General features: G+C 41.5%; 1 protein-coding gene and 1 long non-coding RNA gene across 7 annotated transcripts; one reads left to right on the forward strand and one right to left on the reverse strand.

Annotated features, from left to right (window-relative positions):
* Positions 1 to 16,179: 16,179 nt before the first annotated feature.
* Positions 16,180 to 21,022, reverse strand: LOC133211551 (uncharacterized). Its single transcript, XR_009725225.1, has 3 exons — positions 19,958 to 21,022; positions 18,211 to 18,402; positions 16,180 to 17,223 (listed from the first exon to the last, which is right to left on the reverse strand). It is a non-coding gene; the product is annotated as an uncharacterized LOC133211551 (long non-coding RNA).
* A 731-nt stretch (positions 21,023 to 21,753) lies between these two features.
* Positions 21,754 to 52,026, forward strand: CNOT6 (CCR4-NOT transcription complex subunit 6). Of its 6 annotated transcripts, XM_061352086.1 has the most exons (13): positions 23,396 to 23,601; positions 24,145 to 24,510; positions 36,523 to 36,636; positions 39,161 to 39,347; positions 43,958 to 44,043; positions 44,678 to 44,782; positions 44,874 to 44,942; positions 46,685 to 46,842; positions 47,353 to 47,507; positions 47,861 to 48,015; positions 48,915 to 49,145; positions 50,416 to 50,618; positions 51,297 to 52,026. In XM_061352086.1, exons 3-13 carry the CDS (start codon positions 36,525 to 36,527, stop codon positions 51,507 to 51,509), a joined length of 1,674 nt encoding a protein of 557 aa, XP_061208070.1. In that variant the 5' UTR covers positions 23,396 to 23,601; positions 24,145 to 24,510; positions 36,523 to 36,524; the 3' UTR covers positions 51,510 to 52,026. The 6 variants fall into 6 exon arrangements, with proteins under 6 accessions (XP_061208072.1, XP_061208073.1, XP_061208068.1 ...); XM_061352088.1 differs by lacking the exons at positions 23,396 to 23,601; positions 24,145 to 24,510 and adding an exon at positions 21,754 to 21,907; XM_061352089.1 differs by lacking the exons at positions 23,396 to 23,601; positions 24,145 to 24,510 and adding an exon at positions 22,140 to 22,317 and having other exon boundaries at positions 44,678 to 44,767.
* Positions 52,027 to 54,118: the final 2,092 nt, after the last annotated feature.

The following is a 54,118-nucleotide window of genomic DNA, read 5'->3' on the forward strand; positions in this document are numbered from 1 at the left end:
GGACAGTGGTAGTACAGGTTTCTGGAAGCTGTTAAACCTGTGGATGGGAAGAAAGGGATGGCGTGGCCAGCCTGGCTTAGGTCCAGGTGGCAGCAGGGAACAGACATTGTTTGGAGTAAGAAATGAGAGTTAAAAGTGAACAGAAGGGAAAAGCTGATTCCAGAGAAGTCAGTTGCAAAACTTCCAATGCACTGCATTTCATAAAGATTTCTCTGCATTTCATAAAGATTTCTCTTCTGTGGCTTATATCCGTGGTTGTTAAAATCCAGGTGTACTGCTCATTTGGAATAAAACGTGGTGAACATTTAAAGTGATACAATTTGTTGCATTTATAGTATTAATAAAGCTAAAGCCTATAAAAAGGAGGCGTTTGGGGGAAATAAACTCCTTCTGAATGTTTAGTTAACACAGGACAGATGTTTCTTCTCCTACTGACAGTCAGCAGTTCACAATAATGGAATTTGCTCCCTTCTTAATTAAAAAGGCTAGAGTCTGTTGAAAGGTGAACAAGAATAGATGTTTGGCAAGGGATCTTAAAGGATATTTTGAAAGAGGTCTGCTTCATTTCCACCCTCACAGTTGCTCATAAGTAAATCTCTAAGTGACTGTGCTGCTTTCGCCATCAAAGGCGATATATCCCCTTATCTTCTCACTCTAGAATTGCTCAGGGTTGAACTCTCCATTATGCAACTTCATCTGCTCACAGATGGGTGAATATGGGTGATATGGGCTGGCTTGGGCTGGGTTCTTTTCCCTTGCTGGAAAGCAACTGGGAACAATTTTGTAGCGCTATGCTTTGTCATTTGACATCAGGACGAATGATGCCACTTTCCCTTTGAATCGGCACCCAACAAATGAGACTGATACTTGCTGGCTTCAGACTGAGTGAGTCTATTCACTGCCTCCTTCTAAAGCCAATCTGTGTCCATGGGCAGGAGTCAAGGCAGGGTGTTTCTCAATGTGTGTGGTCACTTTTCTCATGTGCTGGAGCCAAAGGAGCATCTTGGAAGTTTGAATAAAGAGAAGCCAAGCCAGGCTGGGCCAGTGCAGGAGGAGAGGAGAGAGCAGGGAGGGGTGAGAGGGTCAATGCAGGAGGAAATCAATCTCCCAACGCTGTGTGAAGAGGCTTGGCCATTAAATGCTCCAAGAACAAGGGGGAACCAGTCCCTTGACATAGAGGACAGGGGCTAAAGGGCTTGCCGAAGGGACAGGCTGGGGACTGAGAGCCTGGATTACTGTTTGGATAAAGGGAAGGGATCCAGGGCTTACGGGCCTTCCACCAAGTGTTCCTGGAGAGGGAAATATCTCCCCAGAAATCCTACCCTGACCTTTCCCCATGCTCCTGCACCGCACTGGAGCACACTGGTGTCCTACCCAGGTCAGGGAGGATTTTCCTTGGCACCCAAGACTGGGCCGTGTTATTTTTTGTTTGATCTTTTTTAGACTTAGGATTTGCTGGAAAACAGCAAAAAAATGGAGGGTTCAGCATTTATTTTCTTCAGCTTAGAAACAAAATTAAACCAGTCAAGAAAACCCGTTTCCCCCAATTCACCCTAATGACTCTTCCAGCCAACTTGAGCCGAGGGGTTTTGTTTGCTCATTTGGAGTTTGGTTTTGATCAAAAAATTCCCAATCTTTTTTCTGTTATGGAAGCAGGGGGGATGATGCTGAACCGGTGTTCTCAAGCTTCTTAAACCACCTCTGAAGTACTCGGAGGTCTGGAAGTTAACACATTTCCTTGGTGAGGGTCAGCTTTCAGTGCAGCCGGAACCAGCTGTGACTGCAGCTAGAGACAACAGATTGTGATAGAAATGCCCATGACAGATGGCCCATATATATATAAATATATATATGTATGTGTGTGTATCTATATCTGTATGTATACATACCAACCCTTACATTCATCCACCCTTGCAAAACGTTTTGTGGCCCTCAGACAAATGCTGCTGTTTTAAGGGCAAAATAGGATCACTGCTGCACTGTGGCAGGAAAGCAGCTTTCCATCCTGAGAGCTTTATTAGCTAATGTGGAACACAAACCATTTAACGGCTTGCTCAAAATGCAGAAATTAATTGCACTCAATTCCACAGAATTCCTAGGAAAAGTGTTTGGGTATTTTAACAGCTTTAAATAAATGGACTGCCAACTGCAGAGGCCTTGGCTCAAGTGGGAACCAGCCCAGGGCTAACTGCTGATGTGGCTTTTATTCATTGCCTTTTTCCAGGTACGGCTGTCATCCAGGAAGAGGATAAACTCCAACACCTTATAATTATTACAGCAAAACCAACTTGGAACAATGCATCTGAAATTAAAGGGTACCGGAAGGTGGAACGTGGTGAATGTGCTTTCAGTACTTCTTTCTCTTGTTCTTCAAGGATAACATTCTCTCTTCTCTGCAATTTAGATGAAGGGAGAACAAATCTGACAACTCCCAAAGCTATTGGACACCCCGTGTGTCAGCAGTCATTCTGCTGGGATGTGCAGAACAGACTCTGAGCCATTCTCCCCCCAGGCTTATCACTGGAGCCGGGCTAGGTCTCCAGAAAACATTCTATCTATGCCTCAGTCCTCAACTGCACATCAGAGAGCCTCCCACCAGGTCTGGGTTCCAGGAACTGCAGCCCATCAAATGCATTTAAGAATGCAAACCAATAAAAGATAAGAAAAGCTGTGGATGAGATGCTGGGAGACAGGAGGCTTCGGGGATGCTCCCTGCCAGGCAGGGTGGGAAGCACTCCCCACCGCCCCACGCTCCCTTTCCACTCTCGGCTTCATCTGCTTAGAGCATGAAGCCTTTTGGGACAGCAGTGCGTGTGCAGGGCCATGGAGCACGAAGCAGCTACACTCACATCGGGCTTTAAAGCACTAGTGAGATATCAACAAGAATAAATTGGCTTAGACAGCAACACTCCCCTCCTCTTCATTGCCACGAGCCATAAAGCAAATGCAACCCAAAACCACAGCAGCACCTTCCCAGACCCAGGACTCCCCCTGAGCCCCTCGGGAGCTGGCTCAGGCAGAAGGGCTCTGCAGCTGCATGGGAGGTCAGCAGATTCTGACGTTTGGTCAAATACAGGCTCAAATTCATGTGACTGCTGGAGTCTCTTATGGCTCCTGACAGTGTGGAGGGGTTGCTATGTGCATGTGTGTGTGTGCCCATGAAATCATGCTGATAGAAAGCCATGCAACATGCTTGTGTTGGGCAGGAGGGTGTGTGGTGTGAGCATTCTTCCTCAAGGGGCTGCTGCGCTGCAGCCGGGGAGAGCAAGGGATTGAGACTGAGGAATTTCCGAGATACCTCTGCTCATCTGTGAAGGAGGAAAGGAATTAGGGTATGAAATGGAAGCTGAAGGCAGGATTAGGGCGGATGGCAATAAAGGGTGAGCACGTGGAGTCGAGTGCCTTATTCCTAAAATCTCCTCCGTTATTTTGAAAGCAAAGTTAATGAAAATTTTTCCCACCATAATCCTCCTCAGATCTGGGTTTGATTCCCCCTTTAATCATAGCACACCCCATGGAAGACCCTGCTGGTTTCGAGAAATGCGAAGGCAAGGGGATATACGTGCATTAGGAGCACTAAACCTCAAACCTTTACAGGACTCTTCTTGTAGAACCTCAGAACATCTGTTTATTTTATCACGTCCAATTGCCATGGAGATGTGAACACCCTGTGTTATTCACAGGAAGATGACATAGCTATTCTTCTGCAAACCAGAAATTGCTTTTTAAGTATTTCCAATCATAAATCAGGAAAACACCCAAAAATCCACGTTCCACCCATGGCCCAGAATACCACACCCTATTCTGTCCATTTAAGAGACATGCCTATGATAACCTTCAGCTCGATTAGGACATGTCCTGCACTGAGGACATCAACAGGGCAGCTTGTCTTCAGACCTCTGCTGCTGCTACAGCCTTTCTCTGAGTAATAAAAGGGTTTGCTTGGGCAGCCTGGCTGCAGAAGTGATGCTCATCCTGGCAGAAAGCATTTCTCTGCCTGAATTCCAGGTATCAGCTGTTCACAGCACAGCCAATACACCAGAGCGACCCACCAGACCATGACTCTTCTTGTTCAGCCTGTCTGGGGGACAATTAATGCGTTTAAAGGAAGAAGACCATTATGATTGCTCTCTGAGTGGAGAGCCACTAATGGAACAAAATACATGTGGTTATATGAGCCAGACTAGAGGCTCTACCCTGCATTAAATCTTCTGACTGATTATTTTAGCAATAATGTCAGAGGCCCTGGGATTTAGCCCCAGAGTACAGTCAATGAGCAACCCCAGTGCAGACCTGCCCATGTGTGGCTGTCCCGTGATTTCCCTTTCCATTTCATCCACCTACCAGCATTTTCCCTCTGCTTTGCTGGCAGGAATATCAGTCCTCTGACACCTGCGTGTGTATCCAACACCAACAGGCAGGTGGGCTCTGCCTTCTCCCCTGGACAAAAACTATTGGCTTTGCTCTTTGGGAACATAGCTCCTTCAAAATATGTGGAAAACAGGCTACAGATTGCAAGTTCCTCTGCAGAAACCTCATTTTTATGGTTTCCTTTCACACCTCACTCTGTTATCGCAGCGTGAGTTCTGTCCTTCTATTTGCATTATCTAAAAAGTGAATGTCCATCTCTAAAACCAGCAAACCCAAGCATCACTTTGTGTGTCGCTGAAGAATGAGATCATGTTGACGGAAGTACCACCAGTGATGGCTGCACACACACCAGCCTCTAAGGGAACACCAACACACTGCTTTGAAGTGGCTTTGTGAGCATCAGTGGGGGTGTATCACTGCTGGGTCCCCTCATCTATTTGGATAATTAGAACTCAGCTGTATCGGGAATTAATTCAATGCCTCCAGCTCTTTCAACGTTACAAGGACAATTGCCAGGCACAAGGCTTTCCTTTATAAAACATAGCTTTAGTCTCATAATCCCAGCCTGATAATTCACCCTCCAGCTATTTCCCACATTTTATGATCAAACCAGGCTTTCAATTAACTCGTCTTATGGATCAGACGCCACCTGCAGATACAGATACAAACATAAAGAACGGAAGGCTGCTCAGAGGTTGGAAAAAATCTCACACTTTATCACTTGTTTAAATGGAGCCAGCTCAGTGGAGAATGGAGGCTGCCGCTGAAGGCTCTGAGGGGGTGATGTTCAGCTTTCTGTGCATCCACCATTTATCACATCTCCGTAAGCACTGGCACTGCTGACTTCTATAGTACTATGGGACACAAAAGGGATTATCCTATAGAAAAGTGACTTGCTTAATGGAAGAAGACTATAAACATATTTATACATGTTTATAGTCTTCTTCCATTATGGATCCAATGGATGTATAAACATCCATTCTAAAATATTTTAATGAATAACTTCAAATCCTTTTCAGATTGTTCTTCTACGGGATCTTAGCGATCATTGCCCTTCTTATGCTGCTGGTGGATAAGAGGGAGCTCCCCTCTCTTACACCTTCACACCACTGGGAAATCTAAAATGACTGACTAATATTATCAGTATAAAACTACACATTGCAGAAATTCCAGCTGATATGAAATGCTGCTGACTTATCATGCTGCAATTTCCACTGGGGGAATCACACTGAGATACAGTGGGGTTTGCACAGCATTAGCTGTTCCTCTGGCAGACCCGGCTGGGGGCATTGCCAACTGAGCTCATTAGGGCCCTCAGTGGTAGTGCAGGAGGAGAATTGCTTAACTCTATGAGATAACTTGTCTGTTCTTCTGGGAGGGAGAGCAGCAAGAGGTTTCACAGGGTTTCCAACATGCAGTGTTGTGTTTTCTATTGGAGCTCGGTCAGCGGCTCACAGATGTTTAAGGTTCTATAGACTACTACTAAGTAGCCTGGAAGACATCGTTGTGTCTGTATTCTCTTTTGCAATCTACATATGCAAAATGTGTATAAGGGGCCATGTTTCCAGCAGAAAAAAATGTAGGGGGTCTGCAAGTGAAAAAGGGTTGAAACCCATCTCTCTGCTGTGACTGCAGGTCATCACCACAATGCAAAGGACCACATGGATCTGAACCCTTGCCTGCAGCTATGCCAAATAACCTGCCATGAAAAGGTGACTGCAGTCAAATCACAGAATCATAGAATGAGGGATCTGTGCATAAGGGAGAATTCACGTCATTCTCAATGGGATTCTTGAAGTAGAGATAGACCCAAATTAGCCCAGAACTACCTTCACACACAAGGTTTCAAGCTGTTTAGAATGTAGCGGAGCCTTTATTCTTGTAATGTTCTGGCACGGTCTGCAGTAATTTCCCAATAAGAAATTGGGATGATTTTCATGCCTTGCTTGGCTTTCCTTTCCAAGACTCCCAAGAAGCAGCAGAAAAAGAATACAGGCCCTCAGGGGTGATGAGGGTGCCTTGCTGAGCCCTGCACTGCTCCAGCCAGGCTGCTTTTGGCACAGGAGATGGCCAACACGGGACACCCCCAGGGCCACCTGAGGACCTTATACCCACTCGTGTCCACAGGGACTTGGGGGAGAGTTTTCTTCATACAACAAGGGGTTTGCAGGTGACAGGAGCTGCCTGGAAGCCTCCAGTGGCACCGCTGGGTCCCTGCAGAGCTTTGCTTGGCTTTGTCCTGAGTTTAACCCAGCAAAACTTGGCTTTCTCAGCTCTTAGTTTTGTATACAGGTGGGTTTGGTGCCTGCGTGCCCCTGCCCTCCCTTTGTGGGTAAATCCAGGTACAGTGTGGGGCGGGAAGGTGATGGCTGCCAGATAATCCAGTTACTCATCTCAGGCTCACCTCCACTTGCACATGTGAGGTTTGCTTATAAACAGCATACCCAGGCCCAGCAGTCACAATTAGACCCAACTCAGGATCCCGCTGTGCTAAGCAGCGTGTTCTGTAGAGCTGTAAATTTGTAAATGCTGAGAGCCAGGAGGATGGATGGCACAAAACACAACAGGGTTTGTAAAACCTCTAAGATTTGTGGGTTTTTTTTCCCAAATAAACACCAACTCTGCTTCTTTGGCTTTATGCTAGGTAACCACTCATCGGTTAAGTAGCACTGCAGCAAAAATAAACATGAAAATGGGATCTGAGGGTAAGGAGTCTTCTGAGTGAAGGGCAGGGAAACGAGCTACTAAAGCCAGGAAAGAGGCAGAGGAAGGAGCTGCCACGTCGACAGCAAAGGGCTGTATCGCTTTCAGGGCAGGCACAGTGCAGGGGAGGAGGAGGTACAAGACAACGGTGAGGGAAGAGGGAGGTCCTGGTTTACAAAAGCCCTTGCAGGTGGGTTCACACGTGCGTGAATCAAAACACCTCCAAAGATTTCCTAGGAACTGAAGGAAAGGCTGTTGGTTGGAAAGCAGGTATTTACCCCCAAATCATCTTACTTTTAAATGAGATGGAAAAAAGAAAGAAGGACTTATTATTCAGTAATAAAATGCTTGTAACAGGGTCATAAAATCCACCCAGTTTCCCTACAAAGGCAGCTGTGATAACAAGTTGCTTTTCCTTTCCATTTCTTACAAGAGACTGAATGACTGTAGAGAATCGAGCGATGTGTGTAGTGCTCTGCTGCGTGGCTGGCACAGCCGAGCTGAACTTTTTAAGGAGCGTAATGTCCTCTGTGGGGAAGCTCTGCATTGCTTCACTGTGAGTAGAGCCAAACCACAGGGCACGCCAGCCTGGTTCCTGCTGGCAGTGGTTATTGGAAATGAGACTCCAGGATCATCAGGACACTGCATGATGTATGACACTGGGCTTCTACCCTGTACCACTTTGCAAAAGGCACAGGAAAACTGGTTTCTAAAAGGCAAACAGTGCAAATAGTTTTATACTGTTTCTTTTTTAAATGCTTGTCCTCTGATTCAGCTTCTTCAGTCTTCCAGATATGAGCATCCAGGATACGTTCTTATAGATGCTTGAAAGTGAGAAGTTGTCTCTTGGAGTTACAATAGCTATCTGAGGGAACGTTGCCAAAGAGAGACAGCACGTTAAAGTGCCCTTTCTAATATTGTTAAGTGCAGAAGGACCACCTGTAACAGAGTTATCACCATTTCAATCAATTGAAATGATGCTATAAGAGCAGCTATCGATTAGAGGGAAGAAACAGATTTAAATGAGCAAAGGCAAAACCAGTGATGCCTTTGAGCTAGTGTTCAGTGTGGGTTTTTGTTCACACCAAACCTCTTCCACTCCTGGGTGCACCCAACCCTCCTCCTATTTTCTGGATGCAGTTGTGCCTACTGAAGCTCTTTACCCCACAGCTGGTAGCTGGATTAGAGCACCTGTGCTGATACAGAAACCTCCTGATGAATTCTGTGGTCTGGGTTATGAAGCAGGCAAAAATGACAATTGCTTAGTTCCCTCTAACGTTTTCAAACCTACTTTCTGTATGTTACTAAGCTACGTATGAGGCAACCGACCAATTCAGACTGTGAAAGGCTGGGATTTGTGTGTTCAGCTGTTACGTGTGATGTAGGAAGGAAAACATCTGCATCAATTCAGCCACCTCTGTGAGCAAAAGCGTAGATCAGACACTATGGAATGAGCAGAACTTGTATTAAAAATCTGAGGATTAGGTCATTTCTTATACAACCCTTTCTATCCTTTAAAAATATGAAGCAATCCTTTTAATCACTAATCTTTCAGAAAATAACCCAAACAAATAAATCTTTTACATCTGCCTACACTGGTAATCAGAGCTAAAACTAGAAATGCCTTTTAAACACTACTTGGTTATATGAAACATCACTTTTCCTGTGCATTGAGGTAGAGCAGCTGCAAAACAAAGGTCTTTTATGGACAAGCAACAGGCCTTGAAAATACTGTCAAACGTTTCTCCTGCCAAATAAGAACAGTTTTATACCACATAACAGTGTCATGTACCCAACACACCCTATGATGCATGAAGCAATACTGCGTCACTAATGAAGTTACTGGAGGCGATGCTTGAAGAAGTAATTTTTTCTAAATATGCTTTTTTTACCCCGCATTATCTGCTTTTATATCTGACCTGAAGAGGTGGTCTGACAAATCTCATTTCCTTTCAGCCAGTCCAGCACGAAGGAGTTTCTTTTATAGAAGCACTTCAGTGTTTCCATGAAATGGCTTTTTTTTTTCTTTCCTAGAGGCCTTTATAACCATGCAAAGCACTCCATCACCTAATTTTAAATACACCAGCAGTTTCAGTGAGACCAATGAAATTATTCACATTCATTGCATAAGCACCAAAATGCTTTGTAGGGCCATGATGAGCAGCTACAAAGTAAGTACGAAGCAGACCCTTTGATCTGAAACTACACATCCTTACACTTGGAAAAGAGCAGGATTGAGGCTGAAGTCTGCTTTTCAGTGATAACTGACAGAATTCCTGAAATCTCCCATCAAATAAAAAGGTATTTTTGCAGCTTGACTTTATTACTGCTGGGGTCTGGAGCACATCTCCCCTCTGCATTCCTGCATGCTAATTGCCTCCACTCCCCCTTGCCGTCTCCAGCCAGGGCTGCTCCTCCATCGCTTCCAACTCTTTCATGGTGTTGAGCCAGAAGGTTACTTCACCTGCTGTGTTGTATTCTGATTTTCTTCATTCAGTTCAGCATTGGTGACATGCAGTTTGCAGCAGGGCCAGTGTGTTCCTTCAGGCTGTACAAGCCCCCATGGAGGTACACTAGAAGAATGCACGGAATACAATCCCTTGAACCATTCTGACCTCCACGAGCATCACCTCAGCACCACAAACATATAAGTAAAAGCTATTTAATGTGAGAAAAACAAAGGCATGGCCTGAATCTCTTTGGGCAGATCTTCAGCTGAGAAGGCTCTTTTCTAACAAAACAAGACTCACAGGATCTGGCTTCTGTGGAGTAAATGGCAACAGAATCCTTTCATAGAAAGGAAAACATTTTCCTTCTGGCTGGAGCATACTAACCCCAGAAATCTATAATGGAAGCTTTAAGTACATTTTCAGTTTTCCCTTGTTGAGATCCACTTGAGAACACATCAGATTTACCGTTTCCTTGGAGTTAAACATTTTTCAGCTGAAACCTGCAGACATCAAAGGTCAGTTGATGGATTGTTATCAGGTTTACTGGAGTTTTCCACGGGACTCTCCCAGCAGGGTACTGTATCTCCACCGTATAGGGTGGAGTTGCTCTGATTACTAATGTTCTCCTTAGCCCCCATCTATAGCTAACGGCAGACAGTGTGAGATACCGGCTGCCTTGGCCAACAGCCAGAGAACTGAACCTGTGACATCCATAGCAAAAAGCCAGAGCTGCAGGAGCCAGAGCTGATGTACAGCTTTGCTAAGCTAGTGAAGCAGACAGCCTTTAACCTGCTCACCCGTCAATAACAATATAAGCACTATGTTCCTTGGCAAAATTAAGTGAAGCATCCCTTCACTCCCTAGGCATGCACACTTTCTCACTTTGGCTAGAAAACAATGTCAAATGGCAGTCAAGGGACGTGTTTAAGTATCGTACCATGTGGACAACCACCAAGGGGAGTTGAATGGCAGAGCTTCCCAAATCAGAGAAAAACACATGATCTCAGCTGAACTTTCAGACTGAAGTCCCTGAATGAAGCTCTGTGACTTGTATCTTAGCAATTTTATTGTTTTTTCTTAAAGACACAGCTTAGAAAATAAGTTAAAATCATTTACACCACCAAGAGAGATTGTCCCAGTCCCACCTTAATGGTAGTGGTTATTCACAACACAGGTCCTTCTGCTGTGAGCCATAAAAGACACCTTACGAGACAATGAGTTTGTTTAGTAAACCATAGTCCAGCCCCCCATGCCATCAGCCTCAAGGATGAGAAGATGGAGGGGACATTCAGGTTTTAGATCCTGTTTACAGATCTGGGTACCATCCTGCACATCCACATCCTTTCTACAATTAATAGCATGTTCCCTGTGGTACTGAAATTAATAAGAGCAAGCTGAGCAGCCTGTCGGGGACATCTCTAATAGTGTGAGCCATCTGCACTCCTACAACGGGTGGTTCCTCACACGTCACAGCAGTGAAGGTTACTGGCAGGACACCCAGTCTACGTTAGGACTTGTTCCCAAAGCTTCCCTATCATCAGGTCCTGAAGGGAATTCTACTTTACAAACACTGATATTTCTGCAAGCACCACCCTTCAGAAGCAGCATGTTGCAATTACATGTCATAACCTGGCTGAGTTTGACCAGTAACTTCGGATCAGATACTTCTACATTCACTTTCTTAAGAACAAATAAGTAATCATTGGCAATCCTCCTTCTCCTCCACTTAAACTGTGTCCTTCATAGGATGGTTTACTACCTAGTCAGTATTTTTTCTGTAAACTTTACAAAAAGTAACTTAGAATCTTGCAACCTCATTGAGGAACCGTTCCTGCTGTTAACATTTACCCCGTGATTTACCAGCTGACTGGGACATAAAATGAATATATCCACTTTTCTGGAAGAACTGGGGTTTGGCTCAACTACAACTCTGGAAAACAAGACTGCAGTGATAATGCATCTTCTAGGTTATCCAGATGGGAACTAATGAGGTTTTACTGGTAAAAGTTTAATCGAAGAAGGTGATATTGCCACATATTGTGGCACCTGAGACAGCTTTGCACTGAAAAACAGACATTTTGACTACAGTGCATTGAGAACTAATTTAAACTACATGGAACAAACTTCTGGAAGATGTAGAGATCTGGCCAGTTCCTTGGAGAACTGTTACTTGTTCTGCATTAAAGTTGGGAACAGGATCCCAGCCTGCTGCTGCAGAAGCAAAGTTCTGGCTTGTCAGAATCAAGACATAAAACCTCAAACACAGCTTAATTAGTTCAGTCCTGAAAAAAACCTAAGCAATTTAGAATAAGCAGGATCAAGTCGGATCACATGTTCCTGTGACAGCATCCATTTCCTATCGTGGAAAATGCTGGCATTTCTGTTCTCACAACTATAAATACATATAAATAGATTAGATTTAAATCTATCTACAACCAGCTACACCTGAAAACACATGCCATGTAAGAGGGTTAAGCCTCCCAGTACACGTCAGCTGTGCTCTGGCCCAGGTCTGAGGAGGAAAGAACTCAGTCATTATCCCAGTGTCCAAACTGCAGATGTTGTTGTCCAGATGTGGGCGCTTTTAAGGGCAGTCTGAAAGCAATTACAAACCCAGTCAAATGAGAAACCTGAGGTTAGATCGCCTTAATTTCATTTAAGATGTTTCACTGAAGCTCTGCTTTTCACAGCAGACTGTCATAACATGTAAGTTAATTATGAAGTCTAGTTATTAAAAAAATAAAACAAGTTTGCTCCTTTATTGGAGCTGGAATATTTCCAAAGTGAGCAGTAATCAAAGTGTCTACTAAATAGGTTGCGGGATGAATGTATTCTTGACATGTGGAGTAAGTGGGCTGAATGCTTCAAAGCCACATCTGCTTCTTTGTCCAGTCCTATGCAGACGTTCTCACCAAGCCAACCAAAGCAGCATCTTAACACACACTTACAGGAATACGTGTCCCAAATAGCCTACATTGCTCCTGTTGATGCACAGCTCATAGGGAAGAGGGCTCTGTCCATTTTATCTGCTATCTGGAGGGCAGACTCAACCAAGTGGCCAGACTCTGTTTGAAACAGTGCCCTGGCTGTCATCACAGCTCTAGGGTGAATTCTGGGCTGGAAGGGGCTGTTTCCTTCCAGCAGCGCTGCTAGCTGGTGCAACCAGTTTAATTTGGTTTTCCATGCAGGAGCACAGTCTGAGCTCGCTGCTGTTCCCAGCCCCAGTGCTCTGCTGGCTCAGCACTACCTGCATGCTTCTGCAGCAAAATTATCCCACATGGCATCATAGAGTCAAGCCAAGACAAGCTCTTTTGGTAACAGCAAAGGAGCTCACAGTGGAAAAGTGTCTCTAGAAATGCCAGAGAGGAAGGGAGGGGCTTTAGCTTTCGTGGAAAACCAGGAAAACTTGGGAGCAAGCCAGGTGCTCGTCCTCCTGTGCAAGCAGCCTTTCCGACTCCTACCCCTTTTTATCACACAAGATGAAGCTTTGCGAAGCCTAATTCTTTATAAAAACTAAAAAGTGATGAACATGTGCTACCACCTGCTGTCCATTATTTGCAAGAGCAGGCTCTTAAGCATGGTCTGGCACTGGACGGTCTCTCCACAGCTCGGGCAGCACTGCAGACTGATGCCCCACGCAGGCGCCAGCACATCAAGAGTAGCTTCAGTCTGTGGAGGGGCCACGCTAAAGAGAAGTGTTGAGTTGTTGTTGAATTACGTTCTGTAAAGAGTAACATCAAGGAGAGAATTAGGAGATGAGGCTGAAGGGAATGTCAGAAAGGTGCCCAGGCAGGAGCAGCTTCATGAGAAAGTCAGATCCATGGATGAACACGGACGTACCATGATGGAGAAACAGCAACAGCCACAGCCTGGGTACTCTCCTGGGGTCCATCATCACTCGCTGGCACACCACTGACAGGCTGATGCTGTTATAAACAGCCACCATGGCGAAAACCAGCAAAAGATTCACTGAATAACTATGGGTTTAAATAGACAAATTTCTGTCCAGGTCACTTCACCTCCATACATCCCACCAGGTCATCGACTCCAAACTACCAACACAAGATCTGAAGCAGTTAATCACCTAAGGTTGGCAAGATTAATGGCCCTGAGCTCACAAATACAAAGAATGTATTTAATGGCTTTCTGTTGCTGTGGTGAGCAAACAGTGTGCCTGGCACAGGAGGCAGCAAAGGGCCAGGCTCTTCCTGTGTTAATGTATTACCTTTAATTATTGTAAAATAAAATGGAGACCAGTAAAGTCAAGGTACTCCCCATTCACTGCAGCCAGAAGACTCCCAGGGATTGTTACCTTCCCAAAGTCCTAATTAACAGGGAATTAAAGGAGAAAAAAGATCTGGCTCTGATTGTTGTAACCAGAACCACACATCCTGAACCCATGGTTACACATAAGATCTTAGAGAAAAAGAATGGAAAAGACTTATGGACACATCAAAAATCTACTTTAATCCTTCTCAGCCTGTGCAGAGGCTTCCGTGTTTGCAAGGGCCCTGAGTCTTTACATCTGCTTCTTTTGCAACGTCACTGGTACCACTGCCCCACAGCACCTCTCATCCAACACCCTGAGAACACCTCCATACCTAATTAATCAAGCACATTGTTTTACAAAGGTTAAATTAACTAATCCCTCCCATACACTGTTGTATGGCTGAGGAGCAAACTTCAAACACCGGCTCAGCACAGAACACGTTACAGGTTTGTCTTGGACAGTCGATGCGCTCAGCTGTGCTGGCAGAGATCACACACCGAACATTTATGGCCATGAAATAGGGAAGGATGTTGCCTTTTCCGGGAACATGTATGGAAATAAAGTGTGGATAAATTTAATTAATAACTTACCAAGATTAATATTTTGATCAAGTGCAGCAGAGACTTCATCAGTAACTTCCCAGGCTTTCCTAAGCCTGTCACAATTTGCTCTGGAAGCAAACCTCCACTGTGCTGGTTTGGAAGCAGTCATTTCTATAAGCACTTTTACCCCAATTTTATCTGAAATAATTTCTGTTCAGCCAGCGTGCTGGAGCAGTAACTACCAGGGAACAGAAAGGCCAAGCCAGCATCTATGTGAACTAGAAAGGCAAAAGGTATTCAGAGAAAAAGCAAAAAGAGGAATGAGTTAACGGCAATCCAGGCTTCACAAATATTTCAAGGGCTCTTCTCTTACTTTCTACCCGCCATAAAGAGAAGAAACAATCTATGGGGAAATAAAAATGAGCAAAGGAAGAAAATCTCATGTGTGCTAAACCCATTTTCCTCAAAGCCCTGATGGCATTTCTCTGCCACAGCACTCCACATCTACCCATAGGCTTGAGCCAGCCAGCGGATGCTGGGTTACTTCACTCTCATAGCATGAACTTGTACTCCTTGCTATTCTCAATCTGTCACATTCAACAATCACATGCAAAAGTGACTCAGGCTGCCAGTTGTCTCAGTGTTGTGCTTGTTGAGCATTTGCCAGTTCCTCAGGAGCAGGCTTGATATTGAGAGCCACACTTCAGGAAACGTGATTTAGCCTGAGTCTGCTGCATTAGGCTCAAAGATTTTGACTTTTGTCCTACAGTTTTTGTTCTTTTTTTTTAATCTCACAGCCCAACAATTCTGGACACAGAGAAACCAACAGCAGGGCAGGCCGGTGGCTCGCCCAACCTGGCATTTTGCCCTCTTGAAGGCATTTATTTTAAGTGTCTAATATTTCGGAAGGAGTGGAAAACCCTTAATGCACCACATCAACCACCAGCTGCAAACGCTGGACAGATTTTCTCCCTGTCACCTGCAGTGATCACCTGAGAAGCAGGCAAGGATTTCCATCTTTCTCTGAGCAAATGCCATTCTGTGGTGCAGCCCTTTAGACAGTGCAGCTCTAGACACTGAGTCACCTTCTCCCCTTTGCATCAGTGAATACCTTGCATTCGTTCAGCTCACTGAGGTCTCCTGGTCCTGGAAACAAACCTCTTCCAGTTTCATAATCTCAGCTCCAATGCTTTGCCTTCAAAGCCTCAAAAAGGAATTACAGCCTCAATGATGTGTAGTTGTAGCCTCAGACTAACTATAGGGGCAGCTTAGGGTGAGCAGCTAACACACATATTTCCCTGTGCTTATTTAGGTGAATCCTACTCCTAGAGCAGTGGAACCAGCTCTGCAGAACACAAGTGATCTAAGATGTAGCTCCATGAGAAGCTGCAGAGATTTAGTATTTAATCATTTTGGCTGTGTTGGGGTTTTACCCAATATTTTGTTGTGTCCCCCCTCTGCAAACCTAAGGTCCTAAGGAAAGTATTTTATCAATGCAGATAATACAGAAACATCCACACTTAACTACTAGTTTAATTTATCCACTCATTTTGTATTTTTTTGTAACTACCAATGGAAAAAATAATATTAGTGCCTATAACAGCCTCATGATTAAAGTGTACTTTATAAATTCAGTGGAGGTTTTATTTCCCCATTAAACACTGTTCTCAGCCGAAACTCTTCAGATGAATGAGGACATTTACCATATTAGAAATGTAAAACAGGTAGCAAAAGGAAGACTATTTATAACTGTAATTGGAAATTGCATGAATTCACTGTTCTATAAGTAAATTTGGGCCTAAGGTTTGATGCAAGAAATAAGAAAATTGAAGAGACTGATCCTAAAATCTTCACACAACCACTTTATTGTTATTCAAAGTTATTAAACTGAGTTACTCATTTACAAGAAGTACACAATAAATCACTCATTCCATCTCTCAAATATCAAAAGTAAGGTCATGGGAATGACAAAGTTTGCAACATCTTCTAATAATGTAGCAAATGGACTTTATATTCAAAAAGCCCTCATAACTTCTCCCAGTTGCATAGATAGCTGTCTGAAAGCATACGGTTTGTGTAAAGACTGCATATACCATATGCACATATCACTTCACTTGCCACTGAAACAGTTGTGTCATGGGTGGAATGTGGCAACTCTACCCACACACGGTAATGTGATACAACAGATGAAGATAGTGGAAAGCCGTGAAACTGCATGGAGAAATTTAAGTAGATTGAGTCCATCTCTGCTTCAATGGGAATTAGATCAGGCCTCAAATGAGAATTTATGCATGACAGCTGGATTAACATATGTATTTCCTGAAAGACAGTACCTTTATAAACTGAAGAGTTCCCTAGTGTCACACTGGAGCATTTGCTCATTTTTTATTAAGAGAGAAACCATCATTTTGTAATTCATGGTAATTTCCTCCAGGACATAGGTCTCCTTCATTATCTCTTTTGAGTCCTGATCCTACTTAATTTGCAAGGTATGCGACTGCAGCGGAGACAGCTTAGTGTATATTTGAGTTATAGTACCCATATATCCTGGTTCATAAGCAGGAAACAGTGCAAGCATGAGAAGACCCAATTAAGTTAAAAGTTCAGCAGTCTTCCATGTCACTGAACTATCAGGCATCAAATGATTATAGTGTCACTGCATGTTCTTACACAAGAAAAACCACACACCCTCTTTTTATTAAAGCCATGCCCAAGTGACAGTACCTTGCCCGTCTGAGCCACAGTGTGGGATCCTGGCACTCCTGAAGGCTGGAGCATCTGAGCAGTTGTACCAAACTAAATCAGACATGCAGTGCCACGGCAGGGGGAAGCTTTACAATGCAGGAGCACAGATGGGATCAGCTTGCAAGTAAATATGTTTCTGTTGCTGGAGAAGCAAGACTGAATACAGATGGGGAAATAAGATGCTGACAGAAGAAGGGAAAAAAACCCGCCAAAATGGGTACAAAGAAGACACTTTAGAAAGGACCAAAAAGATGGATAGATAGCTTGAGCAGCTGGCCTTCCACTAATGTGAATCCTTCCATCTTACATCAATAACGCCATTATTTGGCATTTATCCTCTCAGTTGAACTCCATAACTGGGCATTCAAGTATTTCATAGCAATTTTCACTATTCACTCACATGCATAAAAGCTTGTGCCATGAAAGGCTAAGCTTTGTAAGCTCCTTTTGCAGTGCTCTGAATGCAACCAAGAGCTCTGCCCATGTAATGAATGCACGCAGGTTGTACCTTCTACTTTTTCTTTCATATCATTAACTTATTTTTAATGTGAAAAGATGGTCATCTTCTTGGAGAAAGGTCACCAAGAGTTGGAGAGGTGATTCTAGAGATAAAAATGTGTAAGAATCAGCCTAAAAAATAACAATGAGGAAAACCACATCATAGTTCATGAGTCCAGCTTCTTAATAGTGTTCAGATTTTAATATTTGATTAGGACAAGTAAGAATTATGGTCTTCTTAGATCTGTTACTTCACTACTACAGTATAGCACAAATGCATACACATTAATGACTAAATGCCCTATAGACCTGCAAGCTTAAAGTAGAGAACAGGATTCAGTACATATTTTAAACTGTTACCATCCTGATAACAGATCAAACATCTAAATAACTTTAACAGCCATTTCAACATGGCACACAAGCACCTCAGGTGGTGGCAGAGTTGAATAATAGCATCCATAACTGTCAAAAAGGAGTTAGAAATTCTTCTCTCACCATGGAAGTCTTCATACTAAATGCAAATATTTCCAGAAAGAAAGCTTTTGATCATATTCAACTTCTTTTTAAGTACTTAGACCATTTTTGTGTAACAATGCATATTAAAGTAACACTAAGGCTGCAAAGCTCTTACCTACAAATTGTGGCATCCCAGGATTAAAATTCCTTAATTCAGCTCTGTTGTGGATATGCATAAAGGGAGTTTTCAATTATCTTTTTACGTGCAAGTCTTCTGGAAACCACTGAACTCCATTCCATGCAGAGGAAAGCAGGAATATTAATTGCCTCAATGCTTTTTGATGGGGCTTTCACTGTAGTTTTAATGCTCAATAAACATCAAAGATTTATTGTTACTCTCTAACTGTGACAGAAGATGCTCTTACATTCACTCAGTAGATGGAGAACAGGCCATAAAACTTAAGGCTGAAATCATTAAGCATGCAATGATTTCAGATGTGCAATACGAGTGTTCCACTATGAGTGCTCCAAGCCCTCATTTTTCAAGCATACCTGTCATTGTAGGAATATCCCATGTTCAGAGCAGTGATCCCACTGCTCTCAATAGCTGTGGAAGTTCCCCTGCAGTTCAGATCCTGCCTCTCTACCTGGATATATTGAACACGCAGATCATAGTTAAGCTCTGTCCTCCTACTGGGACGACTCTATTCCTGCCAGTTACTCCCTTCTTTCTTCCACATTATCTCCCCTGCTTTGCTATAACTCTGCTCTCCTCCCCTGCCTCATTTCTTGCCTCTCTTTACATTGGGCTTTTCACATTTCCAGAGGGAGCAAAGAGCACTGGGCCTTGCCTTGCTCACCTCTTCTGTAAGCCCAGACATGAGAGCTTTCACGAGCCATGACAGCTCTGCACCTACTCTCTCTCAGGATGGGTGATGTCTTCAGCTCATCCACCATGTATGACCCATGCAGGATGAAGACTACATCTTTTACCACAAAGAACTTAGAAGACAAATAAGCCTCTACTGCACAATCTTATGTAGGTATTTCCAGAGTGTACCTTCACCAAATTTGGCAATTTAAACAAAACAAAATGTACCATAGCTCAGCCACAAAGACAACTCTTTACCACAGGTTTCACATCCCTCTGTCAGTGCATGGTGGCAACAGGATCTCAAAAGAGCTGTCAGCATTCATAAGGTGGACCAAGTAGCCCTCCTTAAGCCTGCTGAGGCAACTTGCAGCTCCTGCTTTGGATGTATGCATGGAGGGGAGACACAAGGGTGCTAAGAGGTTTTAGCCACTCACAGCAAATACTATCTTCATGTGTAAGGCCAGGAAGGTTGTCATTTTGTGGACACAGGGTTGTGTGTCAAAACCAGCATTTGGCCCAACTGAAGCCTTACTGCACAGCACTAAAAGGTTTCAGGGTTAATGAATGAAAGCTTACAGAGTATGGTAAATTTAACACTGTGTTTTAAGAGGTGACTGAATTTCTGATCTGATCTGATTGCCTGTAAGAGCAGGACTGTCCCAAACTTGGGATAATGGCACTCCACATAACACAGTAGCTCCTGAGATGTATGGAAACTGCCACAGGCAGGTAAAAAATTAATGGGAAGGGCTCTTCTTTTGATTGATGAATCTGTGACCTTGAGCAACAAGAGCACTTGCACCAAGTGTATCTGCCATGCGAGACCGACAAAATGAAAGAGGCTCATGTTACACTCTCAGATCTCATTAAGCACCCAGACCAGAAACACTGATACTGGCACTGGCCATCTGCTCCGCTGTTTGCCTGGTTACAGGTCTGATAACACTTTCAGGGAGCAAAAGTTAATCATACGTACAGATGAGCAGCAGCACTTCTGCACAGGAAATGCAGTGGAGCGTAACAGTTGCTAAATAAAACCCCCACATACCTGTTTTTGCTTTGCTCTGCTGTCTCAAACCACACAGGCAAGCTGGCAGCTCAAAGGAAACTGTTGACATAAAAAGCTGTATCTTTAGACTCTTCAAATATTGCTGGTTTCCTTAGAAATACCCTGTGAAGTTATCATAAAGTTAATTAACTTGAAATCTGCCAAGTTGCTGTGATCTCCTGTTAGTCTATATAATGGGCAATAATACAGAATTATGCTTTAATCACTTTAAAATCATTTTCTCTAATGCTCCTTCTGGCTTATCTCAGTTATTTGGTATTTTCTGCCATTTGTTCTCCACTTGCAGGCCCCCACCAGTACACCCTTCCAAGTCTCCTGTAATATTACCCCAGCATCCATCCCTAAGGAATGAATTTTCCCTGCAAGCATTTTTCGAGACATCAAGAAAAATGATCAGCTGAATTTTCTTTGCTGAGCAGCAATTCCTGGAAAATCCTGCAACGTATTCAAAGACTTTCCTACTGCTTTTGGAGAATTAGCTCCGGGCGAAACGATAGAGTCTATTGAGGCCATATCTGACCTAGAAAGTATTAACTGAAGAATGTGCGGGACAGCTGGTTATCGGAAAGAAAAGACACGCAGCACAGGAGCACGACATGTAGAGCTACTCGAGTGAGTTCTGAATGACTGTCAGCTCTGCAGAGCCAGCCAAGCCTGGGAAGCGGATACGGCGCTTCTGCCAGAGCCATGCTGCATCCCGTAACGGAGCTAGCTCAGATATCTGTAGTGCAGGACTGTGCCATGCGGTGAGGGGATAGTTTATCATCCGAGAGCATTTCGGATATGTGATATGATAAGGTTGAACAGAAATCTGAAGTATAGCAGGATTATTTCCAACAAAGTGCCAAAGGGCTCAACCTTCTGACAGAGGACATTTTGCAGTTGCGTTTGGCACGGTATATGCCAGGGGTATCTTTTTTAGAGCACTGCTTTTTACAGTTGTTGGTGTTGTTCCTCAGAAGTATGACCAGATACCACCCTCCTTTTTCAACCACAGGCTGCTTTGGGTTGGAAGGAACGTTAAAGACCATCTAGTTCCAAACCCCTGCCTGCCATAGGCAGGAACACCTTCCACTAGCCCAGGCTGCTCAAAGCTCCCTCCAGCCTGGCCTTGAACACCGCCAGGGATGGGGCAGCCATCACATTATCATGTTCAAATAGAGCATGAGTGCCATTTATTTCCAGCTATATATCTGGTTACACCTAAACAGATGAGGCCTCAATTCTTACTTAGCTTTTCCAGTTCAGAAATAGGGTTGTGTATGTGAGATAATGTCTTTATTATTCCTTTCAATGAGGTGGTGATAACCAAGCACACATTTGCTGCCACAACATCTTAACTCTCTGAAAATCAGAGGAAACCCTTCATTTGGAAGCCACTATTAATGATTTTAGCCAGTACTACACCAGGGGTGGCACTTCACCACCCATCACTTCACCTAGCATCTCTCATCTTACTGTAAAGTATCACTGTACAGGGACAGTAATAACAAACCAGGAACTTCCTTTATTTTTCCAATTATCTTGGTACACATCCATTTATCAGTCCAAGGGAGAAGATGATGAGAGCCGTACCCTGAGCTTCAGAGAGGCGCTGATGGCAATTCTGGTGGCCATTTCATGGTCACCCCTGTTCTACTGTCGTATTAAAGACACGCACATACAAAAGAGACTCTTTCCTGCAAAGCGTTGGTATCACACCTCCTGCATTTTCCCTGAGCGCATCCCCTGCAAGTTCGAATTCCTGATCCAGACTTCTGCAGGAGAATTTAAAGTTCTTTCTCAAACAAGTGCCTATTTTAACCAGGCTTCCTTGGTCTCCCGCTGGAAACCGTTTCCCCGCGATACACCATTTATACCAGTTTCGTGTTTGACGATGCAGCTGGCGCGTTGCCTGCACCCACTTTTCTGCCTCCCCCGGACCTCGACGTACACCGAAACACCCTTCCAATGGCCTCCCCCAAGCCTTTATCCCCCCTATGGCCTCCCTGCCCCTCCCAGCCCGCCTCCTGCTCCCCTCTAGCCCAGGGCTCCCCACCGCGGCCGCGGAGCGTGCGCGGAGTGCGGGCGGCCTGGGCAGGCGGGGCGCAGGGAGCGAAAGAGGAGGAGGGAGAGGGAGGAGGAGGAGGAGGAGGAGGAGGAGGAGGGCCGGCAGGCCCGCCCGCCCGCCCGCCCGCCCGCAGCCGCCGCTAGCGCCGCCATGATGCTTGTTTGCTTTCAATGAGTGTGAGGAGGAGGCGGGGGGGAGCTGCTCTCCCGTCCGGCCCGCGGCAGGAAACAAAGAGCCAGGCAGGCGGCGGAGCGAGGGCGGCGGGGGGACGGGGATGCTGCAGCCACAGGTAGGGGCGGCCCCATCGCGGGGGGCGGCCTCGGAGCCTCGCCTGGAGGGGGGACACACACGACTCCGGCCCCGGGGGGGGGCGGGCAGCGCTCCGCGGGGGGCGCCGCTATGGGGGAAGGGAGCGGCGGTGTTACAACGGGCAAAGCCTCCCTCGGAGTTGGGCAGGGGAGTGCGACCCCCGCCCCGCGTCGTTTGGGGGTGTCATGAGGGGGTGAGGCACCTCGGTGTGAAGGGGCTCCGTAGAGGAGGGGGGTGTTATGGGGTGCATTGGAGGAAGCGCTGAACCCCAGGCAATTGTTGCTGTGGGGATGCCCTGGGGGGAGGCTCCGCTCCCGGGGGAGGCGGGTGGGAAACGCTTGGGATGGAAGAGGGGAGCGGCGGGAAAGGGGGGGCTCCGCCACCGGGAACTTGCCCGGCCTCGTACCCCGGCCGGAGGCCCGTAAACACCCACCCGACGTGCGGGAGGGGGCCGGGCCGGGCGGCGCCGCGCAGGGAGCCCGGGTGTGTTTGCATCGGGAAGGCAATTAAGCGAAATTAGTGTAATGGCATCTGGAAGCCTGGAGTTTTTTGTGCTGTTTTGGGTTTTTGTTGTTTTTTTTGTTGTTGTTTTGTTTGTTATATTTTTTTCCCCCTCACTGTGCAATTGAGTTTAAAATAATTAAACAAAGGCAGAGGGAAATGACATCAGGCTGGTTAATTGCCCGACCGCCCTCAGCGCACGGTTTCAACACCCCCCCCCCAATCCGAAGGCCACTCAGGCGCTCCCGTAGTGCGCACCCCGCGGGCGGGCCGCGGTGCCTGTCAGCAGAGCTGCCGCCGGCGGCGGGAGCGGAGGCCGCGCTGGGGCCCGGAGCGGCCTTGGCTCGTTCCGGCGGAGGGAAACGGTGGCGCTGGCGTAAGGCGTGATTGTCAGCGCCGGCGGCCAATAGGAGAGCGCGGGAGGCGGGCCGCGCGCCGGCACGTGAGACCGCGGGACGGACGCATGCAGGGATAAACAGAGGGGAATTGGGGCGGGGGATGGCGGCGGGGTGCGAGAGGCAGGTACGCGGTAATTAAGCTAATTAGGGGGATTTTTTTTGTTGCTGTTGTTGTGGTGGGTTTGTTCGGCTCGGATTGGTGAGCAGGGGCTGGAAGCCTGGAAGTGGTGCGGGATTCCTGTATCGCGTGCAGCCTGCGGGCGCTCCCGGCCCCCACATCTGCCGTCGTGCTCGCAGGACAAGCTTCTCTCCTTTAGAGTTTTATGGAGAATTTTAAGCCTGGGATCAGACAAGGCTTTAGAAAAGTAGGTAACTGTGCACCTTTCTCTCTTGGTAAGCTTTTAGATTGTGAGCGTGTGTTTTGTCAGCTAGTTTTGCACAAACTGGAAATCTGTGTCAAAGGTACTTTGCTTTGTGCAATATAAGGAATATATTCAGAACAAATACTGTAAAACAAAGGGTTTGAGCGTTCTTTTGTGTTAGTTTAGTTTGGTTTTGTGTTTTTTCTTTAATGCAAATATCTAGTTCCACAGACACATAGAAAATTATTTTACTGAAATACACACACTTTGTATTGCTGAAAATACAGTTTCGCGGTTTTGTTATTGAAAATACAGGTTCACAGATGTGTGTTTGCTTAGCAACGAGAGTTGCAGCTCATATGGGATTTTTTCCTTTGACTTCTGGGACTTATTTTCTTAATCTAGATTTCGCCACAATGGGCAAGTAATTCAGAATTCAAGGGATTAAGAAATACCTGTGGTATTTGTCTGGCTTAAACACGAAGATGTGCAGGTGTTGACTGGTAACTGTATTGTATCTTGCCCTTTTTTTTCATTCTAGAGCAGGTCTCATAATTGGGAATTTATCAACATTTCCACTGGGGTAATTTTACAGGATTATCCACCCTCTGTTCTTCCTGCTGGTTCATCTGGACTCAGTGGAGTTTGCTGCTCGCAGTGAAGCCTTCTGTGGGGGTTTATTTATGCCATTACTGGAGTCCTTTGCATTTGGATTAACTCTTTGTTCCCTTGTCATCTGAATCGCTTGGATCAGTCCATTTATAGAAAGGATACTACCATGCATGTCTTTTCTGTTTGCATTTTGAAGTTGAGCTCTGAGTTCGGTCTTGATGTATTCAGGCCTTTTACTTTGCTTGAATTTTGGAGGAAGAGCTGAAATGGAAAGATGAGACTGTGATATTGCACAGGCAGGTAAATACTTCCGATGTTTTTTCATGTGAAGAGTTGAGAACATTCTGTGAAGAGTCAAAAATTGAATGAGCGTAATACCTTTCAAAGTAAAAGTAAGATCAGGCTGTACTAGACATTAGGAAGACATTCTTCTAAGCGTGGTCATAATGGAAATCACTGTCTTTAAAATGGTGTTGAGTGCTCTCAAGTCTGAGCAAACTAAAAATTCTTTCCCAACAGATGAGCATAAGCATCTGTTTTTTAAAGCATGGCAGTATAAATAATAATGGGCCTGTTAGTCTAGCACCAAAAAGCCAAGTATTTTTGTTTAGTGCAGTGTGCCTTATTACTTGAATTACCACCGTGCCAGGGGGTGAACTAGAATTCAGTTGCAGAGGCCCTTGTTCTGTTTGCTGACAGACTTTAGTTTTAAATTATTTTGTGCTTTTTGTCATGTAATTTTGGCTGTACACATGTATATGTGCAGGCTGTGCTATGACATCCCTGCCCCAAATGATGCCATGTTAAAGATTACATGCAGGCGGTATCTTTCTGAATGAAGATGACTTTCAGTCTTCAGAATTGAATGAATGTACAAGAAATGTCACTTATTTCCACAGCTGTGTTTTGGGTTTTTTTTGTTAGGAGGAATGTATAGGGTTCAGAGGTTACAGTTGTGTATGGTGAGCTTGAAAAAGCTACCATTAACCTTAAAACCCCACAAGAATAATCTCAACAGACCCTACCTCTGCATTTTAGTCCTAGTTACATGAGACAGAGGTTGAGCCTTGCCCTGTTGCATAAACTTAATCTGGGTTTTTTTTAATCTGTATATTGAGATTTTACACTACTTTCGGTGTCAAAATACGGATGTTACTGAATCCAGTCTAAATTTAGGCTTCTTCATGGTGTACTTTGGAAAGCTTTATACATAAATTGCTCAAACTGACTCACTGCAGGGTTTCATCTGTTTTGTATTCCTTCTTCAGTGTTGGTGCTTCACACTTGGAAGTGTGATTATTGTACAATATCTTGCAAGATTATTGCCATTGTATTAAGTGACATAATTTATGTTCCTACGTGAAAATCGGGTTGTAGAAGTCCACTCAGCAGGGAAGCTTGGCATAAGCTTGGGGACCTGCACTCATAATTCCTACCCTACAGCTGAAGTCTTGAGTTTACAAATGCTTAGGCAGGTCCCATAGAAAAAAGCAGTTTAAATGCTTAACGTGTACTTTTGAGCTGCTAATTACACTTCCAAGATGGTGCTTATTTAAAGAAAAAAAAAGTTGGCAACAAGTCAATTTTTTCTTTCGTAAGACTGCAACATGAATCCTTTTGTTAATGCCTCCAAGGGCTTTTCTTGAAGTCAAGGAGTCAGGGAAGGGAGTAGGAGTAGAAAATAGAGATGTAGGTGTTTACTTTAGAACTTACTGTTAGTATTCCAATTTATGCCGTGATGGAGGTCTGCAGGAAGAGGCTGGGCTTTGGGTTGTTATTTTTTTAGCCTTGGAAAGCTGTGGGGTATGTTATGGAAGCTGCCATCTCAGCATTGTGATCACAGCCTTGATGTTTTGATAGCTCTCTTGTCTGTCTTACTTAATTTTCCTGATATGCAACCTTTACTCTTCAAGTAAAGTGGCTTTCCACCTTAAGGCTGTCCTAAAGTTTCTATACTGTTTTATAATACCAGTATCTCCAAGGCCTCCTTCAGCTCTTGGAGCTTTCCCCTTTCCTTATCAAGGCAGCAGTTTCAGTCTGCAGACTTGGGGTTTCTAGAACATGCTGAAGCAATCTGAGTGATAGCTCATGTCATTAAGGTGCAGCATCTTGCCATGGTTAGAAGACCATGAAGTATGACATAATTTAGTATACTGCATATTATAAATAATCTGTGCAGCTTTACTGCTTGAGCTCTTTTGCAGTATATTGATGAGTGAGGCGGGGATGCTGCAAGTTGTTCTGACATAAATGGTGCTCCATGAAAGTATATCTCTGCATAGGTCAGTTGGTAGAGTCAGGGATCAGGAAAAAAACCTCAGCACTAGCTGTGCTTCAGAGACAGATCCTTTCATATGCTTTTTGGAACAAAACCCCCATTGAACCAACACCTACAAAGACAGGAAGGCTTGAAACTAACCTGAAACACCAGTAAGTTTGAGTGTGTGCTGTCTGATGTGTATCACTGGTCAGAACAACAAAATGGCATTGTAATGGCTAAATACTAAAAAGTATTAAGATGCTTTGTGCAAAACTCTGATCATTAACACTCTCGATATTCTTTTAAAGAAGTTTTAACAGTTGCCCACCCAACAGAAGTGCTTTACCTGACAAAGCAAAGGTCCTGTGGGCCAAGATGGTGGAGTTTCAGTGCTGCCTTAATCACAATTCATCTGTAAATAAGTAAGAGTACTTTCGGGAACAAATTATCTCTGTGTGTGAAGAATAATTAAGACTAGGAAGGCATCCTTGCTTTGCTGAGGAACATCGTGAAAGATTCACCTCTGGAGATTTGAGAGCTGATCATGAAGTAATTGTCAGTCATGGCATAGGTGCTTTTGGTGTAGGGAGCAATGGGCTAGATCACCCCATGGTTTCTTCTGGTATAGGATGTTGTGACTTCTCTAGAGGCAGGACATGGAAAGCAGCTGTTTTGGTTGCTCATTAACTCCACATAATTTACGTAAGTACAACTGTTGTTGGAGTAATGCTGGAAACCAACCAGTGACGTGGCTAGAGTGGTGATACCTGTTTTTGTTTTCTTAAACCACCAACAGTACATAACGTTGGTTTTCAGCATCGTCTCGCAAACAGCAGCATCAACACAACAGAGAGGTGATGAAGTGGTACGTGGGGACAGGAAAGAAATGTCAAGCTGGCTTTGCTGCAGAAGCATGTGGTTGTGGAACACATTCTCAGGCTTGTTCATTTAATTTGAAGTAAAAACAATCTATGAATAGTCTGGTTGCTTCTATCAGGATGTGGCTAAATGGGTTAGAGCGTGAACTGCATGAACAAGTTCTTTAATATCTTGAACTTCAGATACTTTAGCAACTGTAACATTAACAAGCATTCAAATACCTAGAAATTGTTGGTTTTTTTTAAAGCCCCCATTCCTGGGTTTAGATACTGACTTACCAAGCTCTTGTTCAGATCTATAGTAGGAATGCTGAAAATGAGCTCATGTCCAAACTTCATTTAAGGCAGCTAGGTGTTCTCTTACTCCTAGGTCGTCTTGCAGGGCTGAGAAGAAGAATGTTTTGTGTGGTGGCTTCATGCTTTTACCCACAGAACAACAGAAATGTGGTTAAGTATTCTGCAGACGCATAAAGGAAGATGTGGTAAGGAACCTTGTGTATGTGCTGGTGTTTAGAGTAGCTTACTGAGCTGGCTCTAGATCAGAAATTGTGCAGTAGTTACTGTAAACAAGAATTAATGTTCCATGTATTGTGAAGAATCATAACTGAATTGTCAGGAACGAATTTCTGGACACAACCAGTAGAGTGACAGTTGGTATGTATTAATGTTGTGACATGAAAGACCATTCTCAGTTCTCTTAAAGCTACTTGTAGGTGAAGCTTTACACCTTGGCCTTATTGTGTATCTGCATTTTTAAAACTTGAAGCTATATTCATTATGGTAGAACTCTTCCTTTTAAAGTTGATCTCTTAGGTTCCATTTTATTTGTAGAGTATATAGTTCTGTAAAGCAAATAAATCCTCTAAATTAGTGAACCTGACTGATCTTTTAATGTATTGGCATTTCAGCATACACTAAAATAGAAACTGCAAAAATGTGACTGTTGTGTAGTACTCGTTAGCTAGCCAAAGCGTTTCTAGGGATACCAGTTAAAGGTCAGCCTTTGCTTTGCCATTCGGTTTTGCGTTAATGTTTGTTTTGCATACAGCAGCCTTTTACTATAGGCATAATTACATACAATTGCTGATAATTAAGCACTGTTCTAATCGTCTGGACTGTGCTACACTGAGAACATTTGGACATAGTATTTGTAATCATTACATGTTGTGTAGGGTAAAGGTTGGGAATTTGAGTTCTTTATAATGAGTCAGATAGATCTACTTTATCTTGTTGGTCTGTCTAGAAGACAGAGTTGTCAAGGATGTCTCTGCTGGTTTATGCCTTTTGTAATCTGACCATTTCGTATTCTCTTTTGAACCCCAAACGGTCTTTATAGTAACTGAATGTGGAAGTGAAAATTGCTTCTTTGCCCTCCTGAAACTATGATAGGTTCACGCCTGTCAAGTTTTAGGGCGTTGCATGTGCACCATTGAATACTGGGCTTCAGGTTGCTCATCTGATAGGAAATGGTGACTGCAAGTGGAGTGCAGGGGTGGAGAGCTGGGCAGGAGAAGTAGAGGTTTGGAAAATGGCAACCTCCCTGTTCCTACTCCACACCTTGTAACCCATCCAGTTTGCATTTCTATGAACAAGTAGTTTAGAGGGACAAAGAAACCTTAATTAAATTTGAAATACCTGTGGGTCAAAACTTAATAATCTTAAAAATACTGATTTTTTTGGACTTAACAAAATGTAAAGCCTGAGCTAGTCAGTGCTTCTGAGCTTTCCTGAGTTGGAAACAGCAAATACATCCTGTGACACTTACGGCCCAGTTGATCTGAACTGGGATGCTTTGATTTCCTTAATTTTCAGGAGGGTTATGTCTCATTTTAGTCAGTTTTGGCTAGATTGTTTCGCAGAACTTCCACAGCTTGATAAATGTTTATCTTTTTAAAGAATATTAATGCATTTGTGAACTTCTGAGTTTTTGGTAGTAGAACTTATATGTGCAAAATCAATCAACTCTTCTGATTAGTCACATTCCAGATATACTTGCATGAACTAATGCATATTGACTTCATCAGTATCTTGTATTTATCATTGCATATTTCTAATGCATGTTCACATCCCACTGCATTATCTAAGTCAGAAAAAGAGAAAGGGTAACTTGTGGTTTTGTATTGGCAGTCATGTAAAATTCTAGTTTTAGAAGTCCTCAAAATGCGATGAAGAAGCATTACTTCCCTGATGAAGCCATTAAATCTTAATATGCTAACAGCCACTAAAATGTGATCCTACCAAGTGAAGAAGCACTTGGAATGAATCAATTGACTTTGGGTTGACTCTACAGCATTTGTATTTTTTAATTTTTTACATTATTCCAACATTAAGCTATAAATCGGGTTAAAGGGATCTTGACACTTTCCCACATGTTATAGTTGAGTTTCTTGGGGATGAGGAGTGTTTCAGGAGTCATTATTGCGCTGCTCTAGTTCTGCTGTGCACGCAGCTGTGATGCACTATCCCTTCCCACACTGGGTAAAAGGAGTTTTCTGATTCACAGCATGTATTCTGAGAAATTCAGGTGTTAATGTTTAACTAATTTCCCAATTGGATTTTTCCTAGTCTTACTTTTTCATTACTATGTCCTTGCTGTGAAAACAACAAAAATTACTTGGAGCAGCCTTTTTTTAAAATGAAACACCAAGAGTGCTTGCACCAGTCAACAAATAATAAGTGTTTACACAACAGGCTTGATATTTACCTAAAAGTATCATACTGGTAGGAAAATCTGTGTTTCCTTGCAACACTGATGTTTTCTTTGTGTATATTTCAATAGAGAAATCTCATTCACTTCTAGAAAGTCACATGTAAGGTGGTATTTCAGCAGATAGGCAAGTCCCCAAATCTGTTTGTTCAGTGTCAAAATATCTGTCATTTTAGTTGTAGCGTGCTTTAGTATGGATTCCTCTATTTTGGGGAAGCTTTAATTTGATTGAAATTAAAAATTAAAGTTTAATTCTGTCAATTTGTTTTCTTTTAGGTGGTGGCTTACACCTACATTTTTGAGCTTTGCTATGTCTACTTGCACAGTTGTGTATTGTAGCAGGATACAGCCAGAAGCTGTATTTCCTAGCAGGATGCAAGTATTCTGTCATATTATGGTGTATACCTGCTAGTAGCTGGGAAATCCAGAACTGGGGGTGTATGTTAAGATTTATTGAAAACCCCAAAGTTATAATTTAGTATGTTCTGAATAAGACATTGATAGAAACAAGACTGACGTGAAATTTAGAAGGCTTAGTAGGAACAGCATCAGGCATACAGAAACATGGTTTATGTCTAAGGGGGTGGGCCCAAATAATTTTTAGAGCTTTGCTGAAGTACGTTAAGGCACTTAAGGTTTAGCTAGGTTCTTGTTTCCTTCCTTTCCTTTATTGTGGTATCTTGCCTGTGAATATTTTTTCCCATCATTTTTCAATATTAAGATCACTATCTAGTTTGCCCATGTGTGGTAGAGACTGAAGATAAAAATACAGTCATTGACTCATATGACGAGTGTAAATTGTGTAGGACTGACCTTTATCATAAGTGTGTTCAAGGTTCTGTTGCTTTCTGTGAGGAGAAAACAGATGTTGCACCTTGTCATACCAGCCAGGGACAGCCTTTATGCAGGGTTGTTGCTTCACTTGCCTGTACTTGAGGCTGAAATGTGATTAAGTTCCCATAGAAATACATATCTTGGTGAGTAAAGTGCCACCAGTGATAGGAGAGTAGAAGTGGTAAGCTTGATTCATTGTGGAAAAGCACTTGTTTAAAGAATGGGTAGTGGCTCTTAGAGTGGAAATGAGCAAATCTTTAGTTTTATAGTAAAAAGTGAAATATACTACTATGAAATTAGCTTAAAGACTTCTTCTCCAAAGCACAGTTTTTGTGCTTTGGGTGTATTGCTCCCTTTGAAGAGCGTCACTAGAGTTTAAAGCAGTAATTTCTTCCTACCAAAGCTCAACAGTAGAGATTAACTCTTTAAATACAGGCTGACATTTCTGATTAGCCTGTACATTGCTCAAAGTGCTGCAGCTTTAAATTATCTAAAAAGCAGTGTACTTTGCCTTCAGTTAGGATTTCAGACTTTGCCCAGTGTTACTATTTAACCGATGCATGAGCAGTTGGAAGCTGGATTTTGCTTCCTGCTGTGTGAGATTTCGGGGTAGGTGTGTCCAGAAACAATTATGTTGTTGTCCTGATTTTAATCCCATAAACAGCTGTGCTGCAAGTCCACACATACATTGCAGCTATACAGCAATAATACAGGAAGCTAGGCACCCTCAATAACAATTTTTTCCCCCTCCTCCCCCTTAGCTTTTGGCCAGTTTAATTCTCTTCAACAGCTCCTTTTGTTATCAGAGCAAAGTCAGTGCTGATGCAAGAGTGAAGTGGAAATACACAGTCCTGAGCAGGGAGGAACTGCAGCAGGGCCAGCTTAGTTCTGCTTCATGTATTGTAAAACCACAGTGCATGTGGCTGGTGTTTGGGAGGTAGGTATGTGATGAGAATTCTGAATTAACTTTGAATTTGGGATATATTGGTCAATCTAATTCAAATGAAACTTTGGATTGCATGGAAGAAGCTAAAGGCACAACATTACAAATGAGGGGTCTGGGATGAGCTTCCCATATTTGAGGAAAGAAAGAAAAAAACCTCTCATCTGCTATCATTTTCTCATGGAATCTTTGAGTAACTTAGTGGTTTATAATGAATAGAAAGTACTGTAGAGTGCTTCCTATCCTGCTACACTTCGGTAGTGAAAAAGTCCTTTATTTGGCGAGTTTATTTGTGCTGCATCAGTAAGTGGAAAATCTACTTCAATTAACTTGTTACTTCTAACTTTGTTAGCTCTAGATTTGTATAGTTTATTCACTGTTTTTAATTAAAGCAGCAAGAAGTTGGAGTAATTGTGCACTTGATTAAGTGTAGTGCTGCTTTGTTTACTTCTTCCTCCTGGTTATCTCCTGATCTACATCAGTTTATTAGTGATAAGTAATATCAAATAAGGAGGGAGGGGAAGTCAAAAGAAGTCGTCAGCATGTGTCAAGAAGTTTCATCAGCAGAGTTGTAATGCTTCAGCATAGTGATCTCGAAGTATTTCTAAAGGTTCTTTGCATATTTGTAAATGGGATTTGTAGCTGCTACTTAGTGAGTGTTGAAATAAGTATTTCAGAGTAGTTGATTAGATGGGATAAAGTTGTGTCTGAACATTAACCCCTGCTGCTGTGACTTTCCATTGTTTTCCATGCAGTTTGGCAATACAGGTTTTCTTTGCCTCATTTAAACTTTGCTATGGAGGAAGCTGATCTTAGGGGAGTTTTTTTTTTGGGAAAACTTTATATCTACGTATAGCAAAGCTAATACTATAAAGGGTCGATGATACTTGGCCTACAGGAGTTGTCTAATACATTCAGTTTTAAAACAGTTTATTTGTGGTATTACAGAATGCATTTCAGGAAATTAAGATCTTCTGTAGTATTTTCTGTTGATCTTTTGTTTTTAAAAAGAATCACCTTACTGCTTACTCAAAATACCTGCTCACCTGCCTGGTTTGATTAATTCCTTCTCCCCATCATCTAAATCATATGAAAAGAGGAGAAGGGAAGGACAGGAAAAAAAGTCACCATCTTTCCTGCTTCCACTTCACACATGCCCATAGCCTGGGAGACTTATCATTTCAAAAGTCTTGCCAGGCAGTGGTTTGAACTCTTCATTCTTCTGTAGCTAGCAATGCAGTTCAACAGCTTGGCCTTTGAGCAGCTTCTGCTCTATAGACCACCAGGTCCTCATGATGCCATATCCCTAACAGCACTTGTTGCTGTTGGCACTCCTTTGGAGTAGAGGAACAGTCTTCTTCTCACCCTCATCATCCTTGCCCTGCATTTTTCCCCAGAGGGTCTTTTCTGCCCCTGCTCTCTTTTTCCCTGACCTGCTGCCTTTCTCTTGACACCTTTTGCACAAACAAGGGCTTAAAACTATGTCTGCATTGAGAAACCAAGGTCTAGTTCCCTGTGTTGCACTGTTGACCTCAGTGGCTTCATTTAGCTCAGTTTCTTCAGTGTTAATTTGGTGTTGGGACTGACTGACCAAGGTGGGAATGGGCAGCCAGACTTGAACTCTCAAGCTTTTCTGTTTTTACAACCATTTAAATAACAATTTTAATAACCTGGTACAAGATAGTCATCAGTTTGCATTCAGACATATTTAAATGGCCTCTTCCTTAGAGCTACATAGACTAGGGTGTGTTCTGGACACCTTTGTTTATGTAGTGTTTCTTCTTTACAAGCTAACTTGCTGTATGTGATAACAGCCTAATGCTCAGTGGTGCTTTCCACCATCTGCATTGGTGCAACTGAAAATTACAGGTGGTGTAAGCTCTTTTGAAAATGATTGTCATGATAGTTTAAAGCTGCAGTTATCAATGGCTCCAGGGTTGTTCAACACCATTTTATGGGTCTTGCTAAAAATTGCTGGAGTCTGACAAAACTATTGCTTTATCTCATGTTTACTTCAGCTTTTAAGTGGAACTGTAGCCACTCATCAAGCTTGTAAGTTTGGATGTGGGGAGGTGGATGAAAGGAGGATTTGTAAAAGAGAGTGATTTTCTTGAACTACTCCATGCTGTGAAGTTTTGAAATACAAGGTATTGTGCTTGTATTTAATTAAATTTAGCCTTGCTGTCAGATGCTGAGAAATGTTGAGTGATAGACAAAGATGTGCTAACTCCTGGTATGATGGTATCCTTGGTGTTCTGATGTGGCTGATGTCAGTGATCTTGGTCTTTGGCACCTCCTTCACCCCAGAGGCTCTCAAGCATTTGTCCACCATGAAATGCAACAGTGAGGAGGGGAAACCATCGAAGGCAGGAACTTTAATGAGAGGTAGAGCAGTGCCATGGATAGACTGGGAGGGGAAGGGGGGGGAGGTCACCAGGATCCAGTGTTAAAACCTCAAATTCTTAGATCTCTAATTGTTTTAGCACACATTAACAAAACCCACTAGAAAAGTATGTCATCCTCTTCTGATAGCAAGGAGCGACACGCTGCTGGTACGAGCAAGGCTGTTAATTAGTGCATGTGATTGAGTGTGCTCTGGGGAGCACTCATGTTTCTGTACTGAATGAGATTTCTGTCTCTACTATACCTGCTTCATTTCCTGAAAAATTGGAACATATTTATTAATTCAGGGAGCTGCGAGAAGAGAAAGCATCAAATGCCTGAGGAAGGTAAATGTCTCCTGACACAAACTGGAGCATTTCTGTGTGGCGTTGGTCTTTGTGAGTTACATATAATTGTATATAGAGATTTCGGAAGAGATGCTCTCTATATGACACTTTACCTTATTGCGCTAGTTGCACAATTATTGCTGGGAGAAGTTCCTCCTTCAGCTTTCTGGTAGTTATAATGCAGTCTTATCTCCTTTAATTAGCTCAGTTTGAAGAAGAAAGTGTTACACTTGGTGATTCCAGTACCCCAGGTACTCAAGTGCCTTCATTCTTTAAGGAGCTCCACCTAGCTCTATTTATAATCTCATCCTTTTACCCACAATTCATTTTTTAAAGGGGAATTTCTTTCCACTGCAGAAATTGGTTTTGAGCAGTGGCGGCAGTGGGAAGGGGAAGGAGGAGTATGAATTAGTCAGAGTTGTTGCATTAAAGTAAGCGTGTAGTGTCTAAAAGCTTTATTTTAATTAAGGTGCAGAATTAGCTGAAAGTTTTGGGGGGTTCTATTGGGTTTTTTTAACACAACATTTTCCACTAAATTCAGTAAAGAGATGAGTCTAATTTATGAAGTTGTTCATTGTTTATTCTCTATATAATGACAACACTTTTCTGATGTATTCACTTCATCCAGAGATAGGAAAAAAAAAATAGCCTTAAAACACCTGGGTGTGCCGATTTGACCAACACAGCTGTTTCTTTATTGTTTTTTGGGATAGTTATAATGCTGTCATGCATTTTGCTGAATAATATTATGCATAATGAATAATATGAAGCACAATATTGCTTGTAATGTGTTTGTGAATGTGATTTGAGCCAGCATTGTTTGATTTCTTTATTCATATAAGTAATTTCGTAGGTTGCTGCTTGTGCCTTTTTGTATGTATTTGGATGTGGCAGCTTTAGATGGTGAAATCTTTGCCCTAAAATCTCATAGATAGATGTATGGCAATGCAAAAGCATTACCCTTATTTGTGATATATGCAATTTATATTGGAAGGCCTATGTAACTTGAAAAGATTGAACTAATTTGTATATTAATACAGTATGTGCTTATGTAGAGTTTATATAAAGTGTTTTTCCTCTTAAACTGACTAAACGCCAGATGCATTTCACCTGGGACAGAGGAGAGCTAGCTCATGGTAGAGGGAGGGTTATAGCACATGTCTTTATTATGGAGCCAGGAGTTTCTCCATGGAGAGGAATTTTTGCCACTTCTCTCTCATGATCCCTAATTGGGTATGGTAAAAAGAAATAAGGAGTTCAATAATATTTTGTGTAAAGTGATCAGGAATGATGCGAGAGTGAGAGAAACGAAGTTAAATGACAGTGCTAAACACCTGTGTGAAGTGTCTAGGTCAGGTATAATATTTTCAGATTGAAAAGAATAGGATGAGGTTTGGATTAAAAAGATGTCATTTTGCAGACTTAAAGAATTGAAGATCTTTTTGAAACCTTAATTCTTTTCTTGGATGCTGAATTGTGTGAGAAGTTGAGAATTTCAGTAAACCTGGAACTGATGCATAGTCAAGGTTATCAGCAAATGTTTTCTTTATGGTTTGTATGAGACAAAACATGGTGGTGATTGTCACTTTCTGAAGCTTCATTGTTGAAGAACCTTGAGCCTGCAGTAGGATGGGTTGATTTTGAAACCCGTAGCGATACGTCCATAAAAGGTGGCAGGACACAACCTGTATGCTGGGTTAGAGATTTTGCTAAACTATTGAGTGGGAAGTTAGGTTGTCATCTGCCATTCTAGGAGCCTTGGGAATCTGTGGTGGTTTATTTTATAGCCTACTCAGTGGAGTTTGTGAACGGGCATGGGTTATCTTTATCTGAAGTTTGGAAAGTATTTGGATTGAACGTCCAACACAAAACTTAATTGAAATGGAAATTACCTGTTAAAAAATTACCTGTGGAATACTTCTCAGTATATAATATGTTTGTCTGTCTTTTTGTCTCAACAGGAATGCCCAAGGAAAAGTACGATCCACCTGATCCACGGAGGATGTACACAATTATGTCCTCAGAGGAAGCAGCCAACGGAAAGAAATCACACTGGGCAGAGTTGGAAATAAGTGGTAAGAAACTGAGAAATGGTCCCGAGTTATGAGCTCATTGTAAGTTAAGAGTAGCCTACATAGTAATGGCTTGGATGAGAAGTCTGGGGTGGAGTTACTTAGCTTGAAGTGAGCCAACATGCCAGTGGAGTAGCTGCCAGCCTCTGGATGTGCTGAGGGAAGAGGTTGGGTTGGGGTAAAGTAGGGGGCTATAGGAGAGGTAGATTGTGAGTGGGGGGAATCCTAACATGTCAGATGGCTGTGAAGATGAGATGAATGTGAGCTCTTTGTGTTTTAAGAAGATGGAGCAGGTGGGAGCATGGATTTAAGATCTAATTTGTCAAAGAGAAGAGGGTGAAGCTGGGGTTGATGCACAGATATATCCCGTTACTTTAAATAATGTAACAACAGTGTTGTATTAGTCCATGACAATGTAGTTTCTATTCAAGCGGAACTTTTCAGTTTAAAAGCAGTTGTAAATCTTTGCTCTGTTCTTAAGATGTAAATTAGAAAAAATCAAAGGAACTCCTAGAACTGTACTAGCTTTCAGATAATGTTTGACTTTTGGATCTTTCCTTGAAAATAAGATAATGCTCAAAATTCATAAACATGAAATCTTGACTGGTGTGGGACACCAGTCTGTATTGATTTGTAGAATAAATTCTGGTTTTGCTGTGTAAAATGTGTTTACAAGGAAATTCAAACAGATATTTTAAAATTAAAACTTAAAAATTTTGTGATGTAAAAGTAGGCTTAAATTTTGCTTAAATACGGATGTTATTGGAGAGTCTGCAAAAATTGCCATGTGATGTTTTTGAGCGACTGTGCAATAGGGAAATTTATGGAAAGAGGAATACAAATAGAGGTCTTTGAATTGTGAAGAGTATTTCCATCCAGATCATTGAATCCCTTTCTTTCTTCAAGTGCCACGTGCCTTAACACGTGAATAGCATTCTTTACTTGAAGGTTACAGATGCAGAAACCTAGTTAAATGCTGCTTCAGGAATCGGCATTATGTATCAGCATTAGGTTTGGATATCCACTTGGACGTCTGCTGCCTCTGCACAGGAAATGCATTAAGCAATGGCTCTTTCCTTTCATGCCTCGTAATCTTGCTAGACCGATTCCAGCCAAGAGAGATGTAGGTAGTCCAGGGAATGGATCAGTGATGTTGATGGAAATCCTTTCAGCTACAAGGGTTTCTTTGATCACGGTCACCTTTTTGCACTGGGGGAGGGAAGAAGAGGTGTTTATTCAGTTTTAAAATGCAGAGAACTATTAAGTCATATTTAAAACCTTTCAAAAGTTTTCTTAATGAGCATTGGCATAGCATGAATTCTTTAAGAACTGTATGCATTTGCCTTGCAAAATAAAATGCGACAGTGTGTTTGTTAATGTTCACACTGACTTTTCCTTGCAAAATGCTTGGTCATCTAATACAGAAAGCCACAAATGTTGTAACTGCTCTTGTTTAAATCACTGAGCTTTATGCCACTCACTTTCTTATAGCACACTGGAAATGATACCTGCATTAAACCTTTTGTTATCAGGGGTTGAGTCCCAGATACATGTGTATCAGTGTAGCTTTTCCCCAGGCACTAAATATGATGTTTATTTTGAAGAAAATAGTTTAAGGAAAGGAATTGTAAAGTGTGTATGTTGGGATAATATTAACCAGACTGTTCTTAATATTGGTGAATCATGGTAGGGTTTTAAAGGCTGTCACAAGTAGCTTTTTGCCTTGGAGAAACTTGTATTGGTACTCTTCTTCTAATGCTTTTGGTACAATGAGATGACTTCTGTAAATGAAAAAGGATCTGCTCCTTTGGTGTTGGGGGTGAATCTTGGAGAGGAGAAATGTTTTGAGACCTTCTGATGATATATCACATTCCTTGCGTGCAGCAGCATAAAAATCTTGATTCTGTCACGCAAACCCATGTTTCTACCCTTCAGTTTATACAAAAATCATACCGGTTTTTAAAATATCTGGCAATAGTTTTATGCAGCTTTTAGTTGAATGCCAGATGGATATCCATGTTCTCAAGTAAGCATCTTAGTCACCCTAAATATAGTGCTTCTATCTGTTCTTGGCTGGATTAATGCCATAGAATAAAGATTTTTGTTTTGAAAGACATTGCGCAGAAATAAGGGGCAAACCAAAGCATCATCTTTGATCTTAAACATAAACTAGAATTGAGAAAAACCCTGTTTCTTGCATCTCTGTTAATTACTGAATTCATGGATGGTAGTAAATATGTCTTGTTTTGTATGGAACTTGAGAACGACAGATGTTTAAACCTTTAAGTATGGATTGGGGAAAAGAAAATCAATCTAAGCATCCCTGTCAAAACCCTGTATGTTACACAGTGCTGGTTTTTTTGATCTATAGAATTGACGATTAATGGAATTTTCATTGAATAAAAATAACCACAGAACAACTCCCCCTCAAGTGGTTCCACCCCTTACATCCTCACAAAATGTGTAGCTATTGCTAAACCTCTATATTGAAAATGTTCTATTTTGTTTTGTTATCTTCCTTCTGCAGGGAAAGTGAGAAGCCTGAGTTCATCGTTGTGGACACTGACCCATTTGACAGCTTTGCATCTCAGTGACAATTCCTTATCCCGTATTCCTTCAGACATTGCCAAGCTTCACAATCTGGTATATCTGGACCTGTCCTCTAATAAAATTCGCAGTTTACCAGCAGAGCTCGGAAACATGGTGTCACTCAGGTATGTAACAGAAGTTAAAATTTATCTCTTACTAGCTTTGTAGCAATGGTTTAAATTCAGTATAATTTTTACATTCTAGTAAATGAAAAGCATAAGTATATTCCCCGTTCCTCACTTCCTTTTATCTGTCTCCCTGAATATTTCGTATGGTCTGTGCAGCTATATTAGTGCTGGCTTCTCTGTGATCTCTTGTTGTATGACAGTACGGAATGAGCTTCAGAAGCATTCAGTTTGATGGCAATCACCCATTTTATATTTTTCCAAGTCAGGTTTTCTCTCTTGAGCTTCTCTTTCAAGATTCACACACATTTTTATGTGGCATTTTCTCTACAGAGAGAGATGCACAAAACAAAATTGCTTTTAATTGATAGTAGGGTAGGAAAAAGGTTAGATTAAGCATTCATAATCATGCTAACTACAGCTTTTCCATCTTTATTCATCTTTAGTAGTTATTCTTAACAATAGTTCATATTCTTTTTATTTTACAACAACTGCAACTTGTCTGATATCTTCTCATTTCTACTATTGTGCAGCTGCATTCCTGTGCAGACTAGGGAGAAGAAAAAAAATGTTCTAAATGCACCTTTTTTCCTTCCAAGTTTACAGTGCTAAGATGTGCAAAGTTTGCATGGAATGGTGCCTCCTTTTGGAAGCGAAACATGAGTAGTGGTGCTTATTTAAATTACAGTTAAAGCTGCGGCATTTCACTTTGAAAAAGTTACGTAAATATATAAATCATTTATCTAAGAGTAAATATTTACAGGCAACAATCTTCTGCCCTTGACCAAAAGGAAGAGCCTTATTTTAGGTTTATTAGACAGCTACCAGTAATAGTCCTCATTGCTTTCAATTTTGAGGACATTTATGGGCATCTTTCTCAAATCCAGAAAACAGTCTAAAAGTAACAAGAACATCATTAGAAGTAAAGAAGGAGACAATAGAGAAATGGGCTGCCAGCGCAGCTCTGGTGAAATTGGAAGCAAAGCAAGTTTGCACATAGAAATACCTGTCACTGCATTTTCTTCTACTTCAGAAAAGCCCACTCTGTTAGGGGGGGATTAAACCAGCTGATTAAAGCGGCACTAAAAGCTCAAATTCCAAAGCAGTTGAAGTCTCAACCTTGGAGGCTGAGCAAAAGGACCTTGCCTTTTAGAGCATTATTGGCAGCTCTGTTTTGCAGTGTGTTGTGTAGCTATTTTCAGCTGCGAAGTAGTGTGTTCTAAAGACAGCTTTGCATTACTATTTCAATTAAAAGCAGTTACTAGTAACAGGTTTGTTCCTTCCTTTATCCACTCACATTGTGAGCTATCAGTCCTAATTTTACTGGAATGTTCTCAATTTTATCTTTGTACTTCATTAGCATTGTTTTATTTTCATCAGTCTCTTTCATTTTAAAACGTTTTAAATGTAATACGACATGGAGTTAGCTTAGCAGTGCATAGTCACCAGTAGTGTCAAAAGATGTTGTGCCCTTTTCCCAACACTTTTCTCAGTTTATTCTGGCTGACTCAATGAAGTTGCAGCTCTTCAACATCCTAATTCTCTTCTGTGTAGAAACGGCTAAATCTTGTGAATGTGAAATGTGTAGCTAAGGTCTAGGATCAAGCTAGTTTTCTGTTTATGACCTAAACATAATACTTGAGCCCAGTTTCTAGATGTGAAAAACTAGTGCACTAATGCACTGTGCTCTGTCTGTTCTCAGTAATTGCAGCTGATCCATGATTTCTTTTCACTGGGTGAAAGTGAATTAATATCTATAAGTGCATCCTATGTGATAGTGCTCTGCAGGTCTCAGCTGTGCTGGAGTTTTATGTTTCAGGCTGGCTCTTACTGCAGACATTTCCCATAGCTTCTGGGAAGTTGTTCAAACTAATGGTAATTCAACACTGCGCATTGCTAATATCCTGAGCCACAGAAATCATTTGTGCTCTTACACTTGAGAATTGATAACAGGTCTTCCAGCTCCCACGTCTGGAGCTCTGGGTTTGGTCTTGCCTAAGGCTCCTTGCATCTCCCTTTTTACTGTAGGTACTTGAATAAAGAGGTGTCAGAGCAGTAAGGTTTGTCATCTTTGCAGAAGGGGGGGGGGGGGGTGGGATGTAATGTTTTATCTTTGGAAAGCGCAGCTGTAAAACAGATTCTCTTGATATGCTTGAAAGAACTTGAAGTGCACCCTCGGTAAAATTTGCAGACACCACCAGTTTGGGTGGGAGTGTTGACTTGCTTGAGGGCAGAAAGGCTCTGCAGGGGGATCTGGACAGGCTGGATTGATGGACCGAGGCCAATTGTATGAGCTTCAACAGGGCTTAGTGTCAGATCCTGCATGTGGGTCAAAACAACCCCATGTAATGCTACAGGCTTGGGGGAAGAGTGGCTGGAAAGCTGCCCAGCAGAAAAGGACCTAGGGGTGTTGGCTGACAGCAGGCTGAACATGAGCCAACTTGTGCCCAGGTGGGCAAGGCCAACAGCATCCTGGCTTGTATCAGCAATAATGTGGCCAACAGGATCAGGGAAGTGATCATCCCTCTGTAGTAGGCACTGGTATGGCTCTACCTTGAATCCTGTGCTCAGTTTTGGGCCCTCTCTCTCAAAGAGAGAGATTGAGGCACTGGAGCGGGTCCAGAGAAGAGTAATGGAGCTGGTGAGGAATCTGGAGAGCAAGTCTGGTGAGGAATGGCTGAGGGAACTGGGGTTGTATAGGCTGGTGAAAAGGATGCTGAGGGGAGACCTTATTGCTCTCTACAGCTACCTAAAAGGAGGATGGAGAGAGGAGGTGGCTGGTCTCTTTTCCCAAGTAACAAGTGAGAGAACAAGAGGAAACTGCCTCTGGTTGTGCAAGGAGAGGTTTAGATTGGATGTTAGGAAAAATGTCTTCACTGAAAGGGTCATCAAGCATTGAAACAGGCTGCCCAGGGAAGTGGTAGAGTCACTATCCTGAGGGTATTAAAAGACATGTAGATACGGCATTTGGGAACATGGTTTTGTGGTGGACTTGGCAGTACTGGGTTCATGGTTGGGTTCTGTGATCTTAAAGGTATTTTCCAACCTAAACTATGCTATGGTTCTATGAACCAGTGGGAGTTGCTGTGATCCCCTTTGCCAGGTAGAGAGGGCGGGTTCCATAGAGGCAAGGATTATTAGAGCAAGTACTTCTTTCATCCAAGAGAAAAAGCATGATGATACCAACTGCTGTGCTGTTCTTCAGCTCAGTGTTTTTCCTCTAGACTTCTTAGACTTCAGCAGTGCTTTGAAAAACTTAGGGGGGGGAAAGTAGCTTCCTAAAGAATAAAATAGTAGCTTTATGATTTCATGTAGAATATTGTTCCTAAAAGTAAGAGTGATTTAAATCTCAAATGTCCGTGGAAGTGCCGAGAACTAGTGGAGATGATGATTTTCATTTATTTGTTTAACTGCCCCATCCTCTTTTCTACCTGCCACATGTCTCATTCATACTGAGCAACCCTAGAATGACACAGTGAGCTTCTGAGTTTCTCTGTAATGTACATCCGTTTGTCTAGATTGGAAAAAGCAAAACTCGGAGCTGGCTAGGTGTACTACAGTTTGCAAACAGTTGAGAAGTAGCTTGGAGTTTCTGTATAACCCAGTGAAATAAAAAGTATCCTGTATCTCTTTGACTAATACACACCCCCGAGTGTCCCTAAAACAAGCCAGTGTATTTTATACAGAGGTTTCTAAATACGCTGTGAAACAGAAAGAGTTTCTTGAGAAGCCCTTGTTAGGGAAGGACCAGGCAGAGTTTACTTTTGAAAGGCAAGGCCAGAAGAAGAGTTGTGTCTATCTACTTCAAATGCTGTCTCGTAGGAATCTGAAAGAGCAAAGGTAACTCTTGACATCCAGGTTTCCTTTCTTTTCTCTTTCCCTTTTTTGTTGCCTGAAAATACTTTTTAAGTCTCTAGGCATAAAGTTGTAAACAATCTGAAGGAGCAACTTCATACGGAATATGGTAAGGAAAGTCTGCACTGCCTAGATGGGAATACTTTTAAGAAAGGGAAAAGCTCCAACCAAGTCACTTTTCTCTGCCCAGTTTGTTGGGCTATCAGAGTCTGCATATTGGTTTTGTAACATAAAAAGCAGGTGTTTTTGTCTGAACACTGTAATTACAGGAAAAACCCAAGCCAACAGAAAACGGCTGTTGTAAATGACTTGTTACATGGTAATGCCATAGTTCTAATTGTACTGCCATGATCCTGGATTTTTTGCTTGTTTGTTTCCTGAGATATAATTTCCCTTTATTTGGCCTTTAATCATAGCTGAACTATTTCATGATCTGCTTTGTCAGAGTTGTTAGTGCTTCATCACTTGGAGTTATTAAAGTATTTAATTATTGCTAATGTTTACAAAATCTGATTCTTTAAGATGAACTCAACAAACATGCTTTTCTCTGTACTTCAGCTTAATGTGTTTTCTCTTATTTTTGTCTGGATATTTGAGTATAGTAATATTTTCCTAATGCTGTTCAGGCTTTGAGTTTTCCAATACTGTGATTTGCTGGTATGTTGTTCCTGTTTTAGTTAAACTTCTTGTGCTCTACTGCTGAAGACAAACGTTGATTTGTTTTCAGCCCTGTATGATTTTTGCTCTGTCTACAGGGAACTACATTTAAATAACAACCTGTTACGAGTTTTACCTTTTGAGCTGGGGAAACTGTTCCAGTTACAGACTTTGGGTCTGAAAGGTATTCCTGCTTTTTCTTGGTATCCGTGCTTCTTTAATGATAACGCTTCTGAGATGGCTGTAGTCTGCTAATTCATAAGATTTTAGTGAATAGCAATCCCAGATGTAGCTATTCCACATGTATAAATATTGTTATTTAGGGATTATTTAAAGCAAAGAAAAAGAATGAGTTTGGTGAAACATTCCATAAATAAAGAAGTTTGCTTCTCTTTCTGCAGAGTGAGCAGAATGTGAATTGTCCATGAAAACTTTTACAATCTGCTTATGTGTTTGGGTGGTAGGACTGCTCATATATGACTGGCAAATAAGCTGATGGATGTTTCGCTCATGTCAGGCAAAGTGAGCAGAGGTGGCTCCTGTGTTTGGCCTCATCTGTCTTGTAGCATGCCAGTTCTTCACTATTGTTAGACCCAGTGACCACCCTTGAGGTGGTTAATCCGAAGGCAGATGTAGGACGGAATGAGGCTAAATCACTTCCAGGGTTTTGTGGGATTGAAGACCTGAGATCTGAAACCTCTGAGTATTTCATAGTAGATGCATTATCTGTTCTCAGAAATGCCACCATTCAGCACTGATATGCAAGTTTATATTGGCTCTATCTGTTTGCTTCAATATATCTGTACATCTGTTTGCAGGAAATCCGCTTACGCAGGATATTCTGAACCTGTATCAGGAACCAGATGGGACGCGCAGGCTACTGAACTATTTGCTTGATAATTTGGCAGGTACTGCAAAAAGAAGTAAGTGCTCATTCTTAAAACATTTCTTTCTGCTCCGTACAGTAAATGTGATTATCACTTGTTGCATCTTTACTTTAAAATGTTCCCATAGTTTCAACTGAACAACCACCTCCAAGATCTTGGATTATGTTGCAAGAACCAGACCGTACAAGACCAACAGGTACTGTAATGCTTAAAGGACTTTTCCTTCTTGTTTTTTCCTTTTGTGTTGATCTTTACTATCTTCTGAGAAATAAATGCTAAAATTGACCAATCATCTGTGCAGTGCTGACTAGCCAGGTGAAGTAGATTTCTCAATTGGAAAACCTGTTACAGATTTCCCCATTTCTTACTCTAGAGCAGTTTCTTTTGAATTAACACTCTCCTTGGCGAAATTGAAACTGTTAACCACAACTAATGAAATAGTTGAATTGTAACAGGCTTAACTGAATGTATTGCTGAAGAATAAAATAAATAATTCCCCCAAAATGAAGAATTCTTTTAAGTAACAAATGTATCATCTTTGACACGGCACTTCTCTTGTTGTGGGATTTGGGCCATGTATTATTATTTACTAATTTTTTTCTGCATAAATGGTCTAAAATACAGCCTCTTCTGTTTGCCTGCACACCAAAAATTTAGTGTATTTCTCAGTTATTGCAGTCTTGCAGACTGATGCACATTCCCCCAACGAAACCCGAAGTCCATGCTGTTGGATTACCTGTCAGGTTGTCCCAAAGTGTCTCATTATCAGTCCTGTTCCAAATTCAAACAGAGAGTAGATGTTTCTTGTCTTTACACCTGAAGTGTAGGGTTTTTGAGGTGCAAACGCTTGGGGGTTTATTTTGCCTATACTTTTTCACTGTGCAAAGGGATCCATTTGCCTGTGGATCTGTTACAGCCAGCCGTATCCTGGGCTGCATCAAAAGGAGTGTGGCCAGCAGGTTGAAGGAGGTGATCCTGCCCCTTTATTCTGCCCTCGTGAGACCTCACTTGGAGTATTGTGTGCAATTCTGGTGTCCTCAACATAAAAAGGACATGGATCTGTTGGAACAAGTCCAGAGGAGGGCCATGAGAATGATAAGGGGACTGGAGCACCACCCATATGAAGATCGGCTGAGAAAGTTGGGGCTGTTCAGCCTGGAGAAGAGAAGGCTGCGTGGAGACCTCATAGCAGCCTTCCAGTATCTGAAGGGGGCCTATAGGGATGCTGGGGATGGACTCTTCATTAGGGACTGTAGTGGTAGGACAAGGGGTAATGGGTTAAAACTTAAACAGGGGAAGTTTAGCTTGGATATAAGGAGGAAATTCTTTCCTGTTAGGGTGGTGAGGCACTGGAATGGGTTGCCCAGGGAGGTTGTGAATGCTCCATCCCTGGCAGTGTTCAAGGCCAGGTTAGACGAGGCCTTGGGTGATATGGTTTAGTGTGAGGTGTCCCTGCCCATGGCAGGGGGGTTGGAACTGGATGATCTTAAGGTCCTTTCCAACCCTAACTCTTCTATGATTCTATGATTCTAAGGTGGTAATAATTAAAGTAGATTTAAAATAATCTATTTGAAGAGTTTGCAAACCTTTGTATAGCTAGCAAATGTTAAGTGCTCAAATACACTTGCTTTGGTTTAGGCTTTTCGCAGTAGCACTGCACTTAGCATGAAGTGCATTTGTATGCTATTTACTGCATTAAAGGGGATTCTGATTTTTGTTTTCTGGTTAAATGCTAGAAGACAGCTGTCATATGTGCAGACCTGTAATTTATCTTCCTAGAAAGGCTTACCAGTTTGTAATACAGAACCATGTGCTCTGTTGCTACTAAAGCAAGAATTGATAGATTTGCAGAAGACAGAAGTGAAGAGCATAATTTTGTGTGTGTGTACCTATATTTGTTTAATATATCAGTGTGTAAGTAAAGTTCTTGTTCTGCAGCCTTGTTCTCTGTCATGTGTTACAACGTACTCTGTGATAAATATGCTACCCGGCAGCTGTATGGCTATTGTCCATCTTGGGCCTTGAACTGGGAATACAGAAAAAAAGCCATTATGCAGGAAATCCTGAGCTGCAATGCTGACATCATAAGTCTTCAGGTAAAAGATGTACCATGATTTCTTTCCCTTTTCTGTTCCCCTGTGCTGGTTTCTCCACACTAAATGTATTTACAGTCAATGGTGTGTTTTCAAAACCTTCTGAAAGCAAAAGCAAAAAAAGAAGTGGTGTTTAGAACATTATTTATTGCTTGACATCAAAAGAATGCTTTTCAGCCCACACTGTTGGAATGCGAACCAGCAGCTGCTGATCAAAGAAGGGTACTGGGGGTGTCTGTGTTCCTCTGTGTGTGTATGGGGCTGTAATTGACGTATTTTCAAAGAAAAAGCTTGAGATAATCATAACTCTGGGGATTACAGAAATTCATTTATATTTTCTTAAAATAAAAATATTGCTCTGAAATTTACATTCTCTGATGTACCTAATTCTTATTTTTTTTCCCATTAAATCTAATTTGAAAGTGATTTACACTTCTGAAGATTCTAAATAGTATCAGCCTTCTGTATTTTGCCAATAGTACATTCATACTGTGCTGTCTGATAATTTTGTAGGAGGTTGAAACAGAGCAGTACTACAGTTTTTTCCTGGTAGAATTGAAAGAACGTGGCTACAATGGATTCTTCAGTCCAAAATCTAGAGCTAGGACAATGTCCGAACAGGAAAGGAAACACGTTGATGGTTGTGCAATATTTTTCAAAACAGAAAAGTAAGTGATGCGTTTGCAAACCCTTCTCTTGTGTCTTGCTCTCTTTCACATAATTTCTCTCGTCAGTCTGTAGCTCAAGCATCTTTGAACTAGAAACTACTGCAGAATTAGAAACATGCACTACATTTCAACAGTTATCCCCTCCCATTAATTGAAACTAAGGCAGTAAGAATACATAAAAATTGCTAGGAGAACTATATCCTGTGAGTTCAGTTTAGGGTTTTATGGAATTACATTGTTGACTGAGATTTTCACATCATGGGTGCATTTGAGCTTTAATTAAAAACTTAACCTGCAACATTTCCTTTTGTATCAGGCTGCTGAAAAAACCACATATGATGTTTCTCTTTCAGATTTACTTTGGTTCAAAAACACACTGTTGAGTTCAATCAACTAGCAATGGCAAACTCGGAAGGTTCAGAAGCGATGCTGAACAGAGTTATGACAAAAGATAACATTGGAGTTGCTGTATTGTTAGAACTGCGAAAGGAATTGATAGAAATGTCATGTAAGTCCTATTTAGTTTCTTAATACATTTTCTTTCATTAACAAAATACAGTTACTTTTGTGATAGCAAACTAAAGTAGGTTCTACTGATTAATATAACTTTGCACATCATATGTTCAGACAAATTTCTTTCCAGAGAGGATTTGGGAATAAGTCATACTGCTTAAATGCTAGAGATACTATTTTTTTTTTCCACTTATACCTTTTTGCTTAAAGTGGTGGGTTTTTTTGCCTGCAGTTACAGGTATGAAAGAATCAGTGGGTGTTAGCCATGTATTTCTGGATCATAAATCTGCATCGTTTTAGCTTGTTACTTCACTCTCGTGCTCATACAACCTGTTTGTTCTGCCCTGTCACTCTTAATTTAGGAAATGTAAATTGGCTTTCAGGTATCACAGTGGGTACCGACTCAACCTGTGTGATATTTACCCAAATGATATCTTATTAATTCAGATTCTAACAAACCTTTTAAGAAGCACTTCTAGCAAGAGAGGTAACTTAGAATGTGGATAACTTAAAATTCAGAGCTCATTGCCTGGTAAGGTATGAGCTGTGCCTGTTTGCTATCACAACCTGAAGAAAACCATTGTAGTATTTTACAACATTACTTGCCTGTCATTTATTTTAATTCACAGTATTGCATACATAAGCATTACCTGTAACAAGCTAGTCTATGTGTTAATGACCTTGAATGTGAAACAATTACTGCTAATGCTTTATATCAACTAAAACACATAGTAGATATAAGAGGAATTGTATGACCCTCTTAAATGATATTAACCCTGTTCAGGTTATACTGGTATTTTATTTTTGCCTCCCCTCAGACATCTTGTTTAAAATTCAATAATAGTGTTTTGTGTTGCTGACCATGTAAGGTAAATAACTGGTTTTAAATTTTAGCTGGAAAGCCACACCTTGGGATGGAGAAGCAGCTAGTTCTTGTAGCTAATGCACATATGCATTGGGACCCAGATTATTCTGATGTGAAGCTGGTTCAAACTATGATGTTCCTGTCTGAGGTAAAGAACATTATTGATAAAGCTTCTCGTAGTCTCAAACCTGGTGTTTCGGGAGAGCTTGGAACCATTCCACTTGTACTGTGTGCAGATCTCAATTCCCTACCAGACTCTGGTAAGAGTTCTCTAATTTACTTTTTTAGACTCTTTAAAGTGTGTAATAATTTAAATTTTAAGGTCTTGCTTCTTTAAAGGGGTTTTCAACTTAGAGAATACATTGTTTGATGTAAGCTCTAAAGGTACTAATAAAATAAAAGGAAGAGAGAAAAGATGGAACTGGTTCTTTTGTAAGTGTCCTTATTGCCTGTGCAGTAGTGTAGCTATGTCTGGTCTTTCAGAAGTGTTCTCATTGTTATCTTACAATACAGGAACGGAAAGGAAGACTCTATCTTCCAAAATTAACTGGAAGCATTAGTATGTTGCTGATAATTGTGGGTTTTTTTAATTTCAAGTGTGACAAGATAGGGTCTTCTCTTTAAAGTTGCCACCATAGACTCATTTTCTGCAGCTCAATTATTTTAGGACTTCCAAAGTTTAATACATTTCCTACTATAAAGGAATTCTTCAGAGCACTTTACTAAATGCAACTTTTTTTTGCCTTGGTGGCAACTCTGTAAAGTGCAAGAAATTAACAGTGATGGCCTTCTTGGCTTTCTCAGGTACCCAGCTGAAGTGCTGAACTCAAAAGCCATTCTTCTTTCTTATTGCTTGTTGTCCGATATAATAATCTCCATTCCTGATCTCCCTTCTGGCCACTGCTTTTCAACTCTTAACATCTGTTAGGGTTGATAGGAGCAGTTACTGCTCTGCAGTACTGGAAACTTGATTCTTTTTGATCCCAGGAAGTCAAGTATCACTAGTGGCTATTGCAGTAGCCACTTCATGTGTCTGATTGTGTCTTTAGAGCAACTAATAGCTGCTTTTTCCTTTTAGAACCTTAGCACAGCTATTCTGAAATTAAGAGGCATGATCATTGACAAATCTTGTCAATTTGGCATTGCAGCCTCTGTAATTTTATTTGAAGTAGTGGTACAGAAGTTGGCTTTTTATAATGTTTTAGCTGAAGAATGTTGACAGCCAAGACTTGAGCATAGACAAGAGGAAGCTGACTGCCTAGCACTTGTGGAACTTGATTTCTACTTTTTTTCATCTCCCTCCACAGTCTGTTCCTTACCAACCTTCTTGTTTTTATTAAAGAAAGATGTCTCTGTTCTAGGTGACATTTTCTCATTGTAAAAGAACTACTGCTGACTATTGTATATGCTTTAAGGTTTTGCTTATATAAAGCATATATAACCTTTAGTTGCAGGACTTAAGGTACCTACACACTCTCAGCTGCTGAATGCTTATTAATACTATCTTGTGTGTGTGTGCCTCTCTAATAGGTGTTGTTGAGTACTTGAGCACTGGTGGCGTGGAAACAAACCACAAAGATTTTAAGGAACTGAGATACAATGAAAGTCTTACTAACTTCAGCTGTAATGGAAAAAATGGAACAACAAATGGAAGAATTACACATGGTTTCAAGTTGAAGAGTGCCTATGAGAATGGTCTAATGCCTTATACAAATTACACATTTGACTTCAAGGTAAGTCCTTGGCTGATGTTTTGGGCACATTTTTCTTTTTGGGTTTTAACTAATGTGTTTGCTGTACAAAAATGTTTAGCAAGTAAGTTAGCCTGTTTGGAGAGCTAACACTAAATTCACCAAGTTTATATTTAAAACATAGCAAACTAGAGTGTTCAACACTTCGGTCTCATAGAAATCAGATTTTCCTTGTTAGTAACTTCTAATAGATTTACAAGAGTTGGGGTGCTGTTAACCTTTCTTGTAAACATGGAAGATCTTATATATTAATACTCCAAGCTAAATGAAATAGCTCAACAGGGGCACTGAAGCTGTTAACTTCAAGGAAGTACTGTCTGTTGCTACTGGAAGAATCTTACTGCTCTGTGACTTGGGAGAAACAAGACTGCTCTTTTCTTCTTCACAATCAGATAAATGTGACTTGGAGCTATGTAAGAGGCTGGAAATTGTAACCCACAAAAGCATAGCAGAAGTGATACAGGGTAGACTTGACTTTCGTTTTCCTAATCTATATTGAGCAAATCAAGGGATATAGAAAGTGGAATTGTCCTAAGTTGATACCGTAAAGAAGGAGTGGTAGTGTTTTGCTTACTCATAAGACTGAGCTCACCTTTTGTTTGGAAGAATAACTTGACTCAGTAATATATACTAATAATTTTATTTCTTCTCTTGTTTTAGGGTATTATTGACTACATCTTCTACTCTAAACCTCAGCTAAACATACTTGGCATTCTTGGACCTTTGGATCATCATTGGTTAATAGAGAACAATATAAGTGGTTGTCCACATCCACTCATCCCTTCTGACCACTTCTCACTTTTTGCACAACTGGAGCTTTTGCTGCCTTTCCTGCCTCCTGTAAATGGAATCCATCACCCTGGCAGGAGGTAGTCAAGTACATTTGAGAGGGCAACCTCAATCTAACTTGTACAATTGTAAAATCTGAATATAGAGGAGTGAGGTATGGCCAACAGGGATTTTTTTTTTCTTAATAATGTTAATCTTAAATCTAATTATTTGCTAAAGACATAGTAAAAGCCAGGTGCTATCAACAGACACAATTCTGAGCCCAATATACTTTGTATACTGTTCGACAGTGATCGGTGCATTTGCACCTTTCTTTAATACGTTACAATTAACCTTCCTGTTTCTTTTATCCAACGTGACATTTTCATGCCTTGAAATAGGGAATTGTTATACAGTATATTCTCTTTGCACAGTTATCTGTAGCACTACTTTTTTGAGGCCAGTAGGAACATCCACAGAACATTCTTCCGTACTTCACTCCCTCCTTTTTCAGACTCGTTTGTAAAATATAGAATTTGAATTTAGCCTTTATTGATTGTATATGAACAACAGAAAACCTGATTTATGAAATTTTGTACTTTAAAAGAAAAAAAAAGAAAAATCAGATTTGGAAAATGATTGTATTGTAAACTAAGGCTAAATTTTTATCTGTTTTCATGTGTTATAAAGGCCAGCTTGTAAAAGAGGTTGTCACAGGTTTTCTCTGCTAACAATTTGCACTGTTAGGGTTTCGTTAGCCCTTTTGTACTACTTTTTATGTTCAGTTGAGGACGTTGCTTTTAAAATCCAAACGTATAAAACCACAGCATCTTACAGAGATAACAAAGTACATTCTGTTTATTTCTGACTTAAAGAGAAAAGCATCGAGTTCTCGCAGAACAGATACGCTAAGCAGTGAATCTAAGTAGACCTGTAAGGATGGAAAGCTATTGCTGATGTGTATAGGCTCAGATATTTTTCTCATCTCTAACTTTTAAAGTAAAATTTAGGAATACTCGTGTACAGCTTCCTCATTTCTGTTTAAATACTTGTCCTATCTCCACTGTGCCTGCTTCGATTTGTTCTCAACTAGCACTGCCTGTGCATGCAGAGAGATCCTGTGCATCCTCTTTTATTTTTTTAAATAATGTTAACACTTGTGAAAATTTTATGAAGATACTTTTGTATAAGCTGTGGCATCTTCTTTTCCTTTGTGAAGCATTGGATATCACACTTTTGGAACATGTTCAGGTTATGGGTACACAGTTTCTAGCTTCTAATACCCATGCACTGCTTCTTTCAGTGTCATTGCACAGTGCTGTTTTTCCCACTAAGAATTACTATCATGTGAATTCTCTTTTCGTTTAAGTGTGTTCCTCAGTTTCAGAAAGTATAATTCCTTGAAGAATAAAACCCAACCTTACATTTTCTACTGATGAAGCAGTGTAAAATAAATGCATTTTCAGTACAGGTCCCAAAGACAATTCTTCAGATCATTTTTTTTAAAGTGACCAAGTCTTCGTTTTAAAGTGTCAAACAAGACTAAAGTTATAGCGTACCCTCAGTGCCATTTGTGTCATGAAGCCAAGTTTATAACAGCTTACAAATTTAACTTGTCTATTTGTATCCTAAAAGGGAGAGGATTTATCGTCTCCTTAAGCTAATACAAAGAATAAAAAGAAATAAAGGATAGAGAGCTTGGTCTTAAACAGCTTTTGTTTCAGCTGCGGGCAGGGAAGCAAAAGGACACTGAGCATTAAGAGAAAACTTTCTAAATATTGTGAATTTTTATATATAAAGAGAGTGGATTGGTAATAATGACTCAACATTTTATTGAGTAGTCAGCACGTGAGCGTGCTCCATCCGTTCTGTTTGAAGCTGAAAGTCAAAGCTGGCAAACAGTTCGGGGGGTTAAAATGTACATTTTATAATTGCAATAGGAGAAATTTTGATCTTGAATCCTTGTCTGGGACCTGACCTCTTGGGGTTACTTTGGTTTTGGTTTTAGTTGTGAAAACACCAAACCTGTCCAGTTTATAATCAGTACATTGAAATGCTGGTAGTGTTGCTGTAGTAGACTTAATGCGTAGTGTTATTTTTTTTTTCTGTTTGTTTTTTGGGTTTGTTTTTTTTTTTGTAAAGTGTGAATAAAAAGGTGTTTTACTCATGTTTCCTTAATGATGTCTTGGTAATGTACATCATGACCATTTCCAGTGATGATGAGCCAGTTTAGCTTGTCAAACTAAGCAAACTGTTGTTTCTTTTTTGATTCTCTGGATTGTGTAGATGAGTCCAGAAAGCTTTACAGAAGGGGAAGGGAAGCACTTACTCATTTTGTATTTTTTTAGAGGGGGATAATTTACTTTAATAGATGCTGGAGCTTGAGTGCACTTGTTAGATTCTAAAGGTTTGAGCTTTATCCAATACGTGTTCTCCTCTATTAGGTAGTCTTAAAAAACTGTTTGAATTTATGACAGCATGTTAAAATACGGCCCCTTTGTGCTTTTGGAGACACAACTGTTCCTGCATAGTCACCTCACAGTTGAAGGGTCCACAACGTTAACTGTTTCCTCCAGCTTTTATACTAGTCCAACCGGTCCCAACCAAAAACCCACTGAACACACTGAAGACACTCCTTTGATTTCACTGGGTTTTAACTGGGCTGCAACTGTGACTCGGGGGCTGAAGGAAGGAGAAGTGTTTATAGAGTTTAG

This window comes from Neopsephotus bourkii, unplaced genomic scaffold (genome assembly GCF_033783945.1).
Source record: "Neopsephotus bourkii isolate Nb327-2 ecotype Australia unplaced genomic scaffold, CSIRO-AGI_Nbou_v1 NB_620, whole genome shotgun sequence".
Lineage (NCBI taxonomy): Eukaryota > Metazoa > Chordata > Aves > Psittaciformes > Psittacidae > Neopsephotus > Neopsephotus bourkii.

What these genes read in the sequence shown, in the direction of transcription:
- CNOT6 (XM_061352088.1), top strand. Translation starts at nt 36,525, where the DNA reads ATGCCCAAGGAAAAGTACGATCCACCTGATCCACGGAGGATGTACACA. An exon ending in GGAAACATGGTGTCACTCAG is followed by an intron (nt 39,348 to 43,957) that starts GTATGTAACAGA and finishes CTCTGTCTACAG; the next exon opens with GGAACTACATTTAAATAACA. An exon ending in GGCAGGTACTGCAAAAAGAA is followed by an intron (nt 44,783 to 44,873) that starts GTAAGTGCTCAT and finishes ATGTTCCCATAG; the next exon opens with TTTCAACTGAACAACCACCT.